Raw genomic sequence first — 72089 nt, forward strand, 5'->3', positions numbered from 1 at the left:
TAAATTATATATATATATATATATATATATATATATATATATATACATATATATATGTATATATACATATATATATATATGTCTATATACATATATATATGTATATATACATATATATATGTATATATACATATATATATATGTATATATACATATATATATGTATATATGTATACATATATATATATATATGTATACATATATATGTATATGTATACATATATATGTATATGTATACATATATATGTATACATATATATGTATATGTATACATATATATGTATATGTATACATATATATGTATATGTATACATATATATGTATACATATACATATATATGTATACATATATATGTATATCTATATATGTATATATATATATGTATATATGTATATATACATATATACATTATACATATATACATATATATATATATCTATATATGTATATATGTATGTATATATGTATATGTATATATATATATGTATATATATATATGTATATATGTATATGTATATGTATATATATATATGTATATATATATATATGTATATATATGTATATATATGTATATATATACATAAGTATATATATATACATACATATACTTATATATATGTATTCATTTAAAAACGTGTAACGCCCCGCCAAGGGATCCAAAAGAATTAACCTAAAGTTTCACTAAGTTTGCTAAACATTTTTTTTTTTTGTAAGAAGGTATAACATACACATCAAACACATAGTAGCGGAAGCAATAACATGTAATCATTGACAAACATACATTGTAAGTTACATTTCTTAAAGATCCCAAGACATTGAGTCACGCTTAAATTTAATTAATTCTATGTCTAACAACTATCACATACATATGAAAGAATAATCAGAAAGTCCCATGTCCATAATATACATTTGTTCTGAATGCCTCTTGGCAAATTAATTCGGAATGCTCAATCATCCACTGTACAAGTCACAGGGTATGAAAGGCTTAAAAGAATATACATACGTAAAAATAGAAATGTATCAACCTCCACGAATCCATGTTACAAAGTACAGTAAAATAAATGAAATCATCCACCATACATGATACATCAATACATCCATAATGATAAAACATCTAAGTACAGAATGAAGGTAAATGCCAATCAAGAAAACTCTAGCCACGGTGACCACGGAACGGATCTCAATGGTAAGAGTAAAAGCACTACCACCCGACCGCATGGAACCTAAATGGTCCACTCCCACCACGCTAAGGAGATAGTCTCAAGTCCCAAATAAGGTATCAAAACACAAAACACAAGTACTCTCTAAGTCTGGGAAATCCTAAAAGTATACTAACTCAAGGGTTCCAACATAGATAGACATCTAGACCCAGAGGCACCACAAAGACACGTAGGAAACCTAATATGCAAGCAGGAAAGTGTCATCGCAAAAGTCACGTAGAAGTTACCCGAGCAATCCCTTAGGAATCTCGGGTCCCTACTGATCCCTATGGCCACTAGTATCCTCTCGTACTGACGAGGCACACTATGGAATGCAAGGTCGTAACCAAGCATTCTCTCTACCCCATTCTAGTCTATACTAGCACTCAAGGCATGGGAGAGAACATACAATTATCTTATTAGGTTCATTTTCCCTTATTTAGTGTAAATGTTTTCACTTATTAAAACAACTTACAATGGGTTACTCCAGGCAGCCTCTTAGGGCCCCGATCCCCATTGCAAGCCACTTCCCGACACTACACATAGATAACCTACCCTAGGCTCATGAAATCATAAATCAAAGAATCATAATAAAATCACCTCAATCCTATACAAGCAACTGAAAAACATCATAAAAGATAAGCCACAAAATTACATCAGTTCTTCATGAGCAACAGATAATATCAAATAATAATCATATGATCACGACAGTTCTCTATCAGCAACTGAAGGCATCAATGATAAATCACAAAATCCAATGGTTCTCCAATGAGCAATCAGAAAGTATCCCAATAATAAATTACAATACTGATCGAAGACTCCAAAATGGTCAAGTCAAAACATGACATCATCAAGAACATAACAAACACTTCAGTCCTCTCAAGCAATCGAAAAGCAATCAAAGTATAACTGATCGAGACTCAAAAATGGTTATCAAATATAACTGATCGAGACTCGAAAATGGTTAAGTCAGGTATCTCAAATACATACATCTCAGCTTCACACAAGGAAACTGGAAACCAATAACAAACAGTAAACACAATCATGTCATAGAGCATTTTATCACATTACCATGGTCGGGTTAAGAAAGATCGAGACCAAATCATCATGACATCACATTCACAACCCCAAGCCTCTGGTAACAACCTAAACTGGTCATCACTAGTACAAACCCCAAAAACACAAACAGTACAAGTTTTTGAGTATAAAAGAATTTCAATTCTACCCTTGCAATTAAGTCTATTCTCATTCTTAATTAGAAGATCATATTATGACTTAAGAGTAACTATAATCATTTATTAAAATTATTATAATGATATTAATTGATTATTAAATAAAAATAATCCTAATTTCATTAATAATCGAATTTCCAAATAATCAATATAATTATCATGATTTTATTATTAGTTCCAATTAATTCCAATATCCGCTTTCCTTTGTAAATTAATAATTAATAATTATTTAATAATTAATAATTAATTAATATTCAATATCGGATAACAATTTCTTTACTAAGTAATATCTATTAATCATTAATTAATTTAATAATAAACTATGAATAAAATTATTTTAATAAATAATATTTACTAATCTTTAACAATTACTAATTACAACTCTTAACAATTAATATTAAATAATCCTTAATTAATTAATTAAATAAGTCATGACATATTAATACTTTTTATAAAAAAACAATAATAATTTAAAACTTGCATATTAATGATTAATAATTATATAACATATTAATAAAGTTTTTATTAAAAAAACAAAACTTAATAAAGTTCTTAACAAAACTTAATAAAGTTTTTTTTTAAACTTACGGCATTCCTTAAGAAAAGACCACTTTACAAACTAAATGCACTTTATTAAAATCGCAGGAATAACGCACGAATTCGTGGGAGCCAGCGGTATGAGGTATGTATGGGGTAATTTTTTATGTATTTTTTTTTAAATTTTTTTTTATTATTGCTATGTTTAAATAAAACTTATTATTATATTTGCTTAATTTACATTTTATTAAATATGTTTTAAATTAAAGTTTTCCTTTTCAATAGTAATAAATTTTATGTTAGTATTTATTATTACTATTTAAAAAGACAAATCCCACATTGCATGCATAAACTTATTTGCTTTAAAATAGTTGTTTTTATTAAATAAATTTATGTAATCAGATTTTATAAATATACAAATTTTATAATGCAAATCTTTTCTTCAAATAAAGCCATATATTTTATTTTATTTTAAAATTTAATACGAATTAACTATATCTCTTTTCACTATATGAACTTAAATTTAATTTTTATTAAAAGAATTAATAAAATAAAATTCAAATCTCTCTCCCCTTTCTTTTTTTTTAATAACAATTGTAACCATAATCTAATAGGAAAGATTCTTTAACCATCTGAATTTCTAAATTAAAATTTTCTTTTCTTAAATCTCAAACCCTTCCCAAATGGATTCTAATTTCTTCCATCTACAGAATAAGTGCTTCTAGTTGATTTACTTTTCTTTAATCTCTTTGCACATAGGTGGAATCAACATGCATATCAGGATTTTCCAAAAATTACAAGATTGAAGGATTTGTTGCAACAATATACAAACACTCAGATTCCTAGTCACGAAGAAGACAAAATTATTTAAATAACATAATTTTAACTAGGTGCATAAAACTCAAGAGCCTACCTGAACCTGATGCTAATACACAAACGCACGAGAATTTTGAGAAGATTTGTCTCCAAAAGTCGTGTCCAAATTCGTGTCCAATATCTGCGGTCCTCTAAAATGAACCCCTAAAGTTGTGATAAAGAGTTTTCTCCTCAAGTCGGGGCACTAATTGTGCGTTCACCCAAGAAGACTCTTTGCTTACTGAGTTAACTCAAAATTATCTTTTCTTTTCTTTTATTTTATTTTGCATTCATCTTTCATGCACATTAAATTGAATTATTAAATAACTTTATTTAATATTCCACTTGACTTCTATTTTAAATTAATTTATTACTTTAATCTCATGTGCACTTCATGAAATTAAAATAACATTATTAATTTCTATTATTTAATCTTTTAATTTATTTCTCCTATTTAAACTCATGCTTAGATCATGCGATCTGAAATCCTTTAATAATTTAATATCTTTCAACTTTTAAATTTATTTTAGAACTTAATTGATAACATATTTAATTAATTTAAATAACAATAATATTTAGTATTTATTTAAAAATGAACTCCAAATATATTATTATTAAATTAAATAAATATTATCCTGTTCTAAATTTATCTTTGAACTTTAATCTCCAAATTTAGTTCTTTTATTTAATTTATTTCTCAATTAATTAAATATTAAAGACATCATATTAATTCTCCGTTAAATTAAATCATTAATTAATCCTTTTAATTAGACTTAATTAATAGAAAACACATCAAGGACTCATATAACAACATACGAAAACCCTACATAGAAAAATACATACTAAATCAAACAAAAGGGTTATAATCACGAAATAGCATCATTTGATGCATTCGGAGGGTACTTAACTCAAATACTTGTCCTAATTATCAATTAGGACAATTGGCTAAAGGGTTTAGAATTTGGACTTAAGAGTTTATCTCCCCTCTCTTACCATTGAGATAATGCGATAGGGTACGCTCATCCTGGCAATTCAGGAAAGTCGATACCCGGTACCTGCAACTTGCATAAAATCCATGCATGTACAAACACAATATTCTAAGCTAAACAGATAATGGCAGGAAGTGGTGCATCGTGTAGATCCTGACTAGCAGGTGACTACGACTCCCTTCCTTAACCATATCAGAAACACCATACATAAAGAAAACAAACACGCACACCATACACATGCAGTATGGGGTAAGTATCCATAAGAAAGCACATGTGATAATAAACCATCTAACTAATCATCATTGATAACTGAAAACACTAAATAATCATCATACATGCATGAAATATAGAGTACCAAGTAATCTCATCATATAATAAATTGAGTGTAAAACAACATCTGATAATCTCTAAAATAATAATACTAATCATCAAACATAAATTGGCCTAAAAGAGTTTGGCAAGGATAACAGAAATGCGACTTAAGGGCAGGCACTACAAAACGTCACTGCCATATCACAGTAACATAATGTTTAATGAAATTCAAAATCTTACTATGGGCCGAATGTTTAATTAAAACATTTTAGACAAGTGGGAAAACCTATGCCCACTATCCTTGCGGGCCGGTAGAGTACTCCATACCCACTGTCGCCACAGTACTCTACAATAGCAGAGTACAGAGTGCTCATGGCTCCACGACGAAGGGAGTAGGCGTATTTGCCTTTTATTAAAAATGGTGCCAAATTTTATTAAGAGCATATAATATGTGCCGCGATTTGATATAAGGTTCACTTGCGCAGTATTAGCATTTACAAATTGCAAACAATTTTATGCGATAAAAATTTTGGGTTCATTGGTAATGTTATAATGTATGACGTTATCAATGGTAATGTTATATGTTATAATGTTATCATATAAATTCAAAGGCATGGTTATATGTTATGTGATAAAAGTTTTTTTTTACATATAATATGATATCAATCGAAATTGTTGTAATTCAATTTTATAATTATGTTTTAATTAAAATGTAATATTAATAATTATTTATATATTTATATATGTATGTGTGTGTGTGTGTGTGTGTGTGTGTGTGTAAATATGTTATTAATAAATTAAAATGATTGAATAATTGATAAATGATTTATATTAAAGGTTCCTCTTTTATAATAATACAATTTAACTATTAAGATTTAATTAATTGATTTAAATTATAAAATAAAGTATATGAAATTTGATTGGTAGTTTGGTGGGGGACGTTTTCAAATAAATATTATAATTGGAAGATGTATTTTTAGACTTATAAAGGAAAACTTTTATCCATCCAAAACAATTTTGTGTTAGGAAAAATGTACAAAATGATCCTCCATTCATTATCCAAACTTGAAAATGTAAATTGAGACCTCTACATTTAATTCAAGATGTAATTTTTAGCAAAGCCAAAACATGTGCTTGCATTGTGTATTTTTTATGCTATTTGTTTTGGGTTTTGGGTTGACTAGTGTTGACAAGTTATAGGACATCTACCAGAGGCTTGGGGGGTTATGATTTTGATGTCGTGATGATGTCTTATTTTCGATCTTTATAAACCCAACCATGGTTATGTGATGGAATGCTCTATGTAATGTTTGTAATTACTCATTGTTATAGTTGAGATTCTTGTGTATGAGACACTTGACCTAATCATTTTTGAGTCATCGATCAGTTTTCCTTGGGATATTTTCTAGTCACCATGATGGGACTGGAATGTTGATTTATGATGTCATGTTGTGACATGTTTTGACTCAACAATTTTGGAGTCTTCAATCAGTATGATTTGAGATATATTTTGGTTATTAAGAACCAATGGATACTTTTGATTATCAGTGATGCTTCAGTTGCCAATAGAGAGCTATTTTGGTCATGATTTTCTATGGATGTTTGCTCATGGAGATTTGATGCTATTTGATGTTCTTATTATGGATTATCTTTTGTGATTTTTTGAGATTTATAATTCCATGAGCTTAGGGTAGGTTATTTGCTTGTAGTGTCGGGAAGTGGCTTGCAATGGGGGTCGGGGCCCTAAGAGGCTGCCAGGGTAACTCATTGTAAGTTGGTTAATAAGTGAAAATATTCACACCTAATACTAACTAAATGAATCTAAAAAGATAATTGTTTTGTTCTCGCCCATGCCTCGAGTGCTTGTATAGACTAGGATGGGAGTAGAGAGAACGCATGGTTGCGACCTTGCATTCCATAGTATGCCTTGTCAGTACGAGAGGATATTAGTGGCTGCATGAGGATTAGTAGGGACCCATTGAGTTTAGCTAACTGCCAGGGTAACTTCTACATGATATATGTGATGACACTTTCCTGCTTGCATAGTAGGTTCCTACATGTCTTTGTGTGCCTCTGGGAATTAGATGTCAGTTTTGTGTTTGGAACCTTTGAGTTAGTATCCTTTTAGGATTCCTGGACTTATAGAGATTTATGCTTTGTGATTTTGATAGCTTGTTTGGGACTTGAGATTATCTCCTCAGCATGGTGGGAGTGGACCACTTAGGTACCATGTAGTTGGGTGGTAGTGTTTTTCGACTCTTATCATTTGAGATTTATTGAGACATCGTGGTTGATGTGTCCTTCGTGATGGTGGATGTGTATCCTTTCATTGATGATTAGCATATGTTAGATGATGTTATCTTATGCTTACATTTGCATGTTAGATTAGTTTCTGTATATGATGTAGTATATGTTAGGAGTGACGTTCCTACTATGCTAATACCGATGATCTCTTCGATGATTTGGAATGTTATGCATGGTAGGATGGCTAGGATCCATGATGGTCTAATGATGCTATTTACGGTTGGGAGGAACCGTGCACTTAGTTTATTATGTTTGATCTTTTATGATGTTTATGTCTTCTATGATGATGTATCATGTAAGACATGTGATTATCTTTACTTTGATGTATCATGGATTAGAATAGGATGATGTACCTTATTCCACATATGTATATTCTTTTAAGCTTTTCATACCCTATGACATGTATAGTGGATGATTGAGCATTTAGAAATGTAATGTATAAACATTGGACTTATCATTATTATTTCATGTGGTTGTTGTATTAGATGGATTCAATAATGTTAGTTGATTTAGATGTAATTCAACGTTAAGGGATTCTTAAAGAATGTAATCTGTTGTGTATGTTATGTTTAATTTTAGATGGACATTGCTATTGCTTCCGTTATTGTGTATAAGTTATATGTGGTATTTACTTTCATGTTTTAAAAAAAAAAATGCTACCAAACTTAGCGAAATTCTAGGTTAATTCTTTGGATCCCTTGGCGGGGCGTTACATATTTTGTAAGTGGTTTATGATTTTAGTACACTATATAAACTTATATAAAAGGATAAGGTGATCATTAATGCATCATAAAAGTTTTCGTTAATGAATTTAATAGATTGGATGAATATTTATTATTTTTTGAGGAAATTTTTTTTTCCCTACTAAAATTAGAATATCCCAATAGAATGAGTGAAAAATATAATTTATTAAATAATGTAAAATGAGAAATATGTGTAAACATTTGAAGATGCATTTAATTTAAATTAAATCCTATCATTTGATTGGTCAATTTAATTGAAAAAATGATCTACATAAATACAATAGTATCTTGCTTTTGGCAGGTACTAATAAAATAATATGGCCACGCTAACATATAAAGGACCCTTCCTTAAGTTATCAAAAGCCTACAACAAATCATAACAAATGAAGGGGACCTAGAGTTTTTACACCAAGAGTTTTAGGACTTAGTTTTATCAGAGCATTTTCAACAAGGTTAAACCCTAGACAATTCAAGTGACTCTACACTTGGAGCTTTTTTCATAAAAATAGGATTCTACAAATGGTGTACCAATAAATTATTTGATATTTTTTTCACAAAAATATGATTCTACAGATGGTGTACCAATAAATTATTTGATTTTTTTTCACTATTACTTAAATGCTAGTCATGTATTGTTGGGGTGTCTAATCATTAGGTAATTACACTTGATCTAGAGGAAAGAATATCACGTGTCACCCTCTTAAACCCTTAAACCTTTATTAAAGAGAAAGACAAAAACATCTTAAACCAAGGGTGTTTCTAGTCTTTCAAATTTTATACAAAGATCACCAAAGCTAAATAAAATAAAAATGATGGTGTAATATGGAGAGTCACCTTTGTCCAGTACAAGAGAGATTATTAAATTAGGGATACTAGCCAAAAATAATTATTTTAATGTTTAAAAGAAAAAAAATTCCAATGCTCCTTGAAATGTTCTAACTTTAAGCTTGTATATATTGATAATAGTACAAAGCTACATAAAGTTGCAACAAAGAATTTGAAACTTTTAACAATACTAGCAGTGGAAGAGGAAAAAATTGCAAATGATATTCCTCAATTCTTGCCATACAAAAGTATTCTCTTACCTAGATACAATAAAAAAAATAGGGCCAACCTCATTTTGATCCACAAAAGACTTCAATATGTCTTTTTGGAAGTTGTAATGATGCCCTAAAAGGAAAATCCTATTGGACCATTGAGTTCTCCCATTTTCCTTCTACATTGAGTAGTTAATGTTTCAAGATGTGCAAATAAAGGGATGCCAAGTATGATTATAAGAAAATGTATTAACTATTTACTAGTATAATACTCTTTGTTACTACTTTTATATGAAACTAGTTACATTTTATTGATCTATTTTTAGAGAATTTGCTCACAAGAATTACAACCCTTTTCAAATCTTTGCATTTTAACCTCATGAAATATTAAAATGCATTATCAAATCTTTTGTCTAGCAGAAAAAATAAATACAATCTAAGAGAAGAGCATCACTATATTCCAATCACTTGGATTTTGCTCATTTTAGCCCTACTAAAAATATATCTACAACTAACCATTTTCTTGAAAAAGTTGATAATTAGATTAATTATTAAACTTTATGTGTACCTACATTGAACACTCCACATTTTTTCATTACATGTAATTATTTTTTCATTGTCAAAACAAATAGATAATGAACAATACGAAATATGTTTAAGATGATACTTTGAAATAACCATGTTTTGATCCTTACACACATAATAGATCCTATATAATTCATATTTACTATCCATAGTCCAGGTACAAAGACAACAATAAAGATCATTAAAATCTGATATACCATTTAAGAATTTAAGATATGCAAAGCCAACTATAATAATAATAACTAGTGAGACTCTTCCCCTAATGTTTAAAATCAGACAAAAGGTTAGAAAAAGGGCTGGTCTTTAAGTTGGCAAAGAGGTACTGGAAAACACTATTGATGATCTAATTGCATGTCAACGTAGCGGATTCGATACAAAGAATATGAGATATTGTGAACGGCGACGTAAAAGGACGAGATACAAAATTCCAAGGGCCCGGATTTGTTTGTTCGATCTGCGGAGCCCAAAATTGAGTCCAGTTCATGCACCTTCGCCCTTTGGGGACCGTATCGATGGAAAGGAACCCTAATTTTTCTGTCGGCCTACTCCACCGAGTCAACTATGTGACAAAAGTTCCTACATAATTCCGTGAGTCGGAAAAGAAATGAGAAAGAGAAAGAGAAAGATGATAACATGCTAAGCAGCTGCACCGCTTTCATGTCGGAATAGAGGCGGCAGCGGCTGGTGGAGCCTTCCATTTTGTTCGCTTCTGCTTCACAGAAGGATTGTCCTTCCTTTCGGCCATATGCATTACAGCCTCAAAGATTCACTGCCCAACACCTTTCCTTTTCTGTCACTTTCATTCGCCAAAAAACTACATTCTTTCATTCCACTGCAGTCCATTTCACATTGTCCTGTCAAACCAGCGTTTCTCTAACGGAAGATTTTATATCAAAAGAGTCTTCTGATAGTTTAGAATTAAAGATTGAGAGTATGCATTCTGATTAAATTATGCGGAAGAGGATCCCAAAGTCATCAATGTCTTTCGTTGCATCATAAAATATACCGACATTCAAACTATGTTCACAAAAGGTGCACATCTTTAAGGTCGGAGTTTATTGTGGAGATAGCTGTAGATTCCGAACAAACCGAGTATGTAAACTGCATACACAAAAGTCTAAAAGTGCTGGGCATAAAGATATAGTAAAGTACTAATGGCTGAGGCGGTCCAGTAGTCGGGAGTATTTTGGTTATAAAGGTACTTTTTAAATGTCAAAGTTATTATATTAGATTAAAGTTAGAAAAGATAAATAGTACCCACTTGCTTTATACAACATAAAATTGTAATAGGAATTGCACTTTGGTATGAAATGGATACATGGAAGAGGTGTGGAAGATTAATTGATATGTTATTTAACAAATAATATAATTTTTTAATAAAGGTTTTCAAAAATGATCAAATTCAATTGTAACAATTTTTTTATTAGGAATATAATAATTCTATTATGAATAGGATCATGTTATGTTTCTACTTTTGATGTAAGTGCTAAGAAGTAAAGTCTACACACAACTAAGAGGGGGCAGTATAAAATTGATCACCAATAATTAGATCAAAGATGCACAACAATAAGAAATCATACACCATAACACAATGATTTTGTTGACAAGGGGAACCCTTGATAAGAGGGAAAACCCCAATGGGGATAGAACCCATGAGACAATGTATTAAAATATAAGTTCCTTATGAAAGGATGTGACCATGTTAAAGAGTCAACTATAGTTTATTTAGTACAACATTCGATGTTAAATGATCAATCCCTGTTAAGAGACCTTGAACCCTTGTTAAGTGGACTTGTTGTCTAAGTGCTCCAACAAAAGTGAAAGATAATACTTTTAGGATAACATATCCAATGAACATGAATTCATTGATCTGCAACTTGTCAAAATAGTTCCCTTGAGATCTAATCAATCATTTGATATCATCACTACTCTACTTAGATAATCCAACATCAAGGTTTGCATCATATGTATCAAGACATACAACTCATATCTTATGCACATGTCTCATATAAGGAAAACATATTACCTCTATACCCTTTTTAAATAATTATTTAGGTTAGCCTGTTAAGGCTTTTCCAATACACAATTAATTATATAGGAACATGTTAGGGCATACACACCCTCATAAAGATCAATACAACCATTGCATTAAGTTTTACACATGTAACAATGATAATATTATATTTTTCATCGATAAACTATATGCCACAAGAACACAGTTATTTGCGACTGAAATACATCACACATTACACACTAGTGACCTTTTGAGAATAATCCAAGTTCCTCCTACTTTCATACCCATGAACATGAAAAAGTCTTCTACCACCTTCCATGCCTACTAGCATTAATCATTGTTCGCCGATAAGATATAACAAAAATACTTACAACCATCTCTGTCATAACTTCCTGTACATTGGTCTGATACCAGTCTTCACTAATCAAATTGTAAATTAACCAAAACATCACATGAAGTACAAAGAGCATAGAAATAATTTCTAAAATCACTCTACAACACTAGTGTAAGCTCTTATATCTAAATTTGTTAACCACTATCCTTGCCAAATTGATAAATAGCATGCAGTATATTAATCTAAGTTTGTTATGAATGCAAGAACATATTTTGGTATTAATAACAAAACCTTTCATCAATACAACATCTCTGTAGCTCATCTGAGTCCTAGAAATATCCTTAATGCTAAACAATTTTCCCATTTTGAATTGATGACAACATATGGTGAAAAACCATCAATCCAAAAGTAAACATAGAATATAATTTTTGAATATCCTTAACATATCCAATCTTCAAACTTCTTATGTAAATACCAAAGATTGTGTCCCTTGATTACCTTCCCTAATGAAATATTTTTTTACTGGTTCTACACTTCTTCCCCTTTGACATCAATGGAAAAGGTGCTAATGTGTCAAATACCAAGACTCTTTCGCAAGTTCTTTCTTTAATGAAGTTTTCTCCCCCTTTGATGATAATCTCATTAAAGGACCATCATTGGATGAAGCCAATTTGCAACCACAAACAATATTAAGTGCCAAAAACTATTGGTGTACCATCTTAAATAAGAAACTTCAAATTAATGATATTTTAGCACCTATTTATGTGAGATCATCACCTAGCCAATAGTGGCATATTGTGATGGTTAAGTTGTTGACTTGTTATCCTTGCCATCAAGGTTCAAATATAATGGGGATGAGGTCCCCCATTTGAGACCTCATTGGTTCATAGCTCGAGGTCAAAGCGTTTACCCCTAAAAAAAATGAAAAAAAATGTGAGATCATCACCTCCTTGCATCTCTCTTCTTTTCATCTCCATTCTTCTCATTTCTCCTAGGTGGAATTGGGGTATGACCTAATTTATCCTCTTTAAAGCTCCTATTTTCATGGTGTAAATATTGAGATAGGATTTAACCACCTAGGTCCTCCCTTTCCCTCCTCTAATCACTCAAAACCTATTTTCCACAATATAATAGTCATATTTCACCAATTGTACTTGATTTATGGGATTCAAGACCTTTTTTGGGACACCGAGGGTGTTCTTAGGATTTTGTAATGTCCCCATCTTTTTAGCAACTTAGTGGATTTCTTAGCCTTTACATTCTCCAAAGGCTAAGTGGAGAAATAAGGAGAAATGGATTAAATTAATTTCTTATTATTATTATTATTATTATTTATTAGACTGTAGGAAATGGGTACAGCATGGCCCCCCTTATAAATTGCAGTGCACCGGGTAAACTTTTTAACGTGATCAGTATTGTTGGTGCGACATGCCCACTGGTACCACAGGGACGGGGGAGACTAGAACCCGTGACCAACCCCCTACAACAGGGAAGATTTAGCCAACTGAGCTAGGGTCCCCGCCCTTTAGATTAAATTAATTTCTTATAAAGTCACTAAATAAATTAAATTAAAAGGTGACTTTTTAATTAATTTAATTTTCTAGAAGCACAATTAATTATTGTATTACAAGGGAGAAGTTTCTAGAGAGTGCATTTTCTAGAAATACAGCTAATTTGGAAACGGGGAAGCTTCTAGTGAATGCAATAATATAATATTTTATTTCCTTCTAGAAGGGTGAGGGAAAAGAATAAATAGAGGTGAGAGCTTCATTGTTAATCATCTAATTATTGTGAATTACATTTGATATAAACTTGGGAGAAGAAACCAAGGTTTCTGATTTCAATTAGCCATTGGAGAATGTCAACTCTTCAGTGTTGCAACCATTTGAGATGGTGAAATATCCACTGAATTTGGTATTCATGAGAGCTTTAATTCAGGAGTTCTATTTGTGCTTAAATTGGAGCAAATATTTATTATTGGTTGCTATAGTACACAAGAACGATACCATGCTACATTCTTATGCTTGATTCATCTCTATCCTTGGGCATCACTATTATTAGGTTCCTCTTGCAACTATTAGTAGTTAACATTGTAATTTTTTTAGGGCATATGATTTTGCTGTGATAATTCAGAATTAGATTTTATCATTATTTTAGTCATTGTTGTAAGCCATTTGTCTTGGAAAACTCATAGCACCATTGTACATGAGAATGAATTCAATAAAGAAGATACATGTTGCATACCATTTGTTTGACAAAATGTCAAACAAATGAAGTATAAAAGAATTTGGAGTTTGAAGAAGTCATAACCAGTTGGGGTTACTACAAATTTTGGGCCCTAATTGGTAGGGACATAGTGCATCCTTGGTAGGACTTTCATAGATGTAGTGCATCCCTTCCTGGGCCCTATCTTGGGTCCCCTTCTTAGATCCTAAGTTTGGGTTTACTTGTAGTGTAGAATTTGAGGTAGGTCAACTTGCGAAAGGAAGTTAATTCCAAGCCCTTTATAAACCCCTCTATTTTCTCCATTTTTCATATCATGCTTTTATATTATACACACAAGCATTCATGTCCACTATCATTCAAGCACTCAAGTTCTCAAGCATTCAATTATTCAACCATCCTTCAAGAAAACTCATCCATTAAAGATTAAGGATTCAGGCTTTCAAACAATTAAAGGAGTTTATCTTCTAGATCTCCCTCAATATATTCAAGGTCTTTTGTTGCATATTATACATCAAGTCATATACATTCTTGATCCAAAATAGTTGGTAAAGAGATCTCATTCAATTCAATTCAAGAGAGATCCTATCTATTGCTAGGTGAATTCATAGATTTATTTTACATTTCTATTTAATTCAATAATTTCCATTCAAGGTTAATTCCTAAGCTTAGTTTTGACCAAGGAAAACCCCCTTTAATTGTAGGTTTCTGATCTTGGATTGGTGAATAGATTGCAAATTTAGATACCCTTTTCATCATTTGTCAAAACTACAAAAATAGATTCCTAATTGGACATAGTTGATTAGGGGCATACAATTTTCCCCTTCTTTAGGTATAAGTTGACCTTGGAATAGAAGTTGACCTTGTGCACATAATTCAACCTCGCTAGATCACTATATAATTTTTGAGTTTTGCATATTTTAGCATTTTAGGCTCAAATCCATTGCTATTTGTCATTTTTGAGCAACACAACAAGCATAAAATTAGACCCAAAAGGAAAGTATTTTAATTCTCTTTATCATTTCAGCATATCTACTTATTGCATCTACATATCTTTTCCAACTCTTATTATAACTAAGGTTTTCAAGGACTTTGGAATCTTATTCTACCCACTAGGATCTAGCTTCAATTAGTGCTCCTTTATCACTTGGCCAACACTAATCTTTCTAGATCTAGTCTTTTACAATTTCCTCAATTCCCTCTTTGTGTTGTATAAGTGTTGTTATATGATGAACTTAAGTTTTCTTTCCTTGATTCATGTATCCCCCTTTCTATTTAGAGTTTGATTTTTGTGTGTCTACCTTTCTTTGGTGAACCTAACTTTCGATATTTCCTCTTTTTATTTTGGAGTTAGATTATTGCATTTCATTGCATTATCTTGTGATTTATTGATGCATGCTTTATATATTTACTTACATTAGATTATATTATGTGCTTTATGATTTAGTTCATATCATAAGGATATATTCCTTTTGTGTCTTCATGTCTCATTTAGTATATGATTTTTATTACCTTAAGCTCTACTTATAGTATTCTTGTTAGAAGAACTCATAGACTCGTGTCTTCCTTTGATTTGGAATCCTATTATCATCTCTTTAGGAACCTTAGTGATCCTATGGTTTCTCATTATCCTAATCCTTCTATGGATCTAGTTCTTCTCACTCATCTCAGCAGAAGGATGAGGCTTTAAGGGTTCCTCCTAAATAAGTTCATAATCTTTTTACTGAGATTGATAAAATGTATGATTGGCTTCTTCAAAGGAATCACAACATTGATACTCTTACCTGTGTTTTAAACTTGATTTTCTAAAAAAATTATGGTCTCAGGAAAAGGGTCTTAAAGAAGGTTTTGAACCTTGAACTTGAACCAATCAGTTCAAGGTTCAAAGATTCAAAGTTGACCTTGTCTCATGTTAGGAGGTTTCATTGCATTTTTTCTTGTGTTGAACCCAAACCTTGAACTTGATCTTGTGAACCAACTGGTTCAAGGTTCAAAGTTCAAAGGTTATCCTTTGCACCAATATGTACTTGACATGAACTGTTATATTTTATAGAGGCCTTTGTGCTAGAAATATAAGGTAGGCTAGGTTACTGAGAGGAGAGGGGTAAACCATGAACCAATAAAATATTTAACTTACTTCACCTAAGTATGATGTTAACCTATTAAGGCTTAAATTGACCACTTTTGATGATCTGCCTAGTTAGGAGTAATAAGGGCTATAAGGATTTACAAGTATACAATGAAGTATGCACCTTTTAGGAGATTTAGCAAAAGATTGACTGCTAAGTCCACCACGTTAAAGGATTTAACTGATACACCTATTATAATGAATCAATGGTTGATCTCTAATTTGCAAGTTTGATTTGTTGAATGACATTCCTTGAATTACAATGATCACCTAACTGTGACAGATAAGTCCATGTTGTACCATATACTGCTTGTAGACATCAACTCAATCTTCTACTTATACTTCTTCATATACTCAATGAATTTTTGCATTTTTATATGATACAATACATTACATATATATCAATCCTATTAACTACTTGCTAGAGTTGGCTATAATATCGAATTCATCATAATTCAAAAAGTCGCCCCAACTGATGTAACTCAGGTTCAATAGACAAACTTGGTGATATTTTGGCACTTCATAAACTCTGCCAATACTCAAAAAAATTTGGCACTCAGTTGAAGTTGAAGCTTGGTCCATGCTAATCACTTTGAGTACCATGAACTTGGTCAACACTGAGAAACTCGATAGATATAGAATCATTCAATTGACACTGCATGACTTGGTCAATGCTAGATTCACTTATTAACATTGCAAGCTTAGTAGACACTATAGAACTTTGATGCAGGAGCATCCAGAGGTATAAGGGCAATCTTGTGTCACCCAAAAAAATGTACTTAGACTTAGTTTTTGTTTCATGTCTTTACATTTTTGGATACCCATTTGGCTCAAATAAAGGTTCCAACTCTCATAGTTCAACTATCAGTGCGTTTGAAAATCCCAAAAAAATAGGAGCATGTATTTGGGCCATCATTTCGGTAAACTAGAAGGTGTGAATTGGCCAGATGAATGGAATCATGATTTAGAGCATTCTAGAAAAAGAATCAGGTCAATAGGCCCCACGATTTGAAAGTTATTGTAGTTTTTCGGGTTTTGGAGACCTAAGAATGCTTCAAAGTCAGGTTTGGGGCACTAAATGACCTCGAAAAGGGTCAAAAAATGGGGGACGAGTAAAGCTTTTCCATAGAGCTATAGAGCGCTTCAAGAGCTTTCTGAAAATGTAAACGGTTCGTCAATCAGAGCTACGGTTCTAAAGTTATGCCTCCCGAAAGTTCGGCTACCGTTTCTAGATTCTTCTAGATTTGCACCGACTTCTAACATAGCTTTCGAAACCTTCTATTTCATCGGTGGATGCCTACTAGCACTTTCTACAATGTACTCCTAGTCCTTAACCCTCCAGGGTCTATTTAAGGAGATTTTTGGCATTGTAAAAGACAGTTCGGAGTGGAGTTTGAGAGGAGGTGCTAAAAGGAGAAATTTTCTCCAAATTTATGCTATTGTAAGCCCTTAGGGAATGTTTTGAAGTTTATTTTCTCTGTACTATTTGTACTAGCTTATTTTCTCAGTTAATATAATTTCCCTTTTCTATTGTGTCCATTCTGTTCTTGGGTTGTGTCCCCATCAAGTGGTATCAGAGCGGGTTTTCCTGAGTGTGTAGATAGAGCGCCGACTGTGAGGCAGTTTGCACCAGGACTGTATGGTTGTGGGTTCAAGTTAGAAGATGCCTCCATGAAGAGAGTGTGGCAGAAGGGCCAGAGCTATTGATCCTGAGGAGGTTAGAGCCCTCCAGAGGCAGGTACACGCATTGCAAGAGGAGCTTCGTAGAGGAGCAAATGTTGCCGCAGGTGACAATAGTGAGGATGACAATGAAGAGGAAGTAATGGGACCAGAAGAGGAAGTTGACAGGGAAGTTCTGAATCCTATAGAGGAAAGGCTTTTTTGGGCCATTACTAAGTTTGGGAAAAGACCTACATTTGAAGTGGGTATATTTTCAAGAAATTTGAAACCAGATGAGTTGATCGATTGGATCAATGAACTGGAAGAATACTTTGAGTATGAGGATATAAGGGACCCAGATAGGGTTAAGTTTGCAAAGGCCAAACTGAAAGGCCATGCCAAAATCTGGTGGCAAGAGGTTCAACTAGAAAGACTTAGAAGAGGAAAGGAGAAGATCACAAGATGGGATCGCATGGTGGACAAATTGAAGAAGTAATTCATTCCTGTGGACTACAAGCTTGATCTGTTTAAGAAGATGCATGGGTTAAAGCAAGCAGGAAGATTAGTCCAAGAATATACAGAGGAGTTTTACCGACTCTTGATTAGAGCGAGGCATGCAGAAGCAAATAAGGAGAAGGTTGCTCGTTATATCAGTGGGTTGTGACCTAGCATCAAGGAGGAATTAAGTCTGGTAAGAATGGCAAGCGTTGAAGAGGCATACCAGTTTGCCCTATGAGTTGAAGAGAAGCTGAATAAAAGGTTTGAAGGAAGACAAAGAAGGTGCGGTCAAGGAGGAAGGGGAAGTGGTAGATAATCTGGAGGCCGCAATGAAACCCAAAAGAAAAATGAAGATGTGGGTACTAGCAGAAACCAGAGGAATGAAGGTTTCAACCGCTCCCATGATCAAGACTTTGGAAATCAAAGAGGAAGAGGTAGAGGACATGGACAAGGAAGAGGAGGCTTCCGTGGTACTTGTTTCCATTGCAATGAAGAAGGTCATCGTGCCTTTGAATGCACTCAACGAGAAGGAAGGACAGATAGGAGAGTTGAGGGCCAAGCTAGGGTTGCTCATGTGGATGAGGATGCCCAATCATCACATTCAGAGGATGCAGAAAGAGGAGAGACCTTGGTAAATGAAAGAGTCCTACTAAGTGGTGAGAATGAACCAGGACAACAGAGGAGAGCTTTTGTACCAGATGCAAGTGTGGAAGAAGTTGAGAACAGACTTGAAATTCAGTTCCACGCATCACCCACAGACTGATGGCCAAACAGAAGTGGTAAATAGAAGTCTGGGCAATTTGCTGAGATGTTTAGTTGGAGATAAACCCAAGGGATGGGATTTGATTCTACCACAGGCAGAGTTTTCTTATAATAACTCTGTAAATAGGAGTACTGGAAAATCACCATTTCAAATTGTATATGGGAATAGCCCAAGGACTACACCAGAATTGAGGAAGATAGAACAAGGGGAGAGGACAAGTGCTGAAGCTGAGGAATTTGCTGAACACATCAAGCATCTACATGAGCAGGTTCAAGCACACATTATCAAGATGAATCAAGAGTATAAAGCTAGGGCTGATCAAAGGAGAAGACATAAGGAATTCCAAGTAGGGGATCTAGTCATGGTGCACTTACAAAAAGAAAGATTTCCAGTTGGTACTTACAACAAGCTGAAAAGTAAGAAATTTGGCCCCTGCAAAGTTTTGAAGAAACATGACTCAGGAAATGCATATGAGGTGGAGCTGCCAAATGGTATTCACATTTCTGCCATTTTCAAAATTGCAGATTCAATAGAGTATCATGATGATGGTGCAGATGAGGAGCTGGTTTTAGAGCCATGTCCAATTCCTGCTTCTAAGAAGGAGGAGATAGAAGACATTCTAGATCATTGTGTGGGTAAGAGTACCAGAAACAGGCAGTATGAAGAGTATTTGGTCAAATGGAAAGGATGGTCGATTGAGGACTGAACTTGGATTTCAGTAGCTGAGGTTTTCCGTTTGGGATTTCCTCTACCATCCATAAAGTGACAGGGTCACTTTTCAATCTACCCTAGATGTCTGATGCAGGAGCATCCAGAGGTATAAGGGCAATACTGTGTCACCCAAAAAAATGTACTTAGACTTAGTTTCTGTTTCATGTCTTTACATTTTTGGATACCCATTTGGCTCAAATAAAGGTTCCAACTCTCATAGTTCAACTATGAGTGCGTTTGAAAATCTCAAAAAAATAGGAGCATGTATTTGGGCCATCATTTCAATAAACTAGAAGGTGTGAATTGGCCAGATGAATGTAATAATGATTTAGAGAATTCCAGAAAAAGAATCAGGTCAATAGGCCCCACGGTTTGAAAGTTATTGTAGTTTTTCGAGTTTTGGAGACCTCTTAAGAATGCTTCAAAGTCAGGTTTGGGGCATTAAATGACCTCAGAAAGGGTCAAAAAATGGTGGATGAGCAAAGCTGGTCCATAGGGCTATAGAGAGCTTTGAGATCTTTTTGAAAATGTAAACGGTTCGTCAATCGGAGCTACGGTTCAAAAGTTATGCCTCCCGGAAGTTCAGCTACCATTTCTGGATTCTTCTAGATTTGCACCGACTTCTAACGCAGCTTCCGGAAACTTCTATTTCATAGATGGATGCCTACTAGCACTTTCTAGAATGTACTCCTAGTCCTTAACTCTCCGAGGTCTATTTAAGGAGATTTCTGGCATTGTAAAAGGCAGTTCGGAGTGGAGTTTGAGAGGTGCTAAAAGGAGAAATATTCTCCAGATTTATGCTATTGTAAGCCCTTAGGGCATGTTCTGAAGTTTATTTTCTCTGTACTATTTGTACTAGCTTATTTTCTCAGTTAATATAATTTCCCTTTTCTGTTGTGTCCATTCTGTTCTTGGGTTGTGTCCCCATCAAGTGGTATCAGAGTGAGTTTTCCTGAGTGTGTAGACAGAGCGCCGACTGTGAGGCAGTTTGCACCAGGACTGTGTGGTTGTAGGTTCGAGTTAGAAGATGCCTCAACAAAGAGAGCGTGGCGGAAGGTCTAGAGCTATTGATCCTAACGAGGTTAGAGCCCTCCAGAGGCAGGTACAAGCATTGCAAGAGGAGCTTCGTAGAGGAGAAAATGTTGCCGCTGGTGACAATAGTGAGGATGACAATGAAGAGGAAGTAATGGGACCAGAAGAAGAAGTTGACGAGGAAGTTCTAAATCCTGTAGAGGAAAGGCTTTTTAGGGCCATTACTAAGTTTGGGAAAAGACCTACAATTGAAGTGGGTATATTTTCAGGAAATTTGAAACCAGATGAGTTGATCGATTGGATCAATGAACTGGAAGAATACTTTGAGTATGAGGATATAAGGGACCTAGATAGGGTTAAGTTTGCAAAGGCCAAACTAAAAGGCCATGCCAAAATCTGGTGGCAAGAGGTTCAACTGGAAAGACTTAGAAGAGGAAAGGAGAAGATCACAAGATGGGATCGCATGGTGGACAAATTGAAGAAGCAGTTCATTCCTGTGGACTACAAGCTTGATCTGTTTAAGAAGATGCATGGGTTAAAGCAAGCAGGAAGATCAGTCCAAGAATATACAGAGGATTTTTACCGACTCTTGATTAGAGCAGGGCATGCAGAAGCAAATAAGGAGAAGGTTGCTCATTATATCAGTGGGTTGCGACCTAGCATCCAGGAGGAATTAAGTCTGGTAAGAATGACCAGCGTTGAAGAGGCATACCAGTTTGCCCTATGAGTTGAAGAGAAGCTGAATAAAAGGTTTGAAAGAAGAAAAAGAGGGCACGGTCAAGGAGGAAGGGGAAGCGGTAGATCATCTGGAGGCCACAATGAAACCCAAAAGAAAAATGAAGATGTGGGTACTAGTAGAAACCAGAGGAATGAGGATTTCAACTGCTCCCATGATCAAGACTTTGGAAATCAAAGAGGAAGAGGTAGAGGACGTGGACAGGGAAGAGGAGGCTTTTGTGGTACCTATTTCCATTGCAATGAAGAAGGTCATCGTGCCTTTGAATGCCCTCAATGACAAGGAAGGACAAATAGGAGAGCTGAGGGCCAGGCTAGGGTTGCTCATGTGGATGAGGATGCACAATCATCACATTCAGAGGATGCAGAAAGAGGAGAGACCTTGGTAAATGAAAGAGTCCTACTAAGTGGTGAGAATGAACCAGGACAACGGAGGAGTTTGTTCCATACCAGATGCAAGTGTGAGGATAAATGTTGTGATGTGATCATTGATGGTGGTAGCACTGATAACTTGGTATCAGAAGAGATGGTCTCTAAGCTGAAGCTCAAGAGGGAGAAACATCCCTAGCCCTATCAGATTTCTTGGGTAAAAGACGATCATAAGGTCCTGGTAAGTGAACAATGTTTAGTAAAATTCAAAATTGGAAGTTACCATGGTGAAGTTCTCTGTGATGTTATTTCGATGGATGTTTGCCATCTATTGTTGGGTAGACCACGACAGTTTGATAGACATGCAGTGCATGATGGACATGAAAACACATAGTCTCTGACAAAGGATGGAGTTCACCACAAATTGAAGCCCATGAAAAAGGAAGGTGAAAAGGTATGTAGCAGTGCTAGGATTTGTCTTGTTGATGGAAGGAAGTTTTTAGATGGCATGAAACATCAGCATATGTGCTATGCTTTGATTCCTAGGAAAGATAAAGAAGGTAGTAGTGAAATACCATTTGAAGTTTCAGATTTACTAGGGGAATTTGGAGATATTATCTTTGATAATGTTCTAGATGGATTGCCACCAATAAGGCAAATTAGTCATCAGATAGATTTGATTCCAAGAGCTAGTTTGCCTAACAAGGCTGCTCACAGGATGACTCCTACTGAAACAGAGGAGCTAAATAGACAGGTTCAAGAGTTGTTGAGGAAGGGCTTGATTTGAGAGAGCCTGAGTCCATGTGCAGTACCTACAGTACTTGCACCAAAGAAGGATGGAGAGTAGAGGATGTGTACAGATTCTCGAGCTATAAATAGGATAACCATCAAGTACCAGATTCCTTTACTAAGGATGGATGATCTTATGGACTGCTTGAGTGGAGCTCAGTACTTCACAAAGATAGATCTGAAGAGTGGCTATCATCAGATATGGATTCGAGAAGGAGATGAGTGGAAAACAGCCTTGAAGACCAAGGAGGGTCTTTATGAGTGGTTAGTCATGCCCTTTGGATTGACGAACGCCCCAAGCACCTTCATGCGGCTCATGAATGAGGTACTTAAGAAGTTCTTGGGAAAATTTGTTATTGTCTATTTGGATGATATTTTAATTTTCAGTAAGACTTTGGAAGAACATTTACGGCATATTCGTAGTGTCCTTGAAAGGCTAAGGGAAGAGAAACTATTAATTAATCTAAAGAAGTGTGTCTTTGCAAAAAGAGAGTTAGTCTATTTGGGATTTGTTATATCACCTGAAGGTCTCAAAATGGATCCAGAGAAGGTAAAAGCCATCTTGGAATGGCCTACTCCAAGGTCTGCTACTGAGGTAAGATCATTTCATGGTCTGGTTAGTTTTTACAGGAAGTTTATTAAGAATTTTAGTGGCATATGTGCACCCCTAACTGATACAATAAGAGGGGATAGAAAAGAGTTCAAATGGACTGCAGCAGCTATGAGAAGTTTTGAATTGTTGAAGAAGAAGGTGACAGAATAGCCTGTGTTGGCACTTCTAGATTTTAGAAAAGTGTTCCAGGTGGATTGTGATGCTAGTGGCAGCACTATTGGGGCTGTATTAAGCCAAGAAGGTAAGCCTATTGCATATTTTAGTGAAAAATTGAATGATGCAAAGAAGAAGTATTATGTTTATGATCAAGAATTCTATGCAATAGTTCAGGCCTTAAAGAAATGGAGGCATTATTTATTGCCAAAGGAATTTGTTTTGTATACTGATCATCAGGCATTATAGTACCTAAATAGCCAAGGTAAATTGAATCAGAGGCATATGAAGTGGGTAGAATTCTTGCAGAGTTATACATTTGTGTTGAAGCATAGAAGTGGAAAATCTAACAGGGATGCAGATGCACTAAGTAGGAGACAGTTGTTGCTTACAACAATGCAGGTTGAAGTAGTTGGGTTTGATGAACTCAAGAATTTGTACCCTGAGGATCCTGATTTTGCTGAAACATGGAAAGCTTGTAAAGAACCTGTTGCTATAGATAGAACCAAGTGGTTAGACTATTTGATTCAGGATGCAATGTTATTCAAAGGTAGTCAATTGTGCATTCCAAGGAGTTCCATGAGGGAAAATCTGATTAAGGAGAAACACAGTGGAGGGATGGCAGGACATTTTGGTCGGGATAAGACCATTGCCATTCTTAGAGAACATTATTTTTGGCCTCAAATTACACAAGATGTGAAGAAGTTTGTACAAAGTTGCCAGGTTTGTCAAGTTGCCAAGGGGTTTAGTCAAAATACTGGCCTATATCAGCCATTGCCTATTCCATCAAGGCCATGGGAGGACATAAGTATGGATTTTGTTCTTGGATTACCAAGAACACAAAGGGGTAATGACTCAGTATTCATGGTGGTTGATAGGTTCTCCAAAATGGCACATTTCATGCCATGCCACAAAACTCATGATGTTGCCCATATTGCAGACTTGTTTTTCAAAGAGGTGGTAAGACTACATGGTCTTCCAAGGAGTATAGTTTTTGACAGAGATACTAAATTTGTGGGGTATTTTTGGAGGACATTGTGGAAGAAGTTGAGAACAGACTTGAAATTCAGTTCCACGCATCACCCACAGACTGATGGCCAAACAGAAGTGGTAAATAGAAGTTTGGGCAATTTGCTAAGATGTTTAGTTGGAGATAAGCCCAAGGGATGGGATTTGATTCTTCCACAGGCAGAGTTTTCTTATAATAACTCTGTAAATAGGAGTACTGGAAAATCACCATTTCAAATTGTATATGGGAATAGCCCAAGGATTGCACCAGAATTGAGGAAGATAGAACAAGGGGAGAGGACAAGTGCTGAAGCTGAGGAATTTGCTGAACACATCAAGCGTCTACATGAATCAAGAGTATAAAGCTAGGGCTGATCAAAGGAGAAGACATAAGGAATTCCAAGTAGGGGATCTAGTCATGGTGCACTTACAAAAAGAAAGATTTCCAGTTGGTACTTACAACAAGCTGAAAATGAAGAAATTTGGCCCCTACAAAGTTTTGAAGAAACATGACTCAGGAAATGCATATGAGGTGGAGCTGCCAGATGGTATTCATATTTCTCCCATTTTAAACATTGCAGATTTAACAAAGTATCATGATGATGGTGTAGATGAGGAGCTGGTTTTAGAGCCATGTCCAATTCCTTCTTCTAAGAAGGAGGAGATAGAAGACATTCTAGATCATCGTGTGGGTAGGAGTACTAGAAACAGGTAGTATGAAGAGTATTTGGTCAAATGGAAAAGACGGTCAATCGAGGACTCAACTTGGATTTCAGCAGGTGAGGTTTCCCATTTGGGATTTCCTCTACCATCCATAAAGTGACAGGGTCACTTTTCAATCTATCCTGGGTGTCTGATGCAGGAGCATCCAGAGGTATAAGGGCAATCCTGTGTCACCCAAAAAAATGTACTTAGACTTATTTTATGTTTCATGTCTTTACATTTTTGGATACCCATTTGGCTCAAATAAAGGTTCCAACTCTCATAGTTCAACTATCAGTGCGTTTGAAAATCCCAAAAAAATAGGAGCATTTATTTGGGCCATCATTTCAGTAAACTAGAAGGTGTGAATTGGCCAGATGAATGTAATCATGATTTAGAGCATTCCAAAAAAAGAATCAGGTCAAGAGGCCCCACAGTTTGAAATTTATTGCAGTTTTTCGGGTTTTGGAGACCTCTTAAGAATGCTTCAAAGTCAGGTTTGGGGCATTAAATGACCTCAAAAAGGATCAAAAAATGGGGGACGAGCAGAGCTGGTCCATAGGGCTATAGAGTGCTTTGAGAGCTTTCCAAAAATGTAAACGGTTCGTTAATCGGAGCTACGATTCAAAAGTTATGCCTCCCGGAAGTTCGGCTACCGTTTCTGGATTCTTCTAGATTTGCACCGACTTCTAACACAGCTTCCGGAACCTTCTATTTCGTCGGCGGATGCCTGCTAGCACTTTCTAGATTGTACTCCTAGTCCTTAACCCTCCGGGGTCTATTTAAGGAGATTTCTGGCATTGTAAAAGGCAGTTCGGAGTGGAGTTTGAGAGGAGGTGCTAAAAGGAGAAATATTCTCCAGATTTATGCTATTGTAAGCCCTTAGGGCATGTTCTGAAGTTTATTTTCTCTGTACTATTTGTACTAGCTTATTTTCTCAGTTAATATAATTTCCCTTTTCTGTTGTGTCCATTCTATTCTTCAGTTGTGTCCCCATCAAACTTGGTTAATGCTACAAAGCTTGGCTAACACTAACATCTTCATCACTTCTACTAGATAGCTTGGTAGACTCTGCTATGTATAGGATATACTATAAACTATTGTCTAGTGTGGAGTATAATCAGTCCCCAAGTAGGAGATTGTTAGTTTGAGGTGACTGATCAGCCAAGTACTATACATACTTCATAAATTCTTTGGGCTACTATTTTCCATTTGCCAATGGCACCAAATTTTGGGTGATTATTCACCAATTGGCTATTATTTATATTCACCAATTTATGGCCAACATGTTGTAACTGATTTTAACCCTAAAGCAACAAAAATACTTATATAAAAGGGCTTAGGGTTAGGGATTTTCTTATAAGGTTTGATGTGAAAATTGGTTCTTGTGGTGATAGTGAGTTGTAAGGAATTATGGATTGTAATTAGGTTGTAATCACTAGATCCTGATAATATTGGACTAGTTGTTTGGTGGACATAGCCTAGAGATTGGGTGAACCATATTAAATATTGGTATCTTGTGTTCTTTTTTTTTAGATCCCTTATTTTTTGATATTTTTTATATTTTTATATAATTGTTATTTCTATCCATGGTTTAATCCTAACAAGTGGTATCAGAGCAAGGTTGTTTTTCAATTATCCTCTATAGGAAAGTCTCACGATTGAGTGGGAGTAATGGTAGACAAGGATAAGTTGAGGGTTGATAAGTTTAATGGGTAGAACTTATAGTTATGGAAGATGTAAATGGAATACTATCTTTATCAGAAGGATTTATGGAAGTCATTGGAAGGAAAATCAAGAATCAAGGATCTATGAGAAATGACAACTGGGATCTTTTAGATAGAAAGGCACTTGGAAGCATTTGATTATGCCTGGCAGCATTAGTGGCATTTAATATTACAAATGCAAAGTTGATGGAAGCGTTGATGGAAACCCTAAAGAAATTGTATGAAAAACCCTTTGCTTCAAACAAGGTATTTCTCATGAAGTGTTTATTTAATATGAAAATGGCAGAAGGTGGATCTGTTGCAGATCATTTAAATGAGTTTAATATTTTTACTAGTCAGTTATCTTCTATGGGTATTAATTTTGATGAAGGAACTAGGGATCTCTTGATTTTGTGTTATTTACTTGAAAGTTGGAATGGCTTGGTAATGGTTGTGAGTAATTCCATTTTTGGATCAAATACTCTAAAGTATGATGATGTGATCGGTGTTATTTTAAGGAAACTTGTAGGAAATCCTTAGGTGGATCTACATCAGGAAGTGCTTTGAATGCACAAAGTAGAGGCAGAAGGATTGAGAGAGGAAGTAATTCCAAAAATCAAGAGAAAAGTCAAAGGGGAGGAGCTCTCATTCAAGAGGACCAAATGACTACTGGTACTGTGGTAAAATAGGGCATAAGAAGAAAGATTGTTGGACTCAAAATAAAAATGAATGAGAAAAGAAAGATGGAGATGAGGCAAATGTGGTAAGTAACAAATTTGAAGAGGATGATTTGCTTCTACCTTTAGAAAGTGTTGATGATTCATGGGTTTTAGATTTTGGTGTTTTATTTTGTGTGACACCTCATAGAGATTATTTCATTGATTATGTCCAAGGGGATTTTGGGCTTGTTTATTTGGGAGATAATGAACCCTGTCATATTTTTGGAAAGGGAAAAGTTAAGATAAAGTTGTAGAATGGGAATCATTGGCTACTACATGAGGTAAGACATGTTCCAAAGATGAGTAGGAATTCAATTTTAGCGAAGCAACTTGGTGATGAGGTTCGCGTAGTTACTTTTAATGATAAAAATTGGAAGGTTTCAAAAGGTTCCCTTGTAGTAGCAAAAGGTGTGAAAGTAGGCACCTTATATCTTTGTACAGGTCATCTTGTTTCTTCTACTTTCATTGTTTTAGAGAAAAATGAATGGTCAAGAATAGTTGTTGTAGTTGAGCAGAGAGAACAAATAGTTGTTGCAGATTCTGATAGAACACTATGGCACAACAAACTTGGGCACATGAGTGAGAAAGGTACGAAAGTACTTCATTCAAAAAAAAATTTACCAGGTCTGAAATGTGTTAATATGGATTTTTGTCAAAGTTGAGTGCATGGACAACAAACAGAGTGAGTTTTGTGAAGACTGGGAAGGAAAATAAAAGGGAAAAATTAGAGATTGTGCATACAAATGTATGGAGACCAACTCAAGTATCTTCCCTCGATGGCTCTCATTATTATGTTACATTTATTAATGATGAAACTAAAGAAGTATGGGTTTATTTCCTTAGACAAAAATTTGATGTATTTCAAACTTTTAAGAAATGGAAATGCTTGGTTGAAAATGAGACTGATATGAAATTAAAATGTCTCATATTTGATAATGGTAATGAGAATTAAGTCATGAATTTGAAGATTTTTGTTCCACTAATGGTATTCATAGATAGAAAATTTTTCCAAGGGCTCCACAGGAAAATGGAGTGGTTGAACGCATGAATAGGACTATAGTGGAGCATGCAAGGAACATGAGGTTGCATGTTAGGTTTCCCTTACACATGTGGCTAGAGGTCATCAATACTATTGTATATTTTATTAATAGAGGTCCCTCTACTCCTTTAGGTTGTAGTATTCTAGAGGAAGTATGGACTGGCAAGAAGATGGGTCATTCTTTTCTAAAAGCCTTTGGTTGTGAAGCATTTGCTCATTTAGATTCTAAAAATAGAACTAAGCTAGAAGCTAAGTCAAAGAAATGTGTATTTGTTGGATATGGAATTAATGAATTTGGCTATAGGCTTTGAAATTTTTTAAATCATAAAGTTGTAAGAAGCAGGGATGTCATATTCAATGAGAAAGTGTTGTTCAAAGATCTGTTGCAACAATATGAAAAGAAAGAAGATGATTATGTAGTGTTGGATGATACTCCAAAAGATGATGTTCCAACAATTCCTCATAATGTGCAACAACTGAAACAACAAATCTCACACACACTAGTGAATGTTAGATAGTCAACAAGGCCAATTAGACATCTAGAAATATTTTTTCCCTCTTTGTATTCTATTTTACTAATAGATGCTGGTGATCTTGAATGTTATGATGAATTTATGTAAGATACTAAGATTCACTATGATTCTACAATAAAAGATGAAATGGACTCTTTGTTGAAAAAAAAAATATGGTATTTATGCAAGTTGCCTATGGGTAAAAGGGCTTTATAGAATAAGTGGATTTACAGGTTGAAAGAAGAGGATAGAGGTAAGAAAAGATTTAAAGCTAGGTTAGTTGTAAAAGGATTTGCACAGAAAAAAGGCATTGATTTTGATGATATATTCTCTCTTGTTGTTAAAATGACTTCTAGTCACACTATTTTAAGTATTGTGGCTTCTAAAGATTTTCATTTGGAGTAGCTTGATGTTAAAACAACCTTCCTTCATGGTGATTTGGATGAAGAGATATATATGGCTCAGCCATAGGGATTTAAGGTCAAAGGTAAGGAGAACTTAGTGTGCGAATTGAAGAAAAGTTTATATGGCTTAAAGCAATCACCTTGGCAATGGTATCTAAAATTTGGCAGTTTCAAGCATGAGCTTGAATATAGTAGGTGTCATTCAGGTCATTGTGTTTACTTTAAGAGGTTGGATGATGATAGCTACATTATTTTATGTTTATATGTTGATGATTTTCTTGTAGCTAGGTCTAACATGGATCACTTTAAGGGGTTGAAATGCCAATTAACACATACATTTTCTATGAAGGATTTGGGGGTAGCAAAGAAAATCCTTGGTATGTAGATTTTTAGAGATAGGAAGAACAAGAAATTGATGTTATCTTAGTCTGATTATGTTGAGAAGGTGTTGCAAGGTTTCTCTATGGAGAATGCTAAAGCTATCAGCACACCTTTATTTGGTCATTTCAATTTGACTAAGGAGATGTTTCCTAAGACACAAGCAGAGTAGGATAAGATGTCCAAGGTACCCTATGCCTCAACTATAGGAAGCTTGATGTATGATATGGTATGTACAAGGCCAGATATTGCACATGTAGTGGGATTCATTAGCAGGTATATGAGTCATCTAGGAATTGAACATTGGCATGTAGTCAAATGGATTCTTAGATATTTGAGGGGAACATCCAGTAAGTGTTTACACTTTGGGGGCTCTACTACTAACTTACAAGGCTATGTTGACTTAGATTTGGTAGGGGATATTGATACTTGACAAAGTACTATAGGCTATGTATTTACTATTGGCAGGGTAGTTGTGAGCTGGGTTTCTAGGTTACAAAAGGTTGATGCTTTATCCACTACAAAGGAAAAGTATGTTGCTACTAGAAAGGAACCTAAGGAGATGATATGGCTTTAGTTCTTCTTGGAATAATTAGGACACCCTCAAAGGTATAATTATCTATTTACAAATAGCTAGAGTGTCATTCATCTTGCAAAGAATTCAGCTCTACATTCAAAGACAAAATACATACAACTATGGTACCATTTCATTTGATTAGCTTTGGATAATGGATAGTTAAAGCTGGACAAGATACATATAGATGATAGTCTAGCAAATATCTATACAAAGGTATTGACAAGAGAGAAGCTAACTTCCTCTTTAGCTTCAGTTGGTCTTCAAGACTAGACAGGAAAAAAAGAGCAGCAAAGTCCAAGGTGGTTTAATCCAGTGGGAGCCCCATGTGGTCGCAATATTGCTATAGGATTAGTCTCCAAGTGGGAGATTGTTGTCTAGTGTGGAGTCTGATCAGTCCCCAAGTGGGAGATTGTTAGTTTGTGGTGACTGATCAAGAAAGTATTGTACATACTTCATAAATTCTTTGGGCTACTATTCAACAATTGGCTATTGTTAATATTCACCAATTTATGGCTAACATGATGTAAGTAATTTTAACCCTAAAGTGGAAAATATACTTGTATAAAAGGGCTTAGGGTTAGGGATTGTCTTATAAGGTGTGATGCAAAAATTGGTTCTTACAGTGATATTGAGCTGTGAGGGATTACAAAAATCAAGTTGTAATCACTAGATCCTAATAATATTGGACTTGTTGTTTGGTAGACACAGCTTAGGGATTGGGTGAACCATGTTAAATCTTAGTGTCGTGTGTTCTTTTCTATGAGATCTATTATTTTCTAATATGGTTTATATTTGCATGTAAATTTTGTTATTTCTATCTATGGTTTAATCCTAACATAAATTATCTCAACTACTTAATAAATATTGTGTAGTTTGGCATGAACTATAATCTAACTATTTAGCTTAGTAGCAACTAAAATACTTGGTTAACACTACTATATGAATGATAAGCTCGATAGAAACTATAGAGCTTAGTAACAATTTAACCAACTAAGTGTTGAGTCACAAATAGACAAATTGACCTTAATGTAAACAATCTACCCCTTTGGCATTAGTGACAAAAACACTTATCAAACCAAACAATATAAATATTCTTTTATCAATATTTTGTGTTCTTGCGTTTGACTTAGTGTTGTTGTAGCTCGATAAATTACTCTATTTTTTTTTTTTTTTTCAAAATTTATTTTTTAAGCATATTTTCAGCTTATTTGTACATATTACTACTCTCCCCCCCCCCCCCCCCCCCAACACACACACACACATGTAATTGGAGTATAATATACTTCTCCCCATTTATCAATAATATTCTCCTTTGTATTATTAATAAGCATATTTACATTTACTTCTCCCATACTTTATACAAATAATCTTCTTCTCCCCCTTTTGACATAAATTTGAAAGGTGTATAATATCTACAGCTTAATACCAAAATCTAACAAGAAATCTTAATGTATCTTTAAGATTAGTACCATACTCTTGTCCCAATTCTCTTGCAATACCTTACTTCCATGGAAGGCTATCTATACCTCTATTGATAGTTCCATCATGTGGTCAGCTATAGAGAATTTATTATCATGGATGAGAGTCTTTTCATGTCAATGTACTTTTGTAGTGCATCCATGTTTGGAAGAATCGTGCCCTAAATTTCTACAAGTGTGGCCCTAATTTTGGCTTCTTCCCTCAACAATTTTACTTGAAGATTTGTTAGATATATGATCTTTGTAAAGTGTGCAGAGCTATAACTAGGATTAAGTGACAGATGGTGTGTACTTTCCTTTATATCCTCATCTAACTTGAATATTTTATCCTTAATTTCCTTTGTGAAGATTGATGTGTCACTCAATTTGACAACTAAAGAAACAACATTGTTGACAGATGTTTCTAGTGTAGCAATAATAGTAGATAGGTCTACTTGATTTATAGCAATCTTCTATGCTACTTGCTCCAACACTTAATTTTCAAAATTTCTCTCAACTCTCTACAATAGTTTTTCTTGTCCATTCAATTCTTCATTGTACTTGTGGACAATTTCAACTAACTAATCCAAAATGGGTTGTTTATCATCAATGTCAATATTCATAGCATTAGCAAATGTGCTGTTTATGTCCTCAAAGACTTGATTAATATTTTTCCTCTCTTCTCTAAGATTCTTTTTCTTAGCCCTTTTCTTCCAAAGTTCTCCAATGGTATCCATTTCTTCAAGAGTGATGTTAGAGGTATCCTAATTTGGAATAATAATATCCTCATCCAGATCAATTTCTTCTTCTTTAGTGCCCTTAATCTTTGGAATAATAAAATGAACAATTTATTTTCCTTTATTTAGAACTTCAATGCTCGGTTGAGACTAAATCTCAATTGTCATTGCACTAGCTATTGTGGAAAAAATACTTGAAAAAGTAGGCATAGCACCAAATATACTAACAGTAGAAATAACATTGGCAATAGGAATACCTTGAAGTTTCTTGGTCAAGCCTAAACACTGACTTTCTGCTTGGTAGATGAAGTACTAAACACTTCAGTTATTAAAATACTCAACAGAGTAATTCTAGAGATTGGTTGTGTGCTTGGTGTTGCAGATTTAACCTCAACCAACTCAATAGAAGCTTTCTCTCAACCTGATTGCACTAAGGCTTTTTTCAAGGAATGAGGAGAGGATGTCATAACTAATATTGCAATCTTTTATGCATCAAATTATTCAATACTTTGTATTTATGGAAGACTTTCTTTGATGGCTTCTTGCTCTTCCTCCTCATTGTCAAGATTGACATCATCTATCTCATCATCTTTGATTTCAACATCTTCTTTAGCATCATCATCTTCACCATCTTTGTCATCAACATGCACAACAAAGTCACTAGGCTTGTGTAGCCCATAGATATTTTTCCATGTGGTAGTAGTAGACTTCACCATAGATTCAATGTCCTTAAGAAGTATCAGACATTTATTGAATTTGGGTGTTAGCTTCTTCTCATTCCACCTCAAATATTTCTTTACCTCTTTCTCACTGAGACTCAGCATAAGTTGTCTCAAATTTTCTTCATTGATGTCTTTAGAAAATTTTATTGCACTATCCCATTAAGGTCTGTCTACTTTCAAAATTACATCAGTAACTTGTTTTGTAAGCTCATCAGGTGAGTACTTCCACTTACCCAATTTTGTCACAAGGGTTTCCTCAATTTTCTTTCACTCTTCTTCACTCTTGGTCTCATATTTAAGAGACTTAAAAAATTCCACATATTTTCCTTCTTCCATATTTTTCAATCTTTCCTAAAGGGTAGGGCAAGACCTCTGAAAGATAATTTGTTTAGCTTCATCTTCACCCAACTTTAGCTTTTTCTTAGATTTTACAGATCTTCTTGTAAACATAGTAGGGGAATACTTGGAAGCTTTGGTTATTATAACCTTTCCTTTCTTCTTTGGAGGCTCCTCTTCCTCAAGTTATTTTTTCTCTATTCCATCCTCTTCATCTTCTTCTTTCATATCATCTCCTTTACCTTCTATTTGCATTAGAGGAGGGCTTGATTTCTTAGAGTTTTTGATAGAGTTTTTGGGGATACATGAGAAAATTGAGAGGGTGGTGTAAAAGTTTGAAAAATTTAGACTTGGGTCTATTTTTGAAAGGGTGTCTCCAAGTGGGTTAGTACAAGCTAGGGAATTTATAAAATCCATTCTTTGTCCCAAAAAAGTCCTTGAATGTAGGGAGAAGCATATTTCCATAGAAAAGTGTATCAAAACTCAAAATGGAGAAGGCCTAGTGTATGTGAACCATGTCACAACCATGGGTGCTTTGATAATCCCACATCAAGAGAAGGCTGGACCATTATCCTATCATACTCCTAGTTTATCACAAATGCCAGGGATTTCAATATCATTTCCAAGAATTGGCTGTTAAAATGAGAACAAGGTGGCTCTTTCCTAGCTTGGCCCTTGATTCATGAGCATATGATTCCTAAAATCAAAGATTTCATCATTTTTCCAAATAGAATAAATGGGAATCAATATGCCTTCATTTGGGAAAACTGGATGTATTTCGTCATTATAGTTGACAGATTGCTTGAAGAACTTTCACAAGTGTCTAGAATTGCTAGTTTTTCTATTTCATCATACCTATTTTATATTCTATCTTGTTTTAGGGAATGGGAAAGTTTTCCTCAAAAAATCTAGGATGATAATATGACCATATATAACTATTATACCCTACTGAAGAGAAAGAGGAACCTTGAAGACTTCCAAAGAGTACATGATACTTTTCTAGAAAAACTAGTTTTTGAGCTATAATAGAATTAGAATAGAAGATTATCAAAGGAAAGAAATTTTAAGATCACATTCTATGGTATTTTTTTGTTCAATTCCCTAAGTTCACATATATGAGGATTGGTGGATATTGGTGTAAACCTCTAAAATTGTCAAGATACTACTTAGACCGATATGTGTTGATTGAAATATGTTGACAAGTTGCAAATTTTGATAAAAGATGCAAAGGTAGGAGAGGCTCTAGATTTACCTTTCCTATTGAGATGGGTCACTATCATTGTAAAAGCATTCAAAATTATTTTAAGCTCTATCTAACTAAAAACTATAAACTTCAATCCCTATTCACCTTGATCTCAATTTTATAACAAGAGTTTTGTAGAGTCTTAGTTTGAATTACACCCCTCTTTCACCCATGCAACTTAGGTAGAAGAGTAAATGGATTGACTATGAATATGATTTTGAGGTAAGAAAAATGTGGTGGTTCACGTTCACCTTAAAAAAAATTCTACAATTCAAACTACAAGTGGACATTACAGGCTCATTGAAGAGGATGAGAATGAGAAAGTAGTAGACCTAAAATTTATTGAACAAGTCGAGGGCTTCCCTATACCCCAACTAGATTGGATCAAACTTGAAGAGGATGACCTTAATGCAAGAACCCCCCATCATTAATAGAATTGAGGAATGACTTAAGGAAAAGAGGATGTCACAATTGGGACAAGTAGAAGAGGGCCCTTAGGTAGGGTCAACTAGCCTAGCTTAGCATTGCCTACCTCTCATAGTGATAATGATGTACCATGTACCTTAGTAAAACCCCAGTTTAAGAATTAACTTAGAATTAAAATAATTAAAGTGGAACACTAACAAGTAGTAGTGGTAGATCTAATATGAAGCAATGTAAATATATGAATATGCTCTTAAATTTGGAATGTAATCAAGTATGTAGATGCAATAGCTTTGACTAAACTTCAAAAACCCTAGACAATAAATCAAAGTGAAACCAAAACCTTCATGAATATATGTAATTGAAATTTTTCTTTGTAGATTATGCAGAAGATGCAACATAGGACCTTGAATGTGTGAAGGGAGATCTAAAATATTGAAAATATAATACAAGATCTAGCATAAACTCCTTCAATGACTTCAATGCATAAGTTCTTGATCTTCAATGGACAAAATCTTGAATGCCTTAAGTCATTGAAGAAGAAATTAAAATATTGAGAACTTAGATACTTGAATATTTGAATGTGAGAATTTGTGAATTGAAAAATGGAGTAGATGGAAGGGTTTATATAGAGATCAAAATTAACTAACTCCCATAGGCCAATTAACAATATAGAAGTAAACAAACGAATGTCTTGGAACATGGGACCCAAAGAGGGGGGCCAAAATAGGGCATAATCAGGGGTAGAATGTCCCTTTGATTGGTCATGGGTATGTTTCACCCTTGATGATTAGGTGCATAAACCCCCAGGGTTGTCATGCAGCTCTAAAATATGTCTCCAGATCTAAAAATTAGGTCTAGATTATGAGGAAATTCCATTTTATTGTGAGAATTAAATTCCAAGTGGATATATGGATGAAAAGGAGGGACCTAGGAGAAATAGATCCTATCTTGAGCTTAACACCATGAAAATAGGAGCGTTAAAGAGAATTTATTAGGTTTTACCCTGATTCTACCTAAGAGAAATGACAAAAAGGGGAAGAAGAGATGAAAGAGAGAATGAGATTGATGATCTTGTATTAAATAGGTGCTATACATTCATTAAATTGGAGTACTTCCAATTTATCCCCCACTTTAGTGAAATTTTGGATCAACCCATGCTTGCAGTAAAATAGAGAGAAGAAGAAGAAGAAGAAGAGAAGAAAAAGATGAAGAATCTGGTAGATCTCAACAAGATGGGATATCACTTAGTCAAAGAGAAAAATTCGCCAAGACCAAGGATCCTAACACCGCATACATGCACAAGGGGAAAAAAGGAAAACAAAAGAAAATGAAAAAGGAAAAACAAGATAAGGTAGAACTAAATGAGCCCAAAGCAACTAGTGATAGAAATATCAGCTAAAGAAATATCTCCCACTAATATCATATTCAAAAATCTATTGCAAGAACATAAGTGATGACATAAGAAATGCAAGATCAATATCATCAATCAACATAGCTTTTGGATCTAGTCTACTAGCATGAAAGTAAAAGAGACAAAAGGAAAAAGTATGAAGAAGAAATCAATTACCACACCAAGTAGAGTTCCCATCATACTTTGAATCACCAAGAGAGATGCTACAAAAGATGGAATTGAAATAGCATGGTGGGGTGGTAACCTTATAGTCAATCGATCAAAATTCCATCCATAGATCAACATCCATCATATCACCATGGAATGGTTCTTATTAAAGCATGTGTTACCTATGTATGGGACTTAGCATGTTATGTTTGAGTGTGTTACATATATTGGGACTTAGGAAATTTTTATGTATTACCCAAATATAAGATTTAGCATATTACCCATGAATGAGATTTAGCATGTTTATCTATGTTACTCATTATGAGATTTAGCATATGTACTTGTGTGTGTGCCAAAGAGAGTTGAAGTAACAATGTATAGATCTAAGCATAACTTAGAAAACATATCTAGCATCTAGGGCTAAAGTACTCAAAGACATGCTTAGAGTCTGTATTTACTACCCAATCCAAGAAAAACTATGTACAAGGAAATATGATACCTACTTACATAACAAGGAGATATCCTTTTAGAAACAATGTGAACTATCTTCATAGTGAAGAGTCATGACTCGTATAATCCAAGAGCATAGACAATTGTGAAAAAGATATATAGCTTATGGAAAGAGGATACTCAAAAAGGAGAAATATTAATAATAAGATGTCCCCTTAAGAGGAGTGCTTTATTAAGATAAAGTCTTTGATTTGAAGGGAAGATGAACAAGAATGCACTAATTAAAACCCCTATTTAGGTAAAATAGGGATCCTTGAATGGAAGATAACAATCTATAAATAAAGGAAAGTGTGCATAATGGACATAGCTTTATTTGATAAATAAGAGGTGATGACTTAGGACATGCACCTCTTGTAAAAGAGAGAATCCATAGTCAAGACATAATTCTTCATAAAGAAAAGAGCAATGTTGCATAATGAAAAAAACCATGTTTAGTGGTAAAATAGAAGCACTTTAAATAAGGTTGTTGGCCTCCATTTTATGGGATCACTAAACTATTCAAATATGTATGCGAGGGAAAGTGGGGAATTTCCAAATATGATTCTACATATGATCCAAATTAGATTAGCTAGGAATCAAAGGAAGTAAGGTGCTAATACTAATTCAAATTAATGCTATGTAAAAACAATTAGCCCAGATAAATTGCAAATCTAGGGTAAAGATATGAAAGGAAATTGAATAAGAATGACTCACCTTGAAACATGTAGATGAAGATGCATTTTTGCTCCAAAAATCCCAAATCTCAACTGTATCTAAATATACATTTGTGGATCTCAGAATGAAATGATGAAAGGAATGAAACCCAAAAATCTCCCCAGAATTTGAGACTAAGGGACTACATTGACTTGGGAAGATGTCTTATGACTAGGTTGACATAGTTTGATGATCTACAATTGATGACTCCATAAAGCTTGCAAATATGGGTTCCATATGTGTAATACATTTCACTCCTAACTTAAAAATCAAAATAGAAAAGAAATTTTTGGGGGGTGGGGTTTAATGAGGGTTTCCCTTGGTCAAGCCCTAGGTTAAATGATTAACTATAATTGAGAAATATAAATGTAAATGAGTATAAAAAAATATAAATGTTAGGATTCACCTTTCTTGAATGTATGTAAATGTAGGGTAGATTTTGAATTAGGAATATAGGTTAACTCCACTCTTTGCAATGGATCTACCATAATCCCATCATGGTGCCATGGATATAAAAGTGCATTACTAAAGAAGATGGTAAATGCTTTAATGTAGATCTCCTCCCTTGATAGTTGATAATACACTAGATCTTGAAGAGGGAATTCTCAAAAATGATTCTTCAATACTATATAGAAATCTCCTTTCTCTAATGCTTGAAAAACTTGAATACTTGAACTCCTTGAATGCAAAAGGAAGAAGTCTCCACTTGAGAGAGAGAATGTAAAATATTGGAATTGAATTATGGATGATATATGAAAATATAGCCTCCAAGTCTCCTTATTAATGATTTTCCAAGTACGAAAACAATACAAATTGACTAGATAATGGTAATAAACTAATTAAAACCCTAAGGCCTTTTGGGCCTCAATCTCTAGAACTGTCTAGGACTAAGTGATGTAAATAGGATTTTGAACAAGCCCAAATCTACATATCACTAACATTAAACATTCAACATAGAGTTAAACTCAAAGTTTAATGAAGATAATCCTTACAAAGAAATAAATAAGTGGGATATATTTTGATCCCTTACACATCCATTAAATAAATTCCATTTGTAGAGGCATCTAGTGAGGTAAAACATAACACTTTTAAACACAAAATCATTAATCTTTGTCAATTTGCATATCTTGATTTCTATATTTGATTCCACTATCCATGACATTTTTTCGCAAAACTTTCTTGCCAAACACTTTAAAATAAATTATTTAACATTGATCCTTCTAAATCATATCCAAATCTGAGACCAATCTGACAACCCAATTATAAGTTATGATCTTTGTATCGATACCCAAGTTTACAATAAAAAATTAGAAGTAGACCCTGAAACCCTACCTAGAGAATCCGATATATTTCTCAAAGAAAATTGAAATGCAACCAAACCAATTTAAAATTTACCATTTGTGAGTCTAGTTTCAAAATCTATAAGCCATTAATTTTCCCCATGCATAAATCATTCTACAAGATCAAATCTTTGACTATAATTTTAATGAGAATCTTTAAAAGACTGTTCTCACCAAACTTATCATAACTTTCACATATTTTCATAAAAATGTCTCAAACCAATGGGAAAAGAAAGGTAGTTCATGTATATTTCCACTTAGTGTACTTATATATTATTATTCATCTAAATATGTTCATATTAAACATGTAGTGTCTCTCGTGTTTGCAGTTTGTACCTTATTTATTTTGATTCGAGAGATACTTGATAATCTTATTATATGTGCTTTGAGATGACCTAAAGGTCAAATGTTATAATTTGATTCAGTACCATAGATGCTATACTACTATACTATTCAATTTATCATATTTTCATGTTGATGTCATTTTGAAATGATAGTAGATCTATGATGATATCTAATTATCTGGTATTTGGACACATTTTCTGATTATGTAATGTGATGGATTTTATGCTATGGTGATTTATTTCATTCTTGTCTCTTTATGCCTTATGCAAACATGAGTGATGTAAATAGATTAATTAGTTATTTAATGTATTTTTCTTTGGCTATGATATTATATGAAATTGCACTTGATCATGTGTTTTAGTGTGCAAGAAATTATATCCCTGGCAGTGGCACATGGAGTTAGTGATTCAACTATTCATATTTTACTAATGTCGTCCTTGTATGGTCAACATATCCTTATTTAACTATGTAAATTAAACCTTTCAATGATTATTAAATCTAAACTCATTTGCATTATGTGGTTAGACTAGTAAGAATGTCTATGCATTTAGAGGTTCACATTATTGTGAAAGTTATTAAGTGATTTTTTGTGAATTTGGGTTTTTGAACTTTAAATCTTATCAATTTTAATTTATGGCAGCTTTTCCCTAGGTGAATTCCCATTATGAGGAATAAACTATTTTTGTTTGGATCAATTCAGAGTCTAGCTAGTTTAACTGGCTATTTTCCCTAATCAACTATTCACTCAAAAAGTGAATAAGTATTAAAAAAGCATTTTGTATTCTCACATTTCAATTTTTCAAATTGGAAATTGGAGAGCTTTTTTGAAATCCTCTTCCTGAAGGATTGGATTTTTGTTTGTTCTGAGAGCTATGAGCATGAGATTTTCACAAGATCAGTCTCATTGGATCCGACTTTGGTAGACCTTACTTTTCCATGATTTTTGTCAGTTTCAATAAGTGGATTATTTTATTGTATTATTTTTAGTTTCAGCCCCTTTTGCTGTAAGGTAGGGCTTTCCTATTTTCTTGTTTATGCTTTGTTTCAATTTCCTTTTCTGGTAGTTTCTTGTTAGGAGGTTGAGAAGTGGTGTTCCCTAGGTGGATTATTTTATTGTGTTATTTATAGTTTCAGCCCCTTTTTCTATAAGGTAGGGCTTTCCTATTTTCTTGTTTATGCTTTGTTTCAGCTTCCTTTTTTGGTAGTTTCTTGTTAGGAGGTTGAGAGCTAGTGTTCCCCTCCATTTCTATTTTCTAGTTCTATTTGGTTGGTTAGGTATGAACATTTTTCTTGTTTTTGGGATGAGGGTTTGGGGTTTCACACAATTTTGCTGGTCATTTTTTCATATGGTGTTTGAACCAAAATGTTATTGGATTTTGAGGGTTTTTGTACTCAAAGGAAAAATGGGTTTTACTTTTGAAGTTTTCCTATGTTTGGGATTTTTACCTCATTTTGTGTGTCACCCTATTTTCTTGGGTTTTCTTGGCATGAGTTTGGTCATGGACCTAAATTATCTATTTGGATGTCGATCGGACCTTTATTTCACTTTTACATTGCATTAGGATGTGTACTACATCTGTACTACCAAGTTTGTTTTTGGTTGAGTGACTTTCTGCTTTATATTCTCACTCATTCCTTGTGTTATGATATTTGTTATGGTGGTGCACCACACACGCATATGTCTATGTATATTTTTTAGGTGACTTGCAAGACCCAATATTTCATTGTACTTTTGGAAATTATGATCATTGGGGTTGGGTTGGGAATTTGCATGCCTATGGGCACTCATCATTGGATGAGCATAGGTAGGGTAGGGTAGCATATGGAGGGGGCTTCTATCTTTTAGTTTGGTGATCATGGCATCATATGTTGGCAGAGGGAGCTTTAATTAAGTGATAACTAAAGAAAAATACTAGGAGATAATAAAACTTAAGATAATAAAAAGTTTTAGGATGTGCTCCTTCCATTGGGAAGACTGAGCTACCAATACTAGCTTGGGCTTGTTGATGCCAAGCGACTCTCCTTGATGTTAACCACTACTTAGTAGCCCATTGAGTGTCTAACAAAGAATTGTAGTTTATACATTGTCTATGTCATGGTTTCATTCATCATACTACATGGCATGTGTGTCAGTGAGAAGAACCTCCTTATAGCAATATCGTGAGAATGCTCGAAATAACAGAATACAAAGTGATAGCAGAACTCAGAATAAATCTACTGATCGCAGGCCACTTCGAGGGGGTAACCTCCTTTGAGCAAGCTCAATACAATAAATTCGTCCGTGCCCATCAAGGGCCTCAACCTATTCTTATATACTGGGTACGATCTAGAAAAGTAATACTACCTATGCATGTGGGATAATAAAATAAACTCACGGGACGACTTACAAAGCATATGCGTCCAACAACTCTACTCTAACAAAATAAACAGAAGGAACACACAGGTTCCTAACATCCCCTCTCCCTTAGAAAAAAGCTTTGTCCTCAAAGCTTAAGGTGTGGAAATTGTTGTTGAATCTGAAGAAGGGGTTCCCAGGTAGCATCCTCTGGTTGCATGCCATGCCACTGAATCAAGACCTCAGAGATGGAGCGAGAGCGAAGCTGGCGAGTGCGCTGGTCAATGATTGCCACCGGCTCCAGGATAATGGATCCTTCCGTATCCATTTCAGGGAGAGTAGTTTGTGCTCTGACAGTGGTACCCAGAACTTTCTTTAGACAAGAAACATGAAAAACTGGATGAATGCGGGAAGAAGGAGGAAGTTCCAGTTTATAAGCAACTGAACCAATCTTCTGCAGAACCTGATAAGGCCCATAAAATTTTGGAGCCAGCTTATGACGCCCTTTCAGCTTTAGGGAGGATTGTTTGTATGGCTGTAGACGAAGAAAAACCATATCCCCAACTTGAAATGAGCGCTCAGAACGGTGTTGATCTGCTTGCTGTTTCATCCGATTACGGGCCATGTGAAGATTATCCTGTAAGGTACGAAGAATCTGATCCCTACTGCGGAGAACTATGTCAACTGCCTGGACTGGTGAGCTGTTGGGAGTGTAGGGAAGGAGCACTGGAGGTGCCTGACCATAGACTGCTTCATATGGAGTCATTTTAGAGGCAGTGTGGTAAGAGGTATTGTACCACCATTCAGCTAAAGGGAGCCACTTGGCCCACTGATGTTGCTGTTCGGAAGTGAAGCAACGAAGATAAGTTTCCAAGAATTTATTGACAATTTCCGTTTGACCATCAGTTTGTGGGTGATAGCCCGAACTCATCTTCAGTTTGGTGCCAGTTTTCTGAAACAGTTTAGTCCAAAAATGACTGGTAAAAGTTGCATCACGATCAGAGACAATGGAAGAAGGGAGTCCATGAAGACGAAATATCTGGTCCATGAAGATTTGTGCAACAGAGGAGGCAGTATAGGGGTGGCTGAGGGCACAAAAATGACTATATTTCGAGAGACGATCAACCACAACCAAGATCACTGTCTTGCCACCGGATTTAGGAAGCCCTTCAATGAAATCCATAGAAATATCAGTCCAAATCCGTGTAGGGATGGGCAATGGTTCGAGCAAGCCAGGAAGGAGGGTCGTTTCACCCTTGTGGCGTTGGCAAGTATCACATTCAGCCACCATCTGTTGAATCGTCTGTTTCATTCCTTTCCAAAAGAAGTTTCTCCTTGCTCGCTCATAAGTTTTGAGGAAGCCTGAGTGCCCTGCTGAAGGAGAAGCATGGAGTTCATAAAAAATAGCCTGATGTAGAGCTGGGTTCTGAGGAAGCACTAGCCGACCCTTGTATCGCAGAGAAGCACCATCCCAAGAGTAATGTGGGATAGCAGAAGGATTATTGGCTAGCTGGTGAATGATTTGAGATAAAGAAGAGTCACTGTCATAGCCCTGCTGAACAGACGCTAACCAATTGGGAATGGGCTTAGAAATAGCGGAAAGGGAAGCTTGATTATCAAATGTGCGAGAAAGAGCATCTGCCACAATATTCTCCTTACCCTTCTTGTAGGTGATCTCATAATCATACCCCATGAGTTTGCTGACCCATTTCTGTTGTGTAGGAGAGGATACCCGTTGTTCCAGGAAGTATTTCAGACTTTGGTGATCGGTTCTGATGCAAAAATGACTCCCTAAGAGGTATGGCCGCCACTTCTGTACAGCATGCAAAATAGCCATCATTTCTTTTTCATAAGTAGAGAGGGCTAGATTCTTACCAGAGAGGGCTTTGCTAGTGAACGCAATAGGATGGTCATCTTGCAGGAGAACAGCACCCAATCCATTGCCGCAAGCATCACTCTCAATAGTGAAGGGTTTGGAAAAATCTGGCATCGCGAGAACAGGTGTACTGCACATAGCCTGTTTCAGTTGTTGAAATGCAGTCTCAGCAACAGGGGTCCAGGAGAAGGCATCCTTTTTTAACAGAGCTGTCAATGGTGCTGCAATTTTCCCGTAATCTTTGACAAACTTGCGGTAGTAGCCAGTCAACCCCAAAAAACCCCGAAGGCTCTTGAGAGTTTTAGGATGCGGCCAAGTTTTCATGGCATCTATTTTTGTAGGATCCACCCGCACTCCATGGTGTGCAACAATATGCCCGAGATACTCCACTTCCTCCTGGCCAAACACACATTTAGATAGTTTTGCACAGAGTTGATGATCAGAGAGAAGTTGCAAGACAAGCTCCAGATGATGGAGATGCTCAGCCCAAGTTTTGCTATATATGAGGATATCATCAAAGAAGACCAGAATGAATTTCCGGAGGTATGGTCGAAATATGTTATTCATCACTGCCTGAAATGTTGAAGGAGCATTCGTGAGGCCAAAGGGCATGACTAAAAATTCATAGTGACCATCATGTGTGCGGAAGGCAGTTTTAGGTATATCCTCCTCATTAACCCGAATTTGATGATACCCAGAACGAAGATCTAACTTGGAGAAAAAATGAGCCCCATGAAGTTCATCAAGAAGTTCATCAACAACTGGAATGGGAAACTTGTCCTTTATAGTGAGATGATTAAGTGCTCAGAAATCAATGCAGAGTCGCCATGACCCATCTTTTTTGCGAACAAGCAGAACTGGAGAAGAAAAGGAACTGGTACTAGGGCGAATAATACCTTGCTTCAGTAAGTCACGGACAAGTATCTCGATTTCGGTCTTCTGATGAAATGGGTAGCGGTAGGGCCTGATGTTGGGCGGAACACTGCCAGGAAGGAGCTGAATACGGTGGTCCTCTGGACGAGAAGGAGGTAATCCCACAGGTTCAGCAAATATACCAGAATACTTGTCCAAAATGTGTTGGAGATCGGCAGGAGTGCTAGAGACTGCTGATGGCTGCATCTGAATGGAATGGAGCTGAGCGATGACACCATGTGAATTCTTCTTAAGAAGTTTTTCCATACGGTGTGAACTGATGATGCTGAGAGACCCTGGTTGTAAGCCTTTCAAAGTGTGTCGGTGCCCCTCGGCTGAAAACTGCATCCAAAGTTCAGCAAAATCCCAGAGAATGGGGCCAAGAGTGCGTAACCATTGGGCACCCAAAACCACATCACAGCCACCTAAGGGTAAGGCAAACATGTCAGAGCGCATGTTATAATCTCCAATAGAGAGACGCACATTGCGACATTTCCCTTTACAAGGTAAAGTGCCCCCATTGGCAATCATGACTTCAAAGCTAGAGCAGGGATGGATAAAGCAATCAGCCTGTTTGGCTATTCGTGGATCAATGAAGTTATGAGTGCTACCAGAATCAATGAGTATAGTAAGAGGGATCTTCTTGAAGAAACCCTGGACCCGCATGGTTTGTGGAGTAGTGACTCCTGCCAAAGCATGGACAGATATCTCTGGTGGAGCTTCTGGGGAAGGAGGTTCAGGCTGGTGAGGCTCAACCTCAGCATCCATTGTTTCCTGAGCATCTACATATTCTTCCAGTTCCGGTGGAGAATCCACATCCAAGAGATAGAGCTTTTGCTGAACACATCTATGGCCCCGAGACCATTTCTCATCACAATTATAACAAAGCCCTTTGTCTCGCCTAACTCGCATCTCTGTTTCAGACAAGTGCTTGATCGGAGTAGTTCTGGGAGCTGGTATGACTGGAGGGTTGTGAGAACCTGTATTTCTGAATGGAACAAAATTAGATCTGGAGCGTTGTAGAGCACTAATCTTGTCTTCCGCTAACTTAGCCAACCCAAGGGCTTCCATCATTGTAGTAGGTCGAAACATTTTGACTTCTGAGCGAAGTGCATCCTTCAGACCACTGACAAAACAACTACGGAAGAATTCATCAGACAAGCCCTCTGTGTGATTAGCTAATTTTTCAAACTCTGTCTGGTATTCTCTTACAGTGCCTGTTTGACGCAGTTTAGTGAGTGCTCCTGTGAAATCATCAAAGGAACTAGGGCCAAAGCGCTCCAAAATGAGGGCGCACAATTCGCTCCACGTTGGGCCTACATTAGCCTTGATGTACCAACGGAACCATTGAAGAGCTTCATGTTCCAAATGAAAAGATGCAAGGGAGACTTTGTGGGTATCCAAAGTATTATGCAAGCTGAAATACTGCTCTGCCCTATAGATCCATCCAGTCGGATCAGAACCATCGAAGCGTGGAAAATCAAGCTTCGGTCCACAGAAATTGCCAGAAGAGGACCCAGTATCTCCTAAATGGTTTCGGCTCATGGCTGACTGCTGAAAGTTAAGACCCAGAATTTTGTCATCCAGATCTTGAAGTCTGGTTTTGAGGGATGCAATTTCCTCTTCCATGATTTTTGCTCCTGTACGCGTAACAACCATAAAACAAGGTTTTTTTTTTTTTTTTTTTTTTTTTTTTTTTTTTTTTTTTTTGAAATGGGTAGAAGATGAGAAACAAAAACTTTTTTAGTTACGGCAAACTTGGATTTGGGTAAAACTCATATAGGAAATGGGTGTTCGACGGGTGGTGGGAGACTATCTAGGGACAAGGGAAAAAGAAAAATGAGGGTTTCAAGGGTAGGGAGGCGAAATGAGGCGAACAGTCCAAGAGGGATAAGGGAGCAAAATGAGGAATTGAATCTTGTGGCTCAGTTTGGTGGCGATTGGATGAGAGGTGAAAAAGATAGGGCAAACCCTAAAATTAGATAAATGAGGGATTTAGGGCTTTGATATGTAAAATTTGGGGTTGGGTCGCCAAGGAAGGAAGTATGCGAAATGATATTGCAGACGTTCTGCGGAAGTATGAGCAGAAACAGAAAGCAAACAAGGAAGCTACGACTAAAAAACAGAAAAAAATTTACTCTTTTTTTTCTTTTTTTTTTTTTTTTTTTTTTTTTTTTTTGAACAGTCGACTTAGAAAAATTCACTCACAGACAGAACAACTGAAAAGAGTTATTGCAATAACAAGAGATATTAGAAGTGAGAGGAACCTGAAGGCCACGACAGAAAAAAAATTTGATGTAATTTCCACCCAGCGAGCCCAAGAGAGTGCTCTGATACCAGATGAGAAGAACCTCCTTATAGCAATATCGTGAGAATGCTCGAAATAACAGAATACAAAGTGATAGCAGAACTCAGAATAAATCTACTGATCGCAGGCCACTTCGAGGGGGTAACCTCCTTTGAGCAAGCTCAATACAATAAATTCGTCCGTGCCCATCAAGGGCCTCAACCTATTCTTATATACTGGGTACGATCTAGAAAAGTAATACTACCTATGCATGTGGGATAATAAAATAAACTCACGGGACGACTTACAAAGCATATGCGTCCAACAACTCTACTCTAACAAAATAAACAGAAGGAACACACAGGTTCCTAACAGTCAGCCATGGATGTTTGCTTGGTGTGTCTTTGTGGTTGGATGGTTATCTCCATCAGTACAATAGGAGTGAGCCTACAAGTTCCACATGGTGGGGAGGCATAGCTACCTTTACCACTATTGGGGATCGATGTACAAAGACAATATTTTGTCCTAGTACAACCATTGCTAGATGTTTTCACTTGGTGCTTTAGGTTTTGAAGTATGTTATCTTTTGATTTATGCTTTCATTAGGATGCTTGTATATCATGTTTAGATGATGATAGTTATTGATGCATTTTCTTATTATGATGATTAGCATATGATAGATTACGGTATCCATATTGGTAGGATTATCTTATGCTTTACTACTAGAATTTTAGATTTCCTTATGTTTATGTTGTAGCATGTTTTAGTAGTGACATCCTTATATGATAGTACTGACGGTCTGATCGGTAGCTCAGGATGTTACACATAGAGGATGGCTAGGGCCCATGATGGTCTTATGATGCTATTATTATTGGGAGGAACCATGTACTTAGTTTGGTTGTTCTATTTATTGTGATGTTATTTGTGTTTATTGTGATGTTGTTTTAGTAAACTACGATGTTTCCTTTTGTACTTTCCCTTCATTATTGTTAGATGGTTAAATGTTGTTTCTGTCTGTCAATAGCATGTTCAAGTGTGTATGCCTCAAATTTTGGATCCAATACTCTTGAATGTGGAGGAAATTTTTTCCTTATCTTTTTACCTTTTTGTTCTCTATCTTGTTGTTTTGGGATCTTGTGTGAAATTGCAATTTCTCATGCAAGAATGCAAGTCCTCATGTGGTGTATTGCATTTCTTTGTGCAACCTCTGGCACTTTCTTTTGTGATAGCCAACACCAATTTTGGGTGTCTTGGCTATTTAGCCAAGTATCTTCTCACACTATTTGGTGCACATCCTTGCATGAAAGGTACTTCCTCACATGGCATACTGCACATCTTTTCATGAATATCTATCTTCTATTGGTCCTCACATGAAAACTAGGGGCATCTCCTCTAGTTTTCGGGGATCAATTTTTGGTGATTCCAATAATTTTTGTGTTTAATTAATTTTCCATGCCTTTATAGATCTTAGATTCTTAGTATTGTGGTCATTTCATGGTTTCGAGTGTGTCAGTTCTGGTAGTGGCATTTGGAGATTTGTTGGTTGTTGGGATTGTAGTTAAGTCTTCTATTGCAATTTATGTGATCTATCTATGATGTTGTCATATGTGCTCATACTTGTATAAAAAAAATTATATTGGCTTGTATTTCATCTTTTTTGTAAGGATCCTAGGGTGGGGCATTACAAAACATTTCAACTTGACAGTAGTAAGATATCCTCAAATCTGCAAATAACAACTTTTACCAAAATGCTTGTAACTAATTCATTTCTCCAAGAAATAAACCCAAACCAAAGCCAAAAAAAATAGTATTGCCTAAAATATCCAAATATATATATTATACATAGTTTTGAAGTTGTACATAGTCGTACAAGACTAGAACCACCACAAAACCTAAAAAACTAATCAAAATAACAACTTAGAATTACTCTAAATTGATTTCAAATGTAACTATTTCCTTCCATTCTTGCTTTGGTTTGACCATAAATAAATTTTTATATTATTTTTGGTTTTTTATAACTTCCAAAATACCTTTGAAGCCATCTCCTTACATTTTATTAACCATTATGCATTTTTGACAACATTTTATGCATCTTGCATTACAACTTTTACAAGTTTAACTCTAAAATTGACAAATCTTTTCATAGACACTTGCATCACCCTAATTGAATTAAATGGACATTTTACATTATTTTTATCCTTTATAAGTAATTCTTTCATATTTTGACATCCTTGACCACTTTAAGACCTCTTTGCACAATTTTGACAACTTGTTAAAAATGGCTTCTCTAGCTTTTACATCTTGACTCAAAGGACTAAAATATATTATATATGACATAAATACATATTTAATATATTATATAAGGAATATTAACCTCATTTTTTAATTTTCCTTTAGGTGCTCTTGTACTACTAGGTCAACCTAGATTGACCTAGTGTAGGACTAGGTCGACTTGGGAGGACTTGGTAGACCTAGGTCAACCTAGTCCATACTAGTTCAACCTGAGTTCACCTAGTTTTGGAGGTCTAGTCCTATGTGCTAGAGAAAGAAGTGGTAGATTTCATAAAAATATGGTAGAAATAGGAAGAAGATATAAGAAAAGAAGATCGAGCACAAGCATATCCATGGTTTGTAGAGGGAATTAATAAGAGGGAGCCAAAAGGTCTTAAAAGGAAAGTTTGTCCATTTTAAGATGGTACAATTCCATATAAGATTAGAGAAATTTGATGCATAGAAAAAGACAAGAATATACATAGGCTCTTGCCCCCCAATCATGAGACAAGAAAGAGATCTATAGTAGATTATATAACCATATCTTGAAGAGCATAAGGATAAGTCATAAAGAAAAATAGATAGCAATGCATAAAATGACAACATGTAATATCAAACAAGAGAGATATAATGTCATACTATAAAGGGAACAATCTATTCTAAATAAGTATGCTTAGAAAAGAGAAATTAACAAAAGAAGCTATAGAAGATCGTTGTATGAAAAACATTAAGATTACAGATATGAAATATACTTTGGTAAGAAAAAACACATAGCCATGCATATAGAAAAGAAAAAATACCTACAAATAAAAATTCCTCATAAAATAATATCAATCTATAGGGAGATTAAGAAATAATTCCATTATACTCCTAGATAACATCTCATTAAGATAAGGCAAAACCTTATTCCCACACAAGGTTTTTGAGGAAAAGCTCATGGAGAGAGAAGAAAGTGTCTCAAAAGGAAAAAAGAAAGAAATATTTCCCCTACAGCAAAGGAAAAGGGAAAGAAACCTATTGGGAGATTCCATGGACACAGTATATAAGATATTGGAGAGTATACTCCAATATGTGAGAAAAATGACTAAGTAAAATCATGCAAAAACTATAAGACCTCATGTTTATAAGGAATTGAATAGCCATTGAAGCCTTTTCTTTAACATACAAATAAAAATGAAAAAAATCACCAATTTTGTGATCTTCATTATAATGAAAGGGACAATAATACATAAAAAGGCAATCTTCAAGAGGCATAGGAGATTTCTTTGATTCAGTAACAACTATTTAAATCTACACATGCAAAGCCAAATCTTGACAAGTATCAAGAGAATCAAGATGAAAAATAGGTAAGAGAACATGAAGAGGATGTCGTCCAAAATATTTTTCACTATATCAGAAGGAGAATATCCAAAACCATGTTTATTAATCTTCAAAGACACATGAATTGGATTTTTAAAACCTTATTCATTAATACCAAGTTCTAAGCTAGTGTAACCCTATTAAAACACCATGTGATAATCTTTAGGATAGTTATACATGAGAACTTAGTTAGGAGGAGGTTTTTCATTATAATCATGAGAAAAGGTGGTGTAGGGAATGATAACAAGGGGAGGAACAAAAGGGGCCTTGTATTTCCCCCATTACAAGTAACATGAGGAGAAATAGGCTCCTCAAGGAAGGTAGAAAAATTCTCATCATGAACTAAAGTTTGATCTTGAACATATGTTGAGATGAAGAAGGAGGAGGATTAGGAGGGTTAGGAGGAGGAACATCATCAACTAAGATTCTTACATAATCCAACGAGGCAATAAGCTAACCACATAAAGACCTAAGAACAATCTTGATAGAAGAAAAAGGTGTATTTGTCAATCTCATAATATCACAAGAAAGGAGAGTATGAAGACCCATGAATAGTATAAAATGCATAAAACTCTCATAAACATCATAGGTGTTATAAAGAGATGCAAGAAAGAGAATATTGAAAATGATAACCATACACCAAAAGATAGTCATGATGTAAGATGTGTGAAAAAAAAGAGAAGAATGAAATATAAGATATAACTCCAAGAAAATAGGACACATTGGTTCACCAATAAATGGTGAAAACCCAATGCAAAGAATCTATTAGGCTCACGAATAAATGTAGGGTAGGAAAATGAAAGAAAAATAACCCTACATAAATGAAAGGGGAAATACCAATATCCACTGCTTTGGATTAGATTTGATTGACACAAAGAAAAGTGTCAATAAAAAAACCTAATGGAAAAATGAATGAATAACTCAGATTTACTTCCCTCTCACCCCCACCTTAAGAGGAATTATGGAAAGATATGTAAATAAAACAATGCTAAAATTGAAAGTACAAAAATGGAGAGGGGATATTACCTTATAGAAAACAAACTTTAAAATATGTTTTGACTGATGTAAGAAGATATTGTAACCTAAGATCTAGGCTAAAATATGTGACGCAGACAAAACCTGGAAATATTTTGACAATATGTTAGAGGCTAATTGGATCTTTAGGGGAAAACTCAATCAACACGGGTGCAATGCGACCCTGATGAAAGGTATGTGATGTTGATTATGATTTTTCACTTATATAAAAATACAAAAAGGGTATCCAAATCCATAACATATTCTTCAATCCAAGATCTAAAACCTACAAAACAAAGGGTTTGTTTTTTTTGTTGTTGGGGGGCAAGGTGGGGGGTGCCTCAGTAAAACCCTAGTTTAGGAGTTAAGCTTGAATTGAAATAATTGAAATGGAATTCTATCAAATAGTAGTGATATATCTAACATAAACCATTATAAATATATGAATATTCTCTTCAATCTGAAATGTAATCAAGTATGTAGATACAATAGATTTGACTCACCATCAAAATCCCTAGAAAGGAAATCAAAGTGAAATCAAAAAATTATTGAATTTGTGTGAATGAAATCCATCTTTATAGATAATCTAGATATGCAACAAAGGATCTTGAATGTATATACAGAGATCTTGAATGTTGAAAATGCAATAGAAAATCAAGCCTTAACTCCTTCAATGACTTGAATGCATAAATCATTGATCTTCAATGGAGGAAAACTTGAATGCCTTGAGTGCTTGAAGAAGAAATTGAAAGCTTAAGAGCTTGGATGTTTGAATTCTTGAAGATGATATTTTGTGATATGAATTTAGATGAATAAAATGGAAGGGTTTATATAGATACTAACTCTCACAAGTTGAATGACCCAAAAGTTAACACTCAAACATCCTAGAACATGGGACCCAAAAAGGGGGCTGAAATAGGGCATCAGTAGGGGTGAAATGTGCCCTTGATTGACCCATTAGGGGTGGATTACAAACTTGATTGGTCAAGAGTGCATTTCACCCCTGATGATCAGGTGCACAAACCCTTGGGATTGTCTCAAGGCTCCAAAATAGGTCTCGAGATCCCAAAATTAGGTCTATATTTTGAGGAAATCTTATTTTGGTGCAAGGAGTAGATTACAAGTGGATACATGGATGAAAAGATGGGACCTAAGGGAAATATATCATATCTTGTTCTTAAAAAAATGAAAATAAGAGCTTTAAAGAGGATCCATTAGGTTTTACTCTAGTTCCACAAAGGACAAAGAATGAAAAAGGGAAGAAGAGATGAAAGAGAGAAGGAGATTGTTGATCTCCCATTAAATATGCGCTAAACCTTCATTAAATTGGAGTGCTTCCAATTTAAGAGGATATGCTAGGTTAACAAATAGGTGATTGATGGTGCTAATACTTTGAGTTTTCTAACTATTGGAAGCCCTTCATATTTTTAGGCACCTTAGCCTAAAGGTACTTCCTCTGCACCTAATTGGTTCAATTTCTCTATCAACAAAAAGAAAACCATAGTTTTAATGACTATCTCAATTGAGGATATGCTGAGAAAGTGTCTAGGTAAAATGCCTAGGAGAAAATAGCCCAAGGTTAAAGTTGTGTTTGAACTAGATGAGAAAATAGGGCATTGGGTTGGTGATGAGATTGTGTCACAACACTATACCATTGAGAGGACTGATCTTGGACTTGTGACAAGAGCTACAAACATGAATATCTTCAATGTGAGAAATCAAAAGATAGAAAACAAGGTGCAAAAGGACTAGAAGGACAAGATAAACTTGAAGCAGTCCATGAGGTTGATGGCTACATAGATTCATGCTCACCAAAATCTTGATTCTCTAACATTGCTAGATGCTACCTTTGTGGTTGATGTCACATCCCCTACAAATAAAATGTTCTTGAACCAAATGAAAAGAGATAGGTTAGTTTCTTGTGTATTCCATGATTGGGTAGATATAGTGACAATTCATGGAGTTAATTATATCTTCAACTTCATCGAGACTAAAGTGCAAGCAAGCAAGATAATGGTTGAGTTGGAATTGGAGCTCAATGCATGTGAGGAAGAGAGGAAAAAGTGGGATGAGTATGCCAGTCACATCAGTTAAGGCCAAACTTATGGCATGGCCAATTTTTTGGTAGAGAAACCCAATGTTGGCATGGATGTTGATTTTCTATTTGTGGCTAGATCTAACCTAGAGTAGATGAACTCATTAACTAAAAAAAGTCTAGAAGAATTATCTAAGATTTTGAAGGAGACAGAATACCTCAAGGAAATCCTAAGCAATAATATAACTCAAGATTATGAAGATTCAATATCGACTAGATAGAGGAACAAAAGAATTCATGATTTCCTTTTAGGATAAAATGAATATAGTGAAGGAAATCAAATAGATTTCAATGAAGGATTTCACTACTATTGCACTAGTTGATTCTATTATAATTATTTGTGGTGATCAACTAGAAGTGTAGGAGAGAAATATGGGCCACATCCATAGGGTGATGAACATTTGGGACTTGAGGCTAGAGCATTTGGACATGCCACAACAAAAGGAGTTGATTAGGTTCATAGTTGCAAAACAAAGAATGGAAAGAGACATGTGGAGGACTCCCTGTAGGCCAAGATTAGAATGTTGGTCCCTTTATAGGAACTAGCAATTAGATATGACATTAGGGGTTGTTGGTCAATAGCATGCTTTCTTGTTTAGTTAGTTGTTTTAAAAAGTATCTTTAAACTATGATAGTTTATCAACTCCAAAGGGAATTAAGTTTAAAAACTCAATTAGGAAGCCTTACACAACTATATTAGTATGCTGTTATGATTCTAAGAGTGTTAGCTCTCTGAACACTCATTTTTATAGTTATATTTGAAACTCTTTTTGGTAATAACATTTTTATATATAGTTTGAATTTTAATGATAAATGTGATAAATTGGTTGGTTTTTCATATTAGATTGTTATTCATCTGAGATCTTGAGGTTATTAGTGCTATTGGGGTTTTTATTTCATATGGGCTAGAAATATATGCCATAACAACCTATTTTTATTATTGAATAACAAATGGTGTATTTTACTTTTATGTTTAGTTAGCCCAATCTCATTTATATAAATGTTCTTGATAGTAAGTTGTGTGGCTTATATATATAATAAATTCATTTTTCACATTCCTACATGCGTTAAGTTCTTTTTGGTTAAAAGAATGTAGTTTAAAATCATTCTTTAAAAATAAAATTTGTTTTCTAAATCATTTTAGAATGGAGTTTTGCCTTCAAATGTAGAGAGCTCCGAAAGAAAAGGGACTCAATTGTTCGTGATTTGTTTTTCTTGTTGAAAACTGCATAATCAAGCCAAATATTTCATATCTAACTAAAGGGAAAAAAACTATTTACCAAGAATTTTTGGTGACTCTGTTGGGGAAGTTGCCAGTGTTTAAAAGAAATTAATTTAGAAAAGCTTGATTTATAATGGTCTTTCCTCATTAAGATATTTTTCTTGCTCTCCAATCAAACCTAATGTTTTAAAATATGCATGGAGACATTATCTATGACTTGAATGCCCTAGCTTGGAACTTTGGAATGAGCCTTTAATAATACTTTTAGTTTAGTCAGGTACTAGAAGAGGAAGAAGAGCATAGAGAACTCATTAGGGGATTACCCATTGTACAAGTAGAAACAATTATAAAAAGACTAGTGCAGAAACCTAGAGTGAAAGTCCCTAACCATGTTCACAAATACAATGTTGAAAACACTAATTGAAATAACTTGGCTAGGAAGAAGTATAATCAGAGTGATAAGTTCAAAGGATTTATTGATGATGACAATGAGGCCTTGAAGAAGTTGAACTTTTCCCCTAATCATACCCACAAAAGGAAGAACCATATAAATTTACAAGTAGGCCTTGTTCACCTCCCAATCTAGCCCCTACTATTGCTAGCTTGCAAGATTTCATAATATTTATAACCTTAGTTCCATCCTTCTTCAATGAATGACCTCTTAACATCATACTACCTTCTATGGTTGAAAACCTTTGGTTGCTAAAGTTGGCCCCTTAAATTTGGGAAACACCCCTGATCCTCTCTTGAATGGGGAAAGAGACATTCTTCCTAAATTAAGAGATGATGGAAGGAAGTCAATAGATGAGCATTTGAAAAAATTTAATGCAACATGTGGTGTTCTTATTGTTTCCATTGAAAAATGTGGCAATTCAACTATTTGTACAGACCTTAATTGTCATAGTTGTTCATTGATTCCACCACTTAGCGAATGGATCAATTACTTATTGGGCCTCGACTAGAGATGATTTTGAAGCAAGATTCAAAGAAGAAAATGATGATAATTCCCTCCTTGTATAGTTGGCATAGCTCATAAAATATCCTCACAATCCCATGAGAGACTTTATGGTGAAATTAAACAAAACCTTGTGTAAAATTCCTATAGCACAAAGGCCTAATGCTGAAAATAGGAAAAAGATTATTTGTGAATATTATGCCACCTTAAATTAGCTTTCATTTGAGAAGGTGAATAGTGGATGATGTTGACGTATCTCAAAGGCTTACCATAAAACTAAAGGATGATCTCATATCAATAGGAAAGTGGAAAAAGGAAGTGCAGGTCACAAATGCTCAACCATCCACTATCGGGTCAATTGATCCTTTGGTACAAAGATTATTCAATGATATGATCATGGTTAAAAGATAACTACCCAAGGAAGCTACTTCATATCAAGATGTTCCAAGGAGATGTCCTAATCAAGGAGGAGCATTTGGGAAATAACCTAACATGCCACCTATTAGCCAAAAATGCCTTCCCAGCAAAAAATTGAATTTAAATTTCAAAGCCCAACCAATGGTCACTACCACATTTAACTATTAAATGCCTATGGAAATATGAAATAAGTGAGTTAAAACATTATTATATTTCCATATGAATCTAAGTTTATTTTTGTGGGCCAACAACTTTCCCTACCGTCAGATCTTCCTAGGTCTACTATCATCATGATCTCACTTTGCCAAGAATCATGAACTTTAGAGAATATGAGAATGTGATGAGTTGACACCTAGCATGGCAGATCCATTCCTCTTTGGTGAGCTATGAGAAGTTTTGGATATGTCAAAGGTTATACATGTGGCTCATTCATTTTGGAAATACAATAGGAAAGTAAACCCTCAGAGGGGGGGTAAATCAATACTTAAAACTTTCAATCTCTAAAACTATTTACACTACATCCATCTCACAATCTATGCATATAAACTGAAATACCAAATTAAACATATACATTCATATCATGAAAGTAAATATTCAACACATGTATGACACAAGCTATTTTGTTACCTAAAAACCCTACAAGTAGAAGGTAAAACTAGGGTGGGGATGACACCCACAAATCTTCACTACTGCAGTAATAAAGTGTATCTAATGAAGGTTACAATGTTTGATCATGAAACATGATCTACCCTATGAAAGGTCTTCCTAATTAAAGGCTTACAAGATTGTTAGGTCTTACCCTGTTAAAGGATTTAAAACACCTTGCTAAAAGTGTACCTAGTAAGAGGACTTTAACTTACAATGAAGTAAACATCCTATTAAATGATTTACAAGGGCCTTTTAGGACAAATCTATTAAGAGATCTAACTAATTCACCTATTAAAATGTCTTAGTAATGATCCTTTGATTAGCACTCCATTGCATGATATATTATTACCTCTATACTAATGTGTACTTGATCCTTTTTTATCAAATATGTTGGTGTTTTGAAACATCATAGTTTAAAATTACCCCGATGAGAATAAGATACATCTAGGGGTATCTAGTTTCCATCCACAACATATCCTTTCAGACATTTTTCCAACTATAAGGCTAGACCCTTCTTCTACTTCAAGTGCTACAAAACCTAGGCAAGTGGACCTCAGATTCACCTATATGGTACCAATGCTAAAACATACACTTGAATGTTAAAAAAAAAATAAACCCCTTAATATTCTAACACTTATTTAATGATCCCAGACATGAAATAGCTAATAACATAGCCTATGAAATTGATAAGCTAAGTTAGGGCATCCTTTCAGCTTTTAAAGAAAAAAAGGAAATAGATGATTATAATTTTCATTCTAGAAAATCCCCAAATATCCAACAGTAAGAACAAGTTGATCCTAGAGTTGTTCAATGCTTTATTTATTTGGTAGTTTCATAAATTACACACATACATCTATGATACCAGTGACATATTCCATACATCAAGATGTCAGATCTATCTTATCACTTTGTGAATCAGACATTGGTGTTCATAGAGACCTCATTCTCATGAAATATCCTTCTCAACTAACCAGGAACCTTGTCAAATACATCAAGCATTTACTTGGCCCTTTGTTCCAGTAGAAAAAAATATTAGTCATACAAAGTTAAGGGGATGTAATTAGGTCTAATTTCTTTGTCTCTAAACCTCAAAACATTGTAGATTAAGAGATAGGAGACGAGAATCGGAATGAAACTAAGAGATTCCTACTTATTTGTATTCATTTCTTTGAAATTATGCATTCAAATGCATGTAAAACAATTCATAAAACTACTAAATACATCAAAACTAGTTATATTTTTTGGAATTCTTTTAGAATAACTAATTCGGGGGTGGGGGTGAATCACTTATTCAAAGTCTAGATGTACAATTAAAACTTTTCACAATTCAGTGAAACCATAAAACATACTTATCCATGCATGCATTCATTGTGTATTAACTAAAACTTATATGTTACTGTTAAATCAATTTGCATAAATGTAAAGCATGAAACACAACACATCCATCAAAACATTTGACATAATGATTTAATGTGGAAACCCAATTTGGAAAAAATCATTAGTAACATGCTACTCCTTTTTCACTCTTCTAAAGTGATACCCTATTAAAGGCCAATGCTATTAAAAGTTACAATACACACTATTAAATGTGACTTAGTTAAGGGATTGCAGTCACCCTGCTAAAAGTAAGCCTTGTTAGAGGACATTAGGCCATTCACTCAGAATGCCACCCTATTAAAGGATTTTCCAATGACTACTAAGTCAACCTTACTCCAAAGGATTTACTCTAGGATGATACAATTGTTAGAAAGTAATAGTAGAGCTTTGATCTAACACAAATTACAATCTTACTTGCAAATTATTGATCTCTATTCAATTCTCAACTCTGCTTGGCTTCCATTCTTTGCAGCTCTAATAGCTTGTTCACCCTTCAAACATTCATCCTCTTAAGCCTTCTTGCTCAATATGTCATTGCAAACTTCTTCACTTGGGTCACTTGATGAAACAAACCCCCTTTCCTTCTCTTTATTAGATTTTTGCATCAAACTCTCTAACTCTTTTTGCTTCATGACCAGACATTCCTATATACATGAAATTGGGACATTTTCTTGCTCATTATCCATTATCAAAATTAGGGTTTTTGATGGATTAGGTAGGATACAATGAATCTACCCCATATCTTGTCTTCTCTAGACACTTCTCTTTGAGTTCTTTTGAATTCACCTTCAAAATGGCTTACATAAGATTCTATGCCACCAAATCATCAATCTTAACTTCCTCTTGATTCACAAGTTCCAAAAAAACAAACTTGTCAACTTTTATTTAGAAAATCCTTCATCTTTGTCATAATGCAGCAGCTTGGCATTATCAATCTTCTAATGCTCAGCACATAGTGCATTACTTGGCATCAACTATAAAATCACTCGGCATCAACTAAAAAGTTACTTGGAATCTACTAGAATTTTCTTTCACTTGGCTCCAACTCACTTATTGCTTGGTTTGAGCTAACTTTTCTTGGTATCTACTATCCACTTGGTCAAGCTTGGCAAATGAACTTTGTTTAACTATATTCTTCTAAACTTGCTAAGTGTAGCTAGCCATTTTTTTGTTGGATACAATTGTTCAATTGTGTGTTATCTTTGATGTTACATAAATGTTGTATCATTTATCAAATAGAGTCTACCGAGCTCAAAAGGTTAGCAAAGTGTATTACAGAGTCTACCGAGCATTTCTGAAGGTTACATTGTGAAGACAGTTTCTACTGAACTCACTCAAGCGCTGAAGGCTTCTATGGCAGAAATCAATTTCTACCGAGCTAGCAAGGTCAGTGAAGGAAAGTTAGTTCTTACTGAGTTCACTCGATCTCTAAAGGATTTTGTAGAGTTTGTAGTGCTTACCGAGCTTCATTTGGTTAACACTGGAAATCATTTTTAGAGCAGTGTTTACCAAGCAGGGTTGGTCAGTGAAGGATTTCATTGCTTTGGAAAATAAAGTTTTTTTTTTTAATGTAATATTTGTAGCCAACTAATGTATGGTTTATTGGTAAATATAACTTTTAAATAAGTTGACTTGATAATTTGTAGTGTATAAATAAATGGTCAAGTTTTGGATTCTAATTGAGAAAGGAATGAACATGCAATGACTTGATTGTGTGAAGAGGAAGTATAAGAAAATTTTAGAGAAGGATCAAATATCCTTAAGGAGAAGCATAGTTGTATTCGATTAGTGAGGATCTATAGAAGCAAAGCAGAGATCTATATCAACAAAGTTCAGTTGCATCTCATTCAAGTCACTTATTGTTACTTTCTCACCATTGTAGTAGTAATTCCTAAATCTCTTAACAGAGCTAGTCTAACATCCATTTTGTAAATCCTCTAGCAAGGTGGACAGTTCTATTGAATTGTTCTAAATTCCTCTATCAAGGCCACTCCTAGTAGGGTGATTAAATCCTCTAATAGGGTCACACCTAACAGTGTTTTTTGTAACCTTTAATAGGGTTGGCTCCTAATAGGCCTCACTTAAGAAGAGTGAAAATTGGTAGCTAGTTACTTGGTGGTTTTTCCCATATTGGATTTCCACTTTAAGTCTAGTGTCTCTTGTGTTCATGTTGTTTAATTTTGCATGTATGTTAATAATTGTGAATACTTAAAGATTAGTAACAAGTTAATCTACCGAGTTACAACATTTTTCTATGTAGCTACCAAGTGACAACAGTAACTAGTTATTTAAGACATCTAAGGGATCTATGAATTTATTTTTGTGGTAACTGATTCATCCCTCCTCTCAATTACTCCATTTATATTTCCAACAATTAGTATTAGAGCTTTTGGTGCTTGCAGGAAGGATTTCAAGGATCTAAGCTAAATATCAAGATGTCTTAAAAGAGGTAAATTCCAAGGCTTAAAAAGGAGAACTTTTCAGCATGGCAAGGACTCATGAGAATCCATCTAGCTTCAATTAGAGATACAGGACTGAGATATCTGGATGAAGCATATATAACTCCTTCTGGTACATTATCTATAAATGACATTGTTGAGAAGAAGACTCAAAACATCATGATAATAGACATTGCATATGCCCTAAGCTATGAAGAATTTGATGATATCAAGGACTGCAAAATTGCCTTTGAAATGTGAAACAAGCTAAAAGATATCTATGGAGGTGATGATAATGTGAGAAGAGTCAAAATAGAAAGTTTAAGAGGACAATTTGATCAAATGAGGATGAGAGAGGATGAAAACATTGCAAAATATGTTGAAAGAGTCAAAACAAGTGTTAGTGCAATCAAAGCTTTTGGAGGAGCTATCAAGGAAGAAGTAGTTATAAGTAAATTTCTTAGAATATTACTTCCCATTTATGCAATTTGAGTTTCTGCAATTCAAGAAAGAAGAAGTGAAGGAAATAATAAGATAAATCTAGAGGCCATAGCTAGAAGATTCACTGCATTTGAGCTAGATAGCTATGATACCTATGTTCTAGCTACCAAGAATATTGAATCAACATTTGAAGCCAAGCTTTCACTCAAGGAGAAAGGAAAGAAGATAAAGGATTCTCAATCAGAAAGTGAAGAAAAATCAGAACAAAGTTCAGACAGTGATCTTGAGGTGGTTAAAGCTCTACTAGCAAGGAAATATTCAAGAGGCAAAGGGAAATAAAAAGGTAAGATCCCTCTAATCTATGAAGAAATTAGACATATTGTTGTTAGGTGCCCAAATAAGCAGAACAAGAATGAGAAGAAAGGCCACAAGTGCAATGGCAAGAAAGACTTCAAATAATTCAAGGACAAAGGTAGGAACACATGTTTCATGGCTAAAAATTATAATAATTCTGATGATGAAGAAGAAGATGAAATTCTTTACATTGCTATGAAAGATGAGTCTGATAATGATGAGGAAATGGCATTTATTTCTCATGTGAGAAAAAATGATACATGGTTTATAGATAGTGGTTGTTCTCGTCATATGACTGGTGATGAAACTAAGTTTGAACATTTTGAAGACTATGATAGTGGCAGTGCGAGGTTTGGTAATAATGAACCTAGCTGCATAAAAGGAAGAGGAAGAATCTCACTAACCAAAGAGCTTGTATATGATAATGCATATTGGGTAGAAGGACTAAAACACAATCTATTGAGTGTGGCACAACTACTCAATAATGGATTTAAAGTGGAATTCATACATGGAAAAGAAAGACTGCTGGATGACAAAGGAAAGCTGATTGGATTAGGCACTCAAACAAAAGGTAACTTATTTTATCTTGAACTTGGTGAATGTTCATGCTTTATTGCTCAAGTTGAAGAAAGTTGGTTACGACATAGAAGGTTTTGTCATGTGAACTTTGATAACTTGGTTGGTAAAAATCAATAAATTCAAGAAAGTACGAGGCATTCCTAACATAAAGAAACCTAACCTTGGTCTATGCAAGAATTGTCAAATTAGCAAGATGGGAAAGACTAGCTTTAAAAGTAAGAACTATAAGTTTGAAGAAGTTTTGGAAATTGTGCTTACTGATTTGTGTGGACTTATTGGAATGAAAAGCTATATTAGTGATAAGTTCTTCATTCTTTTTGTTGATGATTATTCAAGAATGATGACTGTCATGTACTTGAGAGAGAAATTAGAAGCATTTGAGAAGTTCAAATCGTATTTGGACAGAGTTGAGAAGGAAATAGGCAAAAGACTAAAATGTTGAAGATTAGACAAAGGTGGTGAATTCATCTCCCATGAATTCAATAACTTTTACATTGAAAGAAGAATCAAAAGAAAAGTATTAGCCCCTAGAACTCTCAAGAAAAATAGAATAGCTAAAAGAAGGAATAGATCTATTATGGACTATGCAAGAACCTTAATGATTGAAAAGAGCATTGCTATCAAATATTGGAAGGAAGCTATCAGCATTGTAGTTCATACCTTGAATTGAGTATAGTTAAAGGACTCATTCAAAACCCCCTATGAGTTATGATATGGCTATAAACCTAATGTAAGTCACCTAAAAGTATTTTCAAGTAGATGTTACATTTTGAAAGAATCTAGAAAAGGTAAATTTGATGTGAAGGGTGATGAAGGAATATTTTTGGGATATTCTTGCAAGAGTAAAGCATATAAATGTTTTAATTTGTCTACTCACAAAGTCGTAGAAAGTGCACATGTGGAAGTTGATGAGCTTGTAGAAAGAACTAAAGAAACAAGAAAAAGGGAACCGAAAGATGTTAGGAATAAGGTGTCTCAACCTTGTATAATTCCTATTCTTATTATTTTTTTTTTTGTAAAATGTATTTTTGCAAATAATATGTAAATGTGAGTGTACATGTCTAGTTGGCATGTTGATCACTTACATGTGTCAGCATCTTGAACTTTGTGAAGGAGATCATGGTTGAAATGGTTATGACGGATTCCTATGATGCGTAAGAGCTATTTAAGGAATAAGCTATGACAGGTGTAAGAGCATCTTATGACATGAGGCCTATTTGGGTGCCCAAGAATAAGTGGTTGGTGTGTGTAAGAGAATATGCCAAAAATAGGTTGGTATGACGGATTCCCTTACACTTCTCTTATGACCGCTATTTTTGGTGGATTCTATAACAAGCTGTCATTACCTATTCAAGGGATGGATGCCCTTTTCTTGGTATTGGATGTACATGTGGCATTGTGCATGTTTCTTGGTGGTTGAGCCATGAAAAATGCCCAACTCCTTTGTGGGCATTCTGTTGGGTTTTAAGATGTTCATAAACAGAGTATTGCATGTTGTAATGCAATAGTGTGATAGATGAAAGTTTGCAGGTACTGAGGTGCTACTGGAGTCTTCTATTGTTGATGTTGAACTTGCATTGCAAGTATATTGTAATCTTGTGTTGAAGATAATATATTGTGTAGGTTCTAGAGGGGTGGGGTTGTTTTATCGAAAGGTTTTTCCCCACCGAAAAATCTTTGTGTTATGTGTTTCTTTCTCTATCTATTTTCTGTATGCATGGTTGGCTGCTATATTGGTGTTTACATGATATTGAATCTGTAAGTGTAGAAGATTTTAAAAGGATTTGCACCATACTTTCCTTATGAGATTAGTGTAGGAAGTTGTTTCCGCACCTGAGTTTCCTTACAAAAGACTATAGGAGATTTGTTTTTGTTGAACCTGATATAGTGTCAGATACACCTATCAATTAGGAATCTTCTACTCATGAGTCTTCAATAATTGAGTTGCAGAAGCTCAAACTGAGCTACAAGAACCTGAGTCACATTTTGATGGTACTAAGCCAACGCCTATCGAGTCTGAAGGACCTAAGTAGCAGAAATAATAGCTAGAATCTAAAGTTGAAGTGCAAGAGAATGAGAATGCAAAGCGTTCAAAAGGAAAGGAACCTATTTTAGCTAAATATGTCAGGAGACAACATGCACCAGATCAGATCATTAAAGATAAATCTGAAGGAACTATGACAAGAAGTAAGTTGAAAGGTACTTGTTTACTTGCTGATTTTGAACTTAGAAATGTCAAAGATGCATTAGAAAATGAAAGTTGGATTGAGGCTATGAATGAAGAGATGGAGCATATAAAGAAAAACAAAACATGGACTCTTGTACCTAGGCCCAAAGACAAAAATGTAATTGGAACTAAGTGGGTATTTAGAAATAAGGTGAATGAAGATGGTAAGGTGCCAAGGAACAAAGCTAGTATGCTATGTAAAGGATATTCTCAAGAAGAAGGAATAGACTATGGAGAGACTTTTGCTCCCATTGCAAGATTAGAAGGTGTTAGGACCCTACTTAAGAATTTAAGGTTTATTAGATGGATGTTAAGTTAGCATTTTTCAATGGTATACTAGATGAGGAGGTTTACATTGAGCAGCCTAAAGGTTTTTTTGATCTAGACAAGAAGGACATGGTCTACAAACTATACAAAGCATTATATGGTCTAAAACAAGCCCCTAGAGCATGGTATGAAAGATTGCATAACTATCTTATTTAGATTGGTTTTCAAAGAACTAATGATAACAATAGCTTGTATATCAAGGAAGGACTAGATAATAAAAAAAATTTGGCAAAAAAATTTGTAGATGATACTTTGTTCACAGGAAATGATGATCTTTGCAAATAATTTTTAGAGAAAATAAACAAGGAATTTGAAATGTCAATGTTTGGTGAGATCAAATTATTTTTTGGTCTTCAAATTCAACAGAATAAGAATGGGATCTACATCACTCAATCTAAATAAATCAAGCAGATATTAAAAAGTTTGGTATGGAAGATTGCAAACCAGTTGGGACTCCTATGTGTACTGGATTGAAACTTACCAAGGATGATGAATCAAAGGAGGTAGATCAGACATTGTATAGATCTATGATTGGAAATTTGTACTATGTAGTGCATACAAGACCAAATATTGCCCTTGTAGTTGGTATTGTAGCAAGATTTTCAGCAAAACCAAAAGAAATAACATGATGGCAATAAAAAGAATCATAAGATATTTGAAAGGAATTGAAGATTATGGATTATGGTACAAATTTTGAGGTAATTTGGATTTGAAAGTGTTTATTAATGCAGATTGGACAAGAAACATTGATGAAAAAAAAAAGTACAACTAGAGGAGCTTTCTTTCTTGGAAAGAGGTTGGTTTCTTGGACAAGTAAAAAGAAAAATTGAACATCCCAATCCATAGTAGAAGCAGAGTATGTTGCAGTAGCAGTAAACTATTATAATATTGTTTGGTTCAAAAAATTATTGGAAGGTATGAAGGAACAAATCAAAGAACCTATTCTTATGTTTTGTGACAATACAAGGGCAATTAACATATCCAAAAATCTAGTGATGCATTAAAAAACCAAGCACATTGCAAAGTATCACTTTGTCAGAGAATTGGTGCAGGATAAGGAGATCAGATTGGAATATGTCCATAAAAAAGGAAAAAATTGCTGACATATTCAAAAATCCTTTACCTAAGGATGCATTTTTTTATCTAAGACGTAAGTGAGGGGTCATTCCCCTATTTGGAGCTCACTAAAATGAAGTTTTAGTGATGCATCAATAGGTATCAAATTGAAGATCTTTCTAGTTGATTCAGAATAATCATGAAAATATTGCATATGAATAAGTACATAAGGTACATTTCTATTCATTTGGTTTCTGTTGTCTTTGGCATGTGTTATCAAAGAGGGAGAGTATACTATCATGTCTTTCTAAAATTTGAATCTCTTTATGAAGACTTTGTTGTTTGTATAAAAGCTATGTAATTCCTTCACAAAGGGAGATTACTGTATTTGAGAAGTTTGTGGAATGAAATGTAAGAGGGAGAAGCAATCTGTTAGAAAAGACTTGTTTTCAAATTTTATTCTGCTATGACATGTTGTGTTGCCATCAATGCCAAAGAGGGGGATTGTTGGATATAATTGTTCAAAATTGTGTTGTCTTTGATGTTACACAAATGTCATATCAGTTATCAGACAGAGTCTACCAAGCTCAGAAGCTTAGAAAAGTGTATTATAGAGTCTACTGAGTATTTCTTGAGGTTACACTATGAAGATAGTTTCTACCGAGCTCACTCAAGCGTTGAAGGCTTCTGTGGCAGAAATCAATTTTTACCAAGCTAACAAGGTTAGCGAAGGAAAGTTAGTTCTTACCAAGTTCACTCGGTCTCCAAAGGATTTTGCAGAGTTTGCAGTGTTTACCAAGCTTCACTTGGTTAACACTGGAAATCATTTTTGGAGCAGTTTTTACTGAGTAGGGTTGGCCAATGAAGGATTTCATTGCTTTGGGAAATAAAGTTTTTTTTTTTAATGTAATATTTGTAGCCAACTGATGTATGGTTTATTGGTAAATATAACTTGTAAATGAGCCGACTTGACAATTTGTAGTGTATAAATAAATGGTCAAGTTGTGGATTCTAATTGAGAAAGGAATGAACATGCAATGACTTGATTGTGTGAAGAGGAAGTATAAGAAATTTTTAGAGAAGGATTAGATATCCTTGAGGAGAAGCAGAGTTGTATTCTATTAGTGAGGATCTATTGAAGTAAAGCAAATATCTGTATTAGCAAAGTTTAATTGCATGTCATTCAGGTCACTTATTGTTACTTTCTCACCATTGTAGTAGTAATTCTTAAATCTCTTAACAGAGTTGGTCTAACAACCATTTTGTAAATCCTCTAACAAGGTGGACAGTTCCATTGAATTGTTCTAAAGTCCTCGAGCAAGGCTACTCCTAGTAAGGTGATTAAATCCTCTAATAGGGTCACACCTAATAGTGTATTTTGTAACCTTTGACATGGTTGACTCCTAATAGTGCTCACTTAAGAAGAGTGAAAATTGGTAGCTAGTTAATTGGTGGTTTTTCTCATATTGGGTTTCCACATTAAATCTAGTGTCTCTTGTGTTCATGTTGTTTACTTTTCCATGAATGTTAATAATTGTGAATGATTAAAGATTAGTAACAAGTTAATCTACCAAGTTATAGCATTTTTTTGTGTAGCTACCGAGTGATAGTAGTAACTAGTTATTTAAGACATCTAAGGGATCTATGGATTTGTTTGTGTGGTAACTAATTCACCCCCCCTCTTAGTTACTCCATTTATATTTCTAACATTTTGTAACCTCAAGTAGATCATCAATACATTATGTTATCACTGTCTTAATTGATTCTTGTACTTCATTACATAATCATAACTCAACCTTTCCTCTAGATACTTTTGTTACATCTTGTTGATCAAATCCTCTTCATCAATCAACTAAGTGATAGTACTTGAAACATATAAGCAATTGTCTTACTAGCAAATAGCAAGTTTGACATTAGTGACAAAACAATAATTGAAAAACATAGCCTTCTTCAATAAACAATGATCTTTCCAATCAGATATTAACAACCTCCCTCTTTAGCATTGATGGCAAGCCAAATTGATCAACCAAATCAAACAAATAATGACCATCTTGTTCCATCCAATTGACTAGCTTAAAATAGTAAGACAATATCAAAAAGAAAACTTGTATTAAAATTTATCCCTCCATCAGCAACTTCAATCTTCTGATTAGGTTACAAAATATAACTCCCTCTGAGTTCCTTCTATATCTTCTCTCTTTCATACTGATTTGATCAGAAAAATATTTCCCTCTTTTGTTTTGATCCTTCCTCTAATTGCTTTCTACTTTCTCCCTCTTTCTTTCTTTTGATCTTTTGATGATGTATTCTCTCCATTGCACTAGATCAGTTTAATGTACTTTCTCCCTCTTTGACAACAATGCCAAAGACATATACTCAACACTTTGCATCTTTAATATATAAAAATATAGAATTTTCTAAGTTCTTCAATGTTTTTCCTCTATCACCTTGCTTGTGACTGATTTGTAGTTCCAATTCTATGATTACTTTAGGCAATTCCTAAAGTAAGATCCACTGCATCAATTTGTATTAAATGAGTGTCAGCTTGTTTGATGCAGGGCACTCCTTCTATCTTTTACATAGCCTTTGATACATGTATCAACCCTAGTTTACCTCTTAGATACTCATAAGCATCCTTAGGTAATTCTTTTGTGAATATATCAACAAATTTCTCTTTTTTGTTAATATATTCTATCTTCACCTCTTTATCTTGAACCGATTCCCTTACACAATGATACTTGATTGCAATGTACTTTTTATTTGTACACATCATAGGATTCTTTGATATATTGATAGCAGTTGTATTATCATAATAAAGTGTCACTAGATCTGTGATTTCTTCCTTCATTCCCTTAAGTAGCTATTTGATCCATATAGTCTATGTGCAGTTAATAGTAGTAGCAATATACTTTGATTTAGCAGGAGATTGGGAAGTACAACTATGCTTCTTGTGAGTCCATGTAACAAATCTTTTGCCTAAGAAGAATGCTCCTCCACTGGTGCTCTTTCTATCATCAATATGTCCAACCCAATCAGCATTAGTGTAGGATCTCAGTTCAAACTTTTCATTCTTCTTATAGTATAAACCAAATTCTTATATTCCTTTCAAGTATCTCATTATCCTTTTCACAACTATCAAGTGATTCTCTCTGGGATTAGCAAAGAATATTGCAACTATCCCCATAGCTAATGCAATATCAGGTCTACTATGTGCTACATATTGCAATTTTCCAATCATGGATTTGGATAATGTTTGACTTACCTCAGTTGAATCATCATTCTTTGATAGCTTGAGTGCTACCACCATAGGTGTACTTACTAGTTTGGATTCCTCTAGTCCAGATGTCTTCAATATCTCTTTGAAATATTTTGATTGAGTGATATACACACCATATTTCATCTAATATACTTGTAATCCCATAGAGAATTTGATCTCACCAAATGTTGACATTTCAAATTATTGCTTCATCTAATTGAAAAATCCTTACAAAAAGCATCTTGACCTCCAAATATGATATCATCAATAAATATTTTAGATAATAGTATACCTTTTTCCTTATCTATCTTCATGTGCAAATTGTTGTTATCATCTATCCTTTCAAATCCAATCTTCACAAGATAAGTATGAAGTCTCTCATACCATGCTCTTGGTGCTTGTTTCAATCCATATAGGGATTTTTGCAGTCTACATACTATGTTCTTATTATTTTTATTAACAAAATCTTTTTGTTGTTCTATGTAGACTTCTTCTTCTAATATGCAATTTAGAAATGCAGACTTGACATCCATCTGATAAACTTTGAAACCTTTGCATGTAGTATAAGCAAGGAGAATTCTCACTCCTTCCATTCTTGCAATAGGGGCAAATGTCTCACCATAGTCAATTCCTTCTTCTTGTGTATACCCTTTGCAAACTAGTCTTGCTTTGTTTCTTGTTACTTCTCCATTCTCATCTAACTTATTTTTTAATACCTTTTTGGTGCCAATCACATTCTTGTCTTCTGGTCTAGGAACTAGACTCCATGTCTTGTTCTTCTCTATTTGTTGAATTTCTTCTTCCATAGCCTTGTACTAGTCATCATCTTCTAATGCATCTTTAATTATCTTAGGTTCCTTCATGCTTAACAAACATGATTCACTTCTCAATCTATTTCTTCTCATTGGCCTTGCATCTTTGTCTCCAATGATTTGATCTACAAGATGATGTTTTTAAAAATATTTGGACAATATAGGCTCAGTTCTTGTAACTACATTTTTTCAGCTTCAGTGTCACTATGCACAACTCTGTTAGGTGTTTTAGCATCTCTTTCATGTGTGTTAATCTCAGAATTAGATTATGCATTTTTCTCATTCTGCAACTGGCATCAGAATGCAACTCAGCATTCATAGGTTGTGACTCAACAGTTATTGAGACTTGTTGTTGGTTTTCAACTTGATTTGTAGCATCTTCTTCATTAGGCATGCCTTCATAGTAGTATACAAATGATTTTTATTCTTCTAGTTCCTTTATAAGTTCATCTCATATACTTTTGTAAACTCATCAAAATTCACATTTACACTTTCCACAATTTTGTTACTATTAGTATCTAAACACTTATAAACTTTACTTCTTGTGGATTAACCAAGGAATATACCTTCTTTTCTTTTTGCATCAAAATTTCCACTCCTAACAGTACAATTTTGTTATAGTAGAATTGCAACTTTCCTCTCCAAAGGTATTCTTTAACTATGACTTTCATTTTTTCTTTATTTCTTTGACTAGCATATGAATAGATAAGGCTTTAGTTTGTTCCAATGTCTTTTGTAGTAGTGTCTGAATAGGATTTACATGATAGTTAGCTCCAACTTTGATCTTTCCTCTAGGGCTACTTCTCTCCTTGTCATCATAGGTTTACTTAGTCAAATATGGAGACATGTAGGTAATGCTTCAAAAATGTCATGGGACCCTCAAATATCTTGGTTTGACTTCATATTTTCTAATGCCTAAGGAGTTTCACACATTCTGTACATATACACCAAGCACTCTTGTGGCTAATTATGTATCCCATCTTCCTTAAGTGGATCCTTGCATTATGAATGTATGTTTGCCTTGCCCAAAAGTGGGGCCTCAACATAATAGAGTGTGTTGACTAGCAGGCAAAAACTTAAACCTTTCATCTTAGGCCTTGTTCCCTACCTTATAAGATTGACCTCATGGTAATTTTACTTACACACAATCAAAATCTCTTCTTGAACCACAAGGTAAATGAGCATGCAACATTAACAAATGGTAGGTGTGTAATCTTCCTTAATAAAAATCATTGTGGAGAGGAAAATGAAACATCAATAGAATGTGTTATCTTTATGCAATATTGAAAATGCATACCTCTTGTGACCTTGAGGCACAATCACCATCATCATTCATGATTTCCACTCGAACTTGCTATCAACAATATACATAGTGTGAAAGGGTTAAAACAACTCATCTATCCATTGAGGCATTTTGTGTGTAGATCAAGAAGGAATTTTAATAATCGAGGCCCTCGTGAGATAACTTAAAATGAACATCTTGGATTGAAGTCCCATTTCACTAATGAGAAGCTTTTTTCATACTATCTTATCTTGGGATAAAAACATTAAAAATGTTCCCACAAGAAGACCATTACTATAGCTAACTTTGACAAAAAAGAGCT

The sequence above is a fragment of the Cupressus sempervirens genome, chromosome 2 (assembly GCF_028749045.1).
Source record: "Cupressus sempervirens isolate cs-2001-9-10 chromosome 2, ASM2874904v1, whole genome shotgun sequence".
In the NCBI taxonomy this organism is placed as follows: domain Eukaryota; kingdom Viridiplantae; phylum Streptophyta; class Pinopsida; order Cupressales; family Cupressaceae; genus Cupressus; species Cupressus sempervirens.